Consider the following 69,434-nt stretch of genomic DNA (forward strand, 5'->3'; position numbering starts at 1 on the left):
AGCGCTTTCATGTCTAATGGAAAACCTATGAGGCCCTTCATTACCCATAGTTTCCCGCCTTTATTAAAGAGAACCACCCTTAAAGCTATATTCTTTTCACATACATTTATGCTGAAGCCTTCGAAACATCACTACAAGATATACCTTTTCTGACATGTTATTACCCCAGTTATTCAATCAACTGAAGTAATAGGTGATATTTAAACGCTTGTTTTTTTAATAAAAGACTTTTCACCAGGTCCTTAATAACAACTGTGGTGAGAAGTAGGAAGGCGTCACTTTTCACCACAGTTGGAAATCCAATTGTGGTGAAAAGTGGCATCTGGTCATGGGTTAAAATCTCAACACCAACATTTTTGGTTTTTTATTTATTTTTAAGCCACTTTTCACTACGGTTGGAATTCCAACCGTGGTAAAAAGACGCGTATGGTCACGTGTTCGAATACGAACACCAACACCAATATTTTTTTTAAGCAACTTTTCACCACAGTTAGAATTACACTCGTGGTGAAAAATGACGCCATCTTATTTTTTTTAAAGATATATAACGCTTTTAGTTTATTCACTTTTCGCTATAGACGTATTTAGACAAACTTCATCTTCTTCCTCTAAACTTCTTCTATTTAGGAAACATTATTTCTCCACTAAACCAAACTTGAAACGTCATTTCTTCCACAAATGAAAACTCAAAAACATTTCTTTCATTAACGAGTTTCGAAACTCCATCACCTATTCTCTAAATTGAACAAGACATGGAAAGCATAGGTTCAACTTAGCAACATTAGTTTATGTTGTTGTGTTAGGTAAAATGTTATTGTTTAACAATTTTATTTTTACTAATTTTGTCTTTGGTGTTATCTAAAAATCGACTATTAAATAAAAGAGAGTATAAAAAAAATAGGGATTGAACTTAGGCGCGTATCTGGGCTAGCTGACCATGAAACCGCCCCCCGTTCATATCACTAGTTGTGATATCTTAATATGATGCCTTGATAAGCTTGTCTTCTTCTCTAGCATATTTCTTTTCAAATTGAGAATGTAGTATACATATAAAGGTACCAAATTAAAAAAGCGTGAGACACAAACAAAAAAAATTGAAATATTAATAGAATTAAGCAAAACGACGCCGTTTATCTAAGCCCTATTACCGGATTGCATCATTCGCATCGCACCCATCAAAATCTCTTCACAGAACAAACAAGAAATCCCGCCGCCGCACCGTCCGCCGTCACCCACCTCCTCTTCGTTCTTTCTCAGGTAACTTTCCCTACTCCATCTACACTCTCAACCTTCATTCTCTGTCAATTTGTTCACAATATAAACCCTCCACTTACAAATTTCCCTTTTTCAAACCCTAACAATTTGTTCTTTTCATTATAGGTTTATTCTTCGAGTCGTTTTTAAGATGGATGAAGATCAAGAGATGGAGAAATTCGGAATGGAGAATGATTTTGAAGGTGGTAGATGGGAAGGTGGTGAGTTTTACTACCGAAAGCGTAAAGAGAAACGAACTCAAACCAAAGAGGATGTTCTATATGGAGTTTTTGCTGATTCTGAGGATGATGATGATGATGATTATTCTAGTAGAAAGCGAAGGAAAGACCGCGATTTCTCTAAGAAACAGGACCTCACTAAGCCGGTGAATTTTGTTTCTACTGGAACTTTGCCTAATCAGGATAAGATTGATGAAAATCTGAAAGAGAATGATGAGAAGGATAGTTATAATGGTGAAGATAGGTCTGGGTTAGGGTTAGGTTTTGGGGCTGCTAGTACATCTGGGTCTGGTTTAGGTTTTAATTCCGGTCGTGGTGCTGCGAATGGTTTTGATAGAAATGGTTCTGATGAGAATGAGAATGATAATGGTGATGATAAATTTTTGCCTACTGAGTTTGGGAAGAAGATTAAGGAGGGGGCGATGAGGAGGGAGAAGGAGAGATTGGAGAAGAAGAAGAAGGTGCAGAAGCAGGGGCTGGGTTTAGGTCATGAGGGATCGGTGGATGTTGGGAAATTTGAGAGTCATACGAAAGGAATCGGAATGAAGCTGCTGGAGAAGATGGGTTATAAAGGGGGCGGTCTTGGGAAGAATGAGCAGGGTATTTTAAATCCTATTGAGGCGAAATTGAGGGCTAAGAATTCTGGTCTTGGATTTAATGAATCGAAGGAGACTAAAACACCGTTGCCTACATTGCAGACGGAAAAGACTGTGCAGGGAGGAGCCGTGCAGCCTACAGTTGGAAGAACGAAAGAACGGTCCTGGTTAAAGCAGAAGAAGAAAAAGAAAGAAGAGGAAGAGTATGTAACTGCTGAGGAGTTGTTGGCGAGCAAGCAAGAAGAAGATTCAGAGGTTGTTCAAAAGATTTATGATATGAGGGGGCCACAGGTACGGGTGTATACAAACTTGTCTGATTTGAATGCTGAGGAGAAAGCAAAGGAAAAGGATGTCCCGATGCCTGAACTTCAGCATAACATAGCACTGATAGTTCGGTTGGCTGAGGCTGACATCCAAGAGATTGATAGAGATTTGAGGAAAGAGAGGGATATAGCACTTAGTTTGAAAAAAGAAAAAGAAAATTTGGAAGCTGAGGCAGCAGTTCAAAAGAAACAGCTAAATAATTCTGAGAAAATAATGAGTGTGCTAGACCGAGTCGGAGAAGAGAACACCTTAGGAACATTAACGTTGGATTCCCTTGCTCAATGCTTTAGGGACATGCTCAAAAGATATCCTGAGGACTATAAGTTGTATAACTTGTCATGCATTGCATGCTCATATGCTCTACCTTTGTTTATCAGAGTGTTCCAAGGATGGGACCCTCTTCGAAACCCATCACATGGTTTGGAGTTGGTATCACAGTGGAAGACATTGCTTCAAGGAGATGATTGTTTTGATATATGGGAAACGTCATCACCTTATATTCACTTGGCTTCGGAGGTTGTATTGCCAGCTGTTAGAATATCTGGTATCAATACCTGGCATGCACGGGATCCTGAGCCAATGCTACGGTTTCTGGAGTCATGGGAAAAATTGCTACCTTCTTCAGTTCTTGCTACTATATTAGACAACATAGTCATGCCGAAACTATTGAGTGCAGTAAGTACATGGGAACCACATCTTGAGACCATTCCTATCCACACATGGGTTCATCCGTGGCTGCCTCTGCTAGGGCATAAGCTGGAGGGTATCTACCAGACAATTCGTTTCAAATTGAGTACTGTTCTTGGTGCATGGCACCCTAGTGATGGTTCTGCATATGCTATATTGTCCCCTTGGAAGACTGTATTTGATTTTGATAGTTGGCAACAACTTATGCACCGTTTTATTGTACCAAAGCTGAAGGCTGTCTTGCAAGATGAATTCCAAGTGAACCCGGCAAGTCAGAATCTCGATCAATTTTATTGGGTAATGAATTGGGCTTCGGCCATTCCAATTCATATGATGGTTGACACGATGGAGACCTTCTTTGCCAAGTGGCTTGCGGTTTTGGGTCATTGGTTGCGCGCAAATCCTAACTTTGATGAAGTTACAAAATGGTATTTGGGCTGGAAAGAACTTATTCCAAAAGAACTCTTGGCTAATGAAAGTATTCGATACAAGCTCAATTGCGGTCTTGATATGATGAACCAGGCTGTTGAAGGTACGCAAGTGGTGCAACCTGGTCTGAAGGAGAAGATAAGCTATATTAGGGTAAGTGAGCAGAGGAAATTTGAGACTCAGCAGAAAGCAGCTGCCTTTGCTCAACAACAGGCTGCTGCAAGCTTGGGCGCTGCTGTCAATTCAGATGGTGTGAATGAAATGAGTGTGAAGGAACTCATTGAGGCCTATGCTCGGGATCATGGTTTACTCTTCAAACTTAAACCTGGTAGAATGCACAACGGTCATCAAATATATGGGTTTGGCAATGTCAGCATAATAATTGACTCTCTAAATCAAAAGGTCTACGCCCAAAATGAGGAAACATGGTCTTTAGAAACTCTTGAGCGATTGCTAGAGTTACATAATAAATCCCTCACTAAAAGACGCTGAGTTCTGAGTTGGCTATATGAAGTAACATCTCAGTTCTCAGGTACTCTATTTCTTTAGGGTTTGTGTATGAATTATTTTGTCTTAATTTGTTGGCTAAGGATATTGTAGTTTTCTTATGTGTTGTTTCAATATCCAAAATGTTATGAAATTATAGACAGATAATACAGGCAAAACGAAGTCATGCTTTCTCATAATGTTTACTGATGTTTTGAATTTGAATATATTTATAGATTGAGGGAATGAACATAGACAATGTCTAATGAATAGTTGGTTCTCTGCGTACGATGAGATCTGTTTCATTGAGTGTCATTTGATTCATTGGAGCAAGTTTAAATATGATTTTCTTTACAAGCTTCTAAAGAGTAAAAACCATGTCTATACAGAATTTAGACACCCATCTTAGCTTACAGTGCTGCAGTCCCAAATCTTATTTATAGTGTATTTCAGTCCAACTAAATTATTTTTATTGTTTATTTTATTTTTCGTTGCATAACTGGTTCTGGATTTGAGCATTTGTAGTAGTTACCATTTTTCTTGTTTAAGCATCTGCAGTACAGCAGTAGTCTTGTTTCTGAATGGCAGTATCCGCATTTTTGCATATATGATGTGAAAATATCTCCACTTGTGTTCCAAAATATAATTGATGCAAGATCAAGTGGCTTTTGGTAATGGACATCTATTTGGTATTTGTGGCTTTTGGTAATGGACTGACTGTATCTGGTATTTGTGGCTTTTGGTAACGGACCTCTATCTGGTAGTTTGTTGTTTTTTTTTGGTCTCATATTGGTACATGAAAGTCATTTTGATCCTATGCACTAATTTCTAGGAGAAAATTCTATTAACTTGTTCAATTACCATGATTTGAAGGCCTCAGGTGACTGAAACAAGAGACATGATTTTTTATATTACTTTAGTCTCTCTTCTTGTAACATCCATTAGCTACTTGTATTCTATTTATTATCAAAATAATGGAAGTATCATACCGATGTACCTAGTTAAAAAGTGCTTAATTGCAAAATAAATCTTAATTATTATTTCTGATAACTTCTACCGAGATAACAGAGTGTGTTAATGTTTGAAGATTTAGTCTAGGGTGGTTGCTGATGAAAATTCTGCAAGAGTGTTGAATGGTGCCGACGACTTGTTTTCATTATATGGTCCATTTTGTTTCAAGGGAAACCATTCGTGTTATAATCATTGCAGCTCGCAGGAAGCTCAAGGAAACCATATTGAGAAATAATTACTCAAATGCAAACACTGACATGATGAATTTTGTGAAAATTTTGCTATACAATTTAATTCATGAGGCGTTCCTTTGAGTTTGGCTATGTAAGCTACTACATACTATAAATATTTAACTCATTGTTCATGTCAGTTTTTGCAAATTGATTTCACCAACAAAAGCGACGATGAAACTTCTCCAACTCTTTCTCCAGAGGCGGCGACTCTTCTCCGGCGTCTGTGCACAATCCTTTCACGCATCTTCTCCATTTCAAAATCGCAGCTAACATAATCTCACTTTCTCTTATGCTTCATCTCCTCCTTCATTCCTTTGAGATTTATCTTTCTGAATTTGCATGTTCATTGCTGCTCATTTTGGATCGTGTTAGAATCTAACACTGAAATTGTGAATTCTTCCCTGGATGAAGTTCAGTTCACATATTAAATTAACAGTCTAGTATTTTTCAGGTCTTGTGTTTACCAGTGTTCTCTCTGTACTTGTGTTTTGTATCATGAAGAATTTTTAGCTGTAAAAATGCTTTGTTTATGACTTGTGAAATATATGGTGATTGACAATCTGACGAACTTTTATGTCCTATACTTTGTTTCTAGAAATTAAGGTGCTTCTTTAGGTTCCCTTGCACTCTACCTTTTCTGAAAGTTACTTGATTCCACAAACAGATAGAGTATGGTATTCATACATAGAAATAGAAATAAACCTATAGTCAAGTTAGTATTGTTATTACAATCAATATAAGTAAACCCCTGGACCATGGTGGTACAATCTTTCAGCTGACCATACTAAATTCCACCTAATGTCTTGCTAGAATAGTGGATGTTTCTATCTACCCTTCGTTTCCTTGTTTCTTTAATTTTATTTCTCTATCTATATTCAATATGTGGCTCAGATTTCATGGGAGAAAAAATGGGAGAGAATCTCCTCCCTATAGTTACACCCAATTTCCTTCAATTTTATATTATTCAAGAAACATCCGATTCCAAAATTCATGCGAGGTTAGCATCTGTTTAAGCTAAGTTCATTCTTGGGTTCTAAATGATATAATACATTTTTACTGTATGCAATTATCGTTAAATTTAAGTTAATTTTTTAGGTTAATTACAACAACTATTTATTTAAGCTAATTACAGCAATTATTTAGGTTAATTAAGGCAATTATCAAGTCTTATTCTATTAAATGGGGTTGACAATTATTTAAGACAATTATGAACAAAATATTTGATGGACTCTAAAATTTTGAAAATAATAAATATTTAGTGAAAATGTTTATATAAATTAAAGGAAGTACGTTTATTCACATGAAAGAAAGAAGTAAAAAAAAAAAATTATAAATTAAATGACAACATATTTTTATGAAGTACAACGTTCTTTCTGAAAGTCGTGAATGAATATTTTGGTGCAAAAGTCAAAATCTATAAAAAATTATAAATCAAATTTAATTTGAAAGATATTTTGTGGTGCAAAAGTCAAAATCTACGATGAATTATAAATCTAATTTAAATAGTTAAATATGTTTGTATGTTTGTTTGTTCATATTAAGATCTAAAACATTGATTTGAGGTTAGGCTTATAAATATTAGTATTATTTGATTTTGTTGATGATGAAGAAGGAACCTTTGACTTTCATGTCACGTAGCCTGTATTATGTATATGCTCTTAAGCTTGTACCATTAAAAAATGTAACCGAGGTTGAGTACATTAGTAGGATATACAAATATTAAAAAAAAAAAAAAGCTAACTAACCGCTCCCATTTATATAACTCAACTAATAAATATCATTCGATTTATCCTTCCCACTCAAATTCAAATCAAATTGATTTATTACATCTTTATGTACATCTACCATTTTAAATAGTTTATTCTTAATAAATATTTCCTTCTATTATTTGTAATAAAAACAAAGCAAAAACAAAACAAAGTTTGTATATCATCCTTTGTAAATTGAATCAAACAAATGAGTTTTTTTTCATCTATGTTTAAAAATAAAGACTATCATGCGGAGTTTCAATACATACTAGATTATAAAATAACAAAGGAAAACCTGTCAAAAATAAATAATAATAATAATAATAATAATAATAATAATAATAATAATAATAATAATAATAATAATAATAATAATAATAATAATAATAATAATCAACCGAGTAGTTTGATGTCTCCGAAATTCTAATCAATGACGACAATTTTTGTGATATCATCTTTTAGATTTATTTGAAAAGATGGGTCTTGAGAGCAGAAGTTTATGACCATATGAAGGCTCGGACTTACATGCATTCAACAAGACGACCACCCCTCTATGGAGATATGTGGAATAGATGATGTCAGTATGCAAAAGAAAAGACATTAGACCAGTCTACTCACAATTCTTCGTCGTCCCTTATAGAATTGTCTACAATTGCAATATGGCATGACCCTTTGCAGCCGCGCTGGATATTGTGGGCTCACGGATCCACCTCAAGCTTAAGCACCATAATCTTCAAGGGGAATCGACCGTCATCAATGCCAATCTTGAAGGGGCAAAAAGAAACCATCAAGCACTCCAACGAGATCGAGGCGAAGGCACAGCCATGACAATCAACGTGGTATCCCTAACTGGTCAGCTCAGAAGCATGAACATCAATGCCCTAAAACGTGGTTGAGCAATACGAAAGCATACAGAAAAACTAAGAGGCGGCTAGTCCGCTTGCATATGTCTTATTTCCCTGTTGTATTAAATAATATGTCTATATAATCATCCTCCTTGTATACGAGAACACTTTTCAATTGTGAATGAATGAAATACTGCAAAATTTGAAAATATTGCTCAACAACATTGAGTCAGGTGTACGACCGATAGGATCAAGGCCAGACATAAATTATTTAGGGGTGTTGTCGCAAACGCCTCGCATGTGTGACTACATCAATCAATTCCCCACCAAAAGTTAGGGGTGATGTGACAAATTCCTCGCACGGTCGACTACAAAAATCAATTCCACACTGAAAATCAAGGATGTTGTAGTAAACACCTCATGCATGCGATCACACCAATTAATTCCCATTGAAAGTCAGAGGTGTTATCGTAAATATCTCGTGTGTGCGACCACAACAATCAATTCCCCTCAAGCAATAGTGACATATTCCCATCTAGCAGCTATCCACTTCAGAGGCCATAATGGATTAGCCACACGTCAACCTCTGACTAGGTTTTCACTTGGAAGGGGAAAGGGATCCAAAATTGGTCGAGAAGGACCCGGAGATGTCCAACAAAATTCGAGGGAAAACCTCGTAAGTTCTCATGGGGATCCAGAGTTCTGCACTCAGGGTTACATAAATGTACCTCAGACAGGTAACGAAAAGCCTTATTAAAGATATATATACGCATATATTCTTCCATTACAAAGTACTTTGCATACAGCCGATAGGGATACTCTAGCAAGGAGACAATCTCCCCATCTTTAACCATTTGATAAGGCCGAACCATCTCCCTCAAGATAAAAAATGATGGTGAAAGTGTTATCCACCTGTTGCAAGGTATTTTCAAAATACTGCGAAATTGCCCCAAGACTTGAGGTCGTACAATCATCCAAACGCTAAGTCAGAGAGGCATTCTCAAGGTGCAAATACTCTAATACCATCTGAGCCTCCGAAAGCATGCTTGAGAAGATGATATATTGCCCCAAGAAGAAACTAGATCTTGGTTCTTCCTCACCATGGTCCTTACTAGATGAGTCACCTAGCCGACTAGAACCAAAGAGATTAAGGGGGAGAAAAACGTCCTTTATCCTAGTAAGAGAGGTAGAAACTATTTGTATTTATTGTAGGTACTTATCCTGTTGAAGCATCATATTGTCAACACTTTCTTCCAGCCGATGTTTTTTCTCGTGTTACTGTTTAGACCAAAGATTGCCTTAAGACCGGCTTCCCCGAGGGACAAAGTAGCATAGGCATATCAAGTTTACTAAGCTAGAGTTGTCAATTATTCCTCTAGGAAACGCCCAGACAAATCAACCTGATATGAGAAATCCTCATCCTCAGAAGAAGCCCGAAGTTCTCTGGAGAAGCGAGGGCCCGGCCCCGAAGCACTATATTGCCCGTGAAGAGTAGCCAAAGTAGCAACACTTACAGAAGGCTCCAAAACATAAGGGTCTAATTCAATTTCTGATGGCTAGATGCCCTACCTCAAGAGCTAGAGCTTTACTTTATCCATCATCAAATATGCACACAATAATTACCGAAGCAAACACATTATGAATAAGAAAAACTAAAGACAAAAGAAGCCAAATACTTCCAAAACTTACCAAAAAAAACCTCCCCTTTTCCATGGCACATACCTTAATCAACAATTTGGTGTCAATGAGGCGTGTTAGACGTTTTCGATATGCCTCATATTGGGGAGTGCCACCCCATAGATAACCTAGGTCATAATTGAAAATCATCAGCCATTTCTTTGGTACACATCTTCTGTAGAAAGGTCTTCCTCTTTGTATACGTAAATCCCGTTTCCCATGAGAAAATGACTTCTAGTCCAATATTTCGGGAACCGCTCACCATATTTAACCTTCACTCCATTCTCTACAATGCAAACCGTTGCGTGGGCCTCTAGAGGATATGAGTAACCAAAAAATGTCAATATTTATAAAAGGGACTTATATCAGTCCCAACAAATGTCCCACACAACGAGTCTGACATTAAATATGGAAGAATAAATGCTGAAAATCCTCAAACCAACAAGGGACCATCTATCAGAATTAAGAAAGTTCTCACGATTGAAAATATCATAGGAAATATGAATGAAGGAGTCACCACCAGATCCATAGATACGATTTCCAACTCATGTTTCATTTCCAAGATAGAACCTAAAAATATCAAGGAAGCCTTGACGGATGAATTCTGGATAAATGCTATGAAATAGGAATTGAGTCAATACAAAAGAAACAAAGTTTGGGAATTAGTTCCAAGACATGAATATGTAAATGTCATTGGTACCAAATGGATTTACAAGAATAAATCTGATGAAAGTGGTAATGTAACAAGGAACAAGGCTCGTTTAGTGGCTTAAGGGTACACACATAAATAAAAGGAGTACATTTTGATAAGACATTTGCTATAGTTGCTTTCCTTGAGTCTAATAGATTGTTTTTAGGAATTTCCTGCATATTTAAATTCAAACTATACCAAATGGATGATATAAGTGCATTCTTGAATGACTATCTTAATGAAGAAGTCTACATAGAAAAGCTTTTTATGGATTAAAGCAAGCTCCAATAGCTTGGTATGAGATATTAATTGAGTTCCTGATCAACAATGGATACAATAGACGTGGAATAGATAAAACCTTATTTTGTGAAGATTGATAGAGGAAAACTCATGATAGCCCATGTTTATGTTGATGATATTGTCTTTGGTGGAATATTAGACAAGGTGTTGGAACATTTTGTTTATCTAGTGCAATATTAATTTGAGATGAGTTTTGTAGGAGAACTCACCTACTTTCTTGGTCTTCAAGTAAAGTAAATGGTAGACATCATATCAAAGTAAGTATGCAAAGAGTATTTTGAAGAAGCTAGGGATTGAAAAGGCAAGTCACAAGAGAACTCTTGCTATAACACATGTGAAATTAACCAAAGATGATAATGATGTTGATTAAAGTTTATACAGAAGCATGATTGGCAGTCTACTATATCTCACAACAAGTAAACCTAACATCACATTTTGTGTAGGCCTTTGTGCTAGATACCAAGATAAAACTAAGGCCAATCATCTTAATCAAGTGAAGATAATCATGAATTGTATAAAAGGGACTTCTAAATATGGGTATTCTCTATTCTCATGATACTAACTCAATACTAATAGGGTATTGTGATGCTGATTGGGCTGGGAGTGCTGGTGATAGAAAAAGCACATATGGTGGATGTTTTTTCTTGGTAACAACCTAATCTCTTGGTTCAACAAGAAGGAGAATGTATCTCATTATCTACTGCAAAAGCTGAGTACATTGATGCATGGAGTAGTTGCACCTAGCTGCTTTGGATGAAATAAATGTTGAAGGAGTAAAATTTTAAACAATATGTCAAAATATTATACTGCGACAATTAAAATGCTGTTAATATTTCAAAGAATCATGTTCAACACAATTAAACCAAACGCATTGACATTCGACACCATTTCATCTGAGAACTTGTGGAAAATAAAATTGTAAACCTTGAGCATATAGCAACTGAAAAACAGTTAGTTGACATATTCACTAAAGCTTTAGATTTATCTCAGATTGAAAAGCTAAGAGGTGCCCTTGGTATTTGCATATGTGGAAGTTTATAACAACTAATGCAGGGAGGTGTGCAAGAATAAAAATATATTTTCTCGTTCTCTCCCTCTCTTATGATTATTGATGCACGTGAAATAATGTTGATTATTCCTATTTCAAAATTTCCTCATAACTGCTCCATTTTTACAAGCAAGAAAAATATACATCTCTCTATATCTAATTATCTATTATTCTCACAAAATTGTTCATTCACTTTTCTTTCAAGTTCTCCAATCTCTTACGATAATGAGTCTAACATCTGAAGAAGCTAATGTTACTAAATTTGTTGCAAATGTGAATGGGTCAGAATGCTTGGAGTTAAGTTAGGGAAGAAAGCAACAACAAAGAAATCTAGGGTTCCTTAGTCAAGCAATAATATAGATGAAACAAAGGTTGACTCACAGAAGAATGAAACACGTGTAGAACCCTCTATTGAACCATCTATGACTGAGTATGAGAAATCTCTAAAAAAGAAGTCTGTGGCAAAGAAAAGAAAAGTTGTTGAGAAGAAGTCCTTGAAGGGAAGGCTTGAACAATAAAGTGATTCTGACACAAATGCAGATGAACATTGGGTTAGTTGGCGATTTTCAGGTGGTTGGTCTAGACATTGGAGTTTGATGTTTCAGTTTTATTGTGTTTGGCCCTTATAAATGGGCATGAAATATTCTTTGTGTTGTTGGTTCTGTAATGGCTCTATAACTTTGTGTGTCTGCTGCTACCTTGATGTGTTTCTGTAATATGACAATCCAGATATGATATTTAGTTCCGTTGATGTTTTTTTTGGTATTTCTTTGGTTTTCATTTTTAAACCATTGCCAAATTGTGGCAAAAATGAGGAGTAATTTCGTGTGCATGCATGTGTGCCTGTCTGTGTGGAATGATGTGAGCTCCTGTTTGGTGTTTGATATGATCTCTTGATGTCTAACGATCACCTTCACTTTTCATAATCTCTTATATTATCTTTCGCCGTTGTGTATGTTCTAATGTACTTCTTATGCATGCTTTGAGAAGTGCTAATGTGGGTTCTATCATATGTATTTGTTTGTGAAGACTTACTCATGTAAATCTTGTAAGTTTTATAAGAGTTGTTTTAGCCAAAAATTGTCAAAGGGGGAGGTAGTTGTTCATTTGATTGACCGCTTTATGTAAAACAACATGAGCAACAAGATGTAAATTGTGAAGAGGCATCATATGGGACAAGATGTTCCAGCATGCGTACATCATCTGGCCTCATGTTGTTAGTCAGAGTTGTTCCCACCCCAAACTTGTTCCCGAATCTTCCCCGTTGATTATTTTGAATATTTAATTTTGATGATTTATAATATTAATTATTTAACTAATACATTAGTATTTTATTTATATTTTATCATTTTAAATATATGAAATACATGTCTAAAATTTTTCAATATTATTTAAAAGCTTAAATACACTTTTGGTCTCGTTATTTTAATAATTTTATCGTTTTAGTCCTCCTATTTCAAAACTTAACTTTTTGGTCCCTTAATTCACAATTTTTAATTTTTTTTTGGATCCCAAAAAAATTGGAGAATAGAAAATGATAACTTATAATTTTTTTTGAAAATATTATCATGAAATAGTAACTTTTATTTTAATAATAAAAATAGGAGAATCAAAAACGCATTTGAGTCTTATTTAAAATTATTATTTATAATAATGTTCGTTACAATTTAAGATATATTATGAGTTTAAGGAAATGAACTATTTCAATTTTTAAAATTTTAATTTGATGCGGGATAAAACATGGTGGGGATAACACAACCCATTTGAGGTGGGTTTGGATTCATATTATTTTCGTTTGGGTTTGAGGTGGAAAACAAATATTTATCTAGGATTTTAGTTTAGGTACGGAGAAGATAAAAGTAGTCTCCTTTCCGCCCGTTGTCACACCTACATGTATTCTTCTTCTTTGGGACTAAACTTTCCATTTCTCTGTCTATTAAAAACATTTCACTTATATGCAATGTTAAGTGTGAATAATCTCAGATTCAAACATACTACTAACTTAACGTAAACGGTACTTACGATTTGGGTGTACAAATGTTGGGTTGAACCATGTTTGACCTAAGTTGTTATTTAATTCGTTCAAACTTTAATGGGTTGAGTTCATCATCTAAATTGCAATTTCAGAGTCAAAACCGAATGAAATCAACCAGTTCATTTATGAATTGAGTTGGGTTGAGTTTGCGGGTTGTGTTTGAAATAAAAAAAAATATTTTTTTGATAATTTTTTTTAGTGATTAAAAAATTGTAACAAATTCAATACAATTATCCTCATTTCTAACATTCAAATTAAATGACACACTCATTTCTAATATTCAAATTATAGAAAATACATTATATAATATCTAATAATATTCATCAACATGCCATAATACTTGATAATACTAGAACAAAAAACACACTATTTTTATAAAATACATAAATTGGAAATGATACAAAAGAAAATAAAAAATAATACTTAGTCTTAAAACTACATAAAGTCAATAGTTTAATGATACTATTGGTGGTGAATATATATAATAGTTTAATGATACTATTGGTGGTATATATATATATATATATATATATATATATATATATATATATATATATATATATATATATTTGTTTTTTTATTTAAAATAATAATAAAAAAAATCACTAATGCCTTATTGACAGGTTGGGTTAACGGGTCCATACGTTAAGATATTCAATTTCGATACCCGAGAAAAACTATACAAATTGTTGCGGATTTAGTTGAATATACTTGTAAATGAACGAGTTGTGATGATTTATGAATTGATTCAATTAACGTCAACAGATTTTCGAGTCGACCCACACCCACAAACATCCTTAACTTATGAAATATTTTATATACAATTTTGATATGATCTAATTAATTTTTTTGATTTAATCATCTAATTAAATCTTATGGAAAATACTACTTTAAGGGCTTAAAAAGGTAATTTTTTTCTTGAAAATGCATCTATTCAATGCATTGAAAATTAACACAATTAACTTTTTTAAATAAACCTTTTTTTTTTAATTTTAAAATTTTAAAGAGTATCCCTAAAGCACTAATTAATTTTACACAAAACTTATATACTTTTTGCAAAACAAATTATAATAAAAAATAATAATATAGTAGTGCATAATAAAACAGTAGTAATTATATTTAAGCTATGTAATCGCAATTATGTTCAATTATGTTTAGTTAAGCAAACTCACTTCTTAGATGTGTAACAATATCAAATGAAAGAATATGAGTTTGAACTCGTGGCTTCTCTCTTATTTATTTTTAAAAGATAAATTTCAGCTACTTGGTTACTTTACCAAAAAATTCATTCATCATATCCGCTTCCTTCATTTAAAATTATACATTATTCTCCCAATTTTATCAAATTTAATTAATATTATATAGAAAAAGAAATTATAATTTATTTAATTTCTGTAAAATAAAAATATATGAATTGTGAAAAGGCATAAAAATATAATATAATAACTAATAAAAAGCATTAAAAGAAAAAAATCATTAATAATTTATTTTTGATATTATAAAATGACAAGTTATTTGAAATAAATTATTTTGCAAAAATAACATATAATTGAGAACAAAAAGTATAATAAATTAAATTATTGAAAATAAAAGTTAAATTAAAGATAAAGTAGATAATTTAAAAATGAGAAAAGTAACTTTTTTTAGAAAATACTCTTTGCTTTTCTATTTTAAAATAAATCTCATTTAAATTATTTATACCTAGTAAAATATATAATAAATGAAAAATTAATTAATTAAATTATTTTTATTAATGATTTATGTATTTCTTACATTTTTCAAACAATTTATTAATTGGATTTTTTGCCAGTTGAATTTTGAGGATTTGAGATTTCACTATAGAACAAATAACTCTTAAATTCGCTTCAAGTAAAGTAACAAAACATGAATAAATGTGTTTGAATAAATAACCTATTTTTATACCATTTGCCGTTTGATAATTTTGATTTTCTAACACCAAAAAATAATAAATCTTTTATAAAAAGTACAAGGACTCATGCATATGAATGTTGTGTTTAGTAAGATAAATGTACCTTTTTAAAAGGATTATTTTTACTTTTCAAAAAGTTGATAGCGACACAACTTGTTATCCTTTTGTCCGCTATTTCTACATAAACTTTATTTCTTTTATTTAATGACAATTTCATTTTCATTTAAAAAAATTTCCTACTATTATAAATGTAAAAGTAATATACGTTATATTAATTCATATAATTAAAAAAATAATAACTAAAATTTCTTTAAATACCGAAAAAATAACATTTATGGTAAAAACAATTGTGTTAAAATTAATGTTTTAAAAATCGGGTCGAACCTGCCAGTTTAACTGGTTGGATTAAGAATCGGAGTTGAATTCGATTCAGTGAACCATCTAAAACTCTTCGAACTAAAGAATCAATTTTGTAAAACTGTCAAATTCAAAAAAATGCATCAAATCGACCATTATTTTATTTTTTTTTATAAAAAGTTTAATATGTCAATATCAAAAATGAAAATATTCACCATTCACAAAACAAATTCCTTGTTATTTCTACAAGCATATAAACTTATAAGTTCTATAACTCATTTATAATGTTTCTTTCAACCACATTTCATTATTTTGTTGTTGTTCAATTATGACTTGTTTGTCGTGTTTAATTTACATTCTCTTAATATTATTCAATTAAGTATATTGTATTATTTATTTTGGTAATTCTTTAATTATTTGAATTTTATTTTAGGTACTATATTCTATTATTTTGATTTTAATTTGAATTTGAACTGATTTAACTTATTTCATTATAATTCTTTAATTTGTTTTAAATTATTTTTAAATAAAAGTTGAAATTGAGTGTATTGATATTGTTGTATTAATTTTGTAATAAATTTTTAAATTATTTATTTTCTTAAATTATAAACATACATATGACATATATTTATGAAATTTAATTTCATATTATTAATTTATTTAATAAACAATTCTAACATAAATATAAATTTAATTTGTTGAACTACATAAATTTAAAATTAAAAATTTCACCGATTTAATTTTCGATCCGATTTTAAAAATATTGGTTAAAACTACTCTCATTGTTTAATGATATTAAATATATGTTTCAGATATAATTTTCTTGGAGTACTGTACTACTATATACTTTAATTAATCGTAATTATTAGTTAAACTATAATTAAGGATTTTTTTTTTTTCTTTTCCTTTCTTCCAACATTTTCTCTCTCTGCCCCCATCAGAACAACAACACATCTCAGATTTTTCTTCCTTCTCCGTTTTTCTCTTTGGATTTTGCTTTTTCAGACCCAACAACCTCGTACTTGCTGTCGGTGGTGAGTCACTGCTTTTGATTATGTTTTTCTTTTGTTTTGGTGTTCTATGATTCTTCAGTATTCTGAAAACTTGGATTTCTTCATTCTGTTATGTTTTGTGCTGCATTATAGAGTTGTTAATCTTTTGAAATTGGAACAAGATGCTCTTGTGTTGATTTTTGTGTTATCAGTGTGTTGAAATGGATCAAATTTGACACCTCTGCAAGTTCATGTATGTGGATGTCATGAATCATGATAGTGTGGTGTGGTGTGATTGTTGTTATTTAATTGGGTTGTTTGTTTGTTTGTTTGTTTGTATGCCAACTGAATGATCAATGTCCTCAATTAGGTAGTTTCACTTTAGCTGTTTAGACCTACGAAACACAGACAAAAACACTGATAAATGGAAGTTATTCAACGTAACTACACGACACGTCACATGTCACACACCGGACACACCTTTAACTATATTGGTATAGATTGCTATGATGTTTGCGAAATTGGATTCCCTGCGGTCAGTTTGTTCACGCACTTGAAGAATTAGTGACCGTTTGATCAAGATTTGATGATCCAGAAAAATACAGAATTTAATTTTTATCATAATTTTGAAATTCACAACTTAAATCTGGATCGTTTGATTTTGATCAATCGGTCACTAATACCCCAAATCCGTGAATGAGTGTACCATGACTGCAGGGAATCTGCATACGATGTTTGCTAGTGGAATAAGATATTATGTCTACATTTATTTTTTTATATGCTAAGTAGCATGTTTTTAATTAAGAAATTTCTTTTGGTTCTTGCATAGGTTGTTAACTCCATGGTATCTGTTTCATCTTGAAGCATCTCCTGGTTAGGATCGACTTATACAAACACCTTGATTTGGACCGGAATAAGGGGATGATCAAACGAGACAAAATGCAGAAATTTATTGGAAGGAATCAACTATGATTCAATAACAAGTTGTTTATAAGAGGACATTGTGCAAGCCATTCTATGTCTTTTGTTAAAAGCCCTTTGTACGGGCTTAAAAATGATGAGATTCGGGGTCAAGCCTCTGAAATCCTAGGCAGGTAATACATAGAAAATGACGTCGTGTTTTTTTCATAATGTTATCTTTCATTTTGGATGTGAACTCCGGGTCTGAATATAAGAAAAAAAAGAAAGAGTAGCAAAATCTTGATGCTGTTTGTGTTTCAGGCACAATCTATTATGTTCAAGTTGCAATGTGATTAATTTGATGCTGTTTGTGTTTCAGGCACAATCTTGAGAAACACCTGGCTCAAAGCAATTTCAAAAGCAATGATGCACTCAATCAAGTTGAGGACCTAGAAACTATGGTAATAAAGTATAAAATTTTTTTTTTTTTATGCACCACATTCTTATTTGTGAAAAATATATATTCTAGAAGACGCGACAATGCATTCTTGCTTGTAGTTTTTCCTTGGAAGATGCAAGAAACGTTATACAACCCCATCAGATTATAAGTTTATTTGCAGGAACTTTATTCACGAGCCAGGAGGCAAGAAGAAGAGATCCTCTCCCTTCGTGAACAGATTGCGGCTTCCTGTATGACGGTATGAAATGCAGACAAGCATTAAGTTATATCTATTTCATTGGCGTTTTATTTTAGGTAATCAACTAAATTCAACGGCTGCAGGAGTTGCAGCTTTTGAATGAGAAATGCAAACTAGAGAGAGAATTTTCGGAATTAAGAATGGTTAGTCAATGTCTTTCAAGGCTGTGCTAAATTTATAACATCTTACGAATATAATTTCAATCCTAAAAGTTAAATGCCATGTTTTTATTAGGCAATTGATGACAAGCAAAATGAAGCCATCACATCTGCCTCTAATGATCTGGCTCGAAGGAAAGGTTATCTAGAAGAAAATTTAAAACTTGCCCATGATTTGAAAGTGAGTCTAGTTTCATGATAATTCAGCATTTTATTTCTACTTGAGCATTAATGCCTCAGCTTATACTCATCTGACTGTGTACATGAACCATACAGTGCCTTGCTTTCAAGCAATGACCTTTGTAGTTTGATTATTTTATTTTTTTTATATCTAATCTGATCCATTTCGGCAAGGTTTTGCATTGGTTGTCAATATTTAATGCATTTATTTTTAATAAATGCGCGTTTACACATATATAGAATCACACATTCATTCTTGAGCCCGTTTGTTTTGGATTTGTTTAAAAAATGATTTTTAGAGTTACATATTTTTTTAAAATAAATTTACAAATATTTTAAGCTTCAAATAAAAAGTTGTTTAAATAGTTGTTTCATAAAATGATATTTTAGTTATTTCATCTTTTTACTATAACTTTTTTTGACATCAAAATTTTAAAAAATCACTTAAATTTGAAGCTATTTTGAATAATTTATCATAAAAATTATTTTTGAGATACATCTTTTTGAGAAATGATGTGATTTTGACGATGTTTTAATCTTCAATAATGTATATTTATGTTATAAGATGTCAAAATTAGTCTTTTAATTTATATAAAATGAGTTTAAAAACATTTTTTATTAAAATAATTTTTGAAAATACAAGAAAAAAATCTATTTTTTTAAAGCTAAAACAAATAGACCCCTTATCTATTTATCAATAGTGGATTGCGGGCAAATAGAGGAGGAGCCACATAGCGGTAAAATTAGTCATTCTATACAAAAAGGCAAGCTGCGTAAAAAACAAGAATGATGGAAAACATAGCTTCCATATTGAAAGGTCTACATATTATGGTGAATATGGGAGTAACACTCATTAGCTCTTTGGTTTTTCTATTTTCATAGCAGGTCATGTGAGGAACACATGCAGACTCTTCAGTTTTATTATCGCTATATCAGTTAGTAGAAACTGGAATAGAGACCACTATTTCTTTATTAGTGAAACAAGGATAGCATAACGGTTTTCACAGCGGATTCATCACAATCTGCTATACTATAACGCTATAGCGCCACTATTGCTGCTATTTGACAACACTTACTATGTTTCTGTATTTGTATGTGTATGTGTAGAATCTCATGTACTTCTGGTTGCTTCTATTAATAAATATATCTAGGTTGCTGAGGACGAGAGATATGTCTTTATGTCATCTATGCTTGGATTGCTGGCAGAATATGGTCTGTGGCCTCGTGTTATGAATGCCTCATCAGTATCCAACTATGTAAAGGTATGTAAATACAGTGCTTAATAAATGATAGATCCCTTGCTATGTACTGTAAACATGTCACAGTTACTTGAACTCTGAAGTAACCTTGAATACCAATTTTAAAAATCGTCAAGGTCATACATTAAAATTCAGTAATGGGTTGAATGGTCCCAAGTTATTGGTATATGGATAAATTTTCGCCGTACTTCATATTTGTGTGAAAATTACATTCACCTCCCTCGAGTTTAATGGCTGTAACACCAAAGATACCTCATGCTTTGAGACTGATCTCATGTTTTCTTGCTTGATATAGTAGGGAAAATAATGTCTAACCAATCAATAAAATTGAAATACAACAAAGAATCCTTAACCTGACACAATTTTCCTCATAAACGTTTCTTTTTGGGACCAATGACAGCAATCTCCCTATTCTACAATGTGTGAAAGATGGTCGGGGTTTAAACAAAAAGATTACAAATAGGAGGTTTAACAACAGTGGTAGAAGATGTAGAAGTTGGTTTCAATTATAATTTGATTCGTTTCTAAATTTTAAAATATCAGCTGATAGGCCCATTAAACATGTTTAAAAGAGAAAAGGGAAAGATAGTTCGCATTGGAACCCAAGCCTGCAGAGGGAACGGTGGATGGGCATGAATGGCGAAGGAAAAGATGCCGGGCGGCTTGGGGTTACCTAACAATTCCAATAGCATTTGTCAAACCAATAATGGAACTCAAAGTAGATCACAACAAGGGAGCATGACAGCAAAAAAAAAGTATACTTATGGAAGCAAAGGAAATAATCATAATATAATAGTCCTGTTGATGGAAGAAATATGGGGATTTCAATCATCAGAATTTGTCTCGCTTAGCGAGAAGGCAAAGTGTAGCCTCTGAAATTAAGGTAAGAGTTTCATACTTCACAAAATTTGACAGTAGTGTAGTTATGACGGAGGTCATGGAGGATGAAACCACTATAATATCATGTTGAAATTATATAGCTTTAGGTAAAGGAGAAAAGGATAATATATACTCAAATAATATTATGTTACACTGATACCGTGGATTGTCATGTGATACGAAGTACTAAATTGCTAACCCTAATTATACTAATATTGACTTGTAATCCTAACTAAAAAAGGGTACAAATTACTTGTTAAAGATAAGTTAAAATTTCTTAGAATGAGACCTGGTTTCTAACAAGACCGGATCCCTAAAAATAAGGTAACACAATTATCCCTACTATTATAAATTTATCCTGATCTATGATTTGTCATCCACTTCCTATAAATTATTTGTAGATATTCTAACATTTTATATGGTCTTTGTCCAGCATTTACATGATCGATTACAATGGAGGATTCGGAATTCACATGTAAGTTTTCAACACTTTTAAGAGTGATGCATAATTTGTCATTATATATGCTAAATCTTTCTGAGTGAATTTTTTGGTGTTAAAAATTTGAGTGAAAGTAATATAAAACCGCATGTTCATAGTAAACAAACTGATGCAATACATAGAACATTGCTCAAGTTTTTTATTATATGTTTCCTGCTTCATGAATTTCTGCCTGTCTTACCCTATCTCTGTCTGGTGGTTTCTTGTTGATCTTATAGCCGTGTGCTCTATTTTCTCTATTTGATAAGTCATTCTTAAATTTATTGGTTGATTGATTATTGCTAAAAATCAGTGATTACTCTTTTGGACAGGATAGAATTGGAGAGATAACTTCTGGGCTAGAAAACCATGCAGATAATGGTAATCATATTGTTGAAAGTCCGGGTTCTGCACATTTGACAAATCACACTCATAACGAATTCATGGTATGCTACTATTGGCATGTATCTTCTTGTATGCTATGTCCTAATGCAATTTGTTGTTATCATTGTAGACTTTCTCTCTTTATTATTAACTACAATTTGACTTTATGTTTCAGTTTCAGCATAACTTTCCCCAGCAAAATCCTATTGACCATGAACAACATCATCAACCAATGAGCAATATGACAGGATATATAAACCCAGATGTAAACGGAGCATTCAAAAGGGTCAGCTATCAGGACATTTCTCATGCTGATAGGTTGTTATAATTTATAACTCATTCTATGTTTGCAACGTGAATATTAGTTATCCATCATCATTACCTTAGATTACAGTGATTGGCCATTTTTCTTATACATGCACTTATCCGTGGAATATCTTGCACAGGGACCTATCTTCTTTCCGACATGGTTCTATTGATCAAATCGGTGCACATGAGAGAACTGGAGAAAGAACATTTGTAAATGGCAATAGCAACATGTATCAACCTTCACATGAGCATGATGAGACTGCTTCCTCTGTTTCTGAGGGTAATTTATATTTTTCTCTATAATAGGTAGTCTATCTTTTTATACTAACAAGTCACATCTTTTCTAGATGGCCCTGGCATTGAGAATTTTCAAATTTGTGGTGATGCTATTCCTGGAGAAAAACTTCTTGGATGTGGATATCCAGTCCGTAGAACTTCTCTTTGTATGTTTCAGGTAAAATTCTCTCCATTGGTACTTATCTTTTCATTCGGATTTGTTTCCATCTCTTCTATTACTGATATCATCATAATTCTCCGGTTCTTGTCAGTGGGTTCGGCATCTTCAAGATGGCACTAGGCAGTACATTGAAGGTGGTTGAACTTTTTACTTTCTATTTTTGTTATGTTTTTAATCTTAAGTAGTTTCTTGTTTTTTTCGGTGGAGTGGCATGATATAAGTTCAATACAATATTTGTTTTTAACGAACGTTTTCTTGGTTCAGGAGCCACAAACCCAGAGTATGTAGTTACAGCCGATGATGTTGATAAATTGATAGCGGTTGAGTGTATTCCAATGGATGATAAAGGCCGTCAGGTTTGAAATAAATCTGTTATACAATATTTATCAAAGAACTATTTTTATTTCAGAATCCTAATTAACCAGCAGTTGTATCAGTACGTACAGCTGACTCGGCATGAATCTTGTAACAAAATCCAGTAATCAGTATGCTAATCATTAATTGATCAAATCATATATATGGCAACAAAAAAGTACGAAATATTTTAGCTAGTGGGATAAAGATCTTTTTATAGGGTTGCTAAAATTAAATATGGAATTGATGTTTGAAGTGATTTCATCTTCTGAGCTATACTATTAATCAAGGGAACAATTTGTATTTAATTAATAGTTCATTTTCATCCAAGAGTTATCTCAACACTAGACATCCTCATATTGGCTTCTCATTTTTGTTATCTGTCAATTTCTGTCCCAGACATCATAAGAATATCATTCATAACTTTTTTTGGGTCAATTTTGTTTTCTTTGCCAGGGGGAGATAGTGAGACTTTTTGCTAATGACCAAAACAAAATAACATGTGGTAAGTTACTTGCTGCTGAATCTATTGTTGTGGTTTTGTCTATTTTATTATTACTTTTTCCTCCAATGCTCTCTGATCACGATCCTCTGTGTGTTAACATTAGACCCAGAAATGCAGCATGAGATTGATACATTCCTGTCTAAAGGAGAAGCAATCTTCAGTGTTCTACTTCTGGTAGGTTTGCTTTTATTTTGATAGATAGTCCTTTTATGCTGATATCATATTCAATAAGTTTATTTTGGTTAAAATGCCATCCAATGATATGTATTATCGAACACATGATATGGTGTGGTCATACTTCATTTGATGATACCATGATACTTTTTTACACACGGCATTTAAATTAGATTCTACAAAGTCTTGATCTCTTTTCTGTTATTCGCTTTGATAGTCTAATTCAGTTCAATATCATTTCTTAATTTGTATTCCTCACATTTTGCGGTTATAATTTACAGATGGATTCTTCTGAAAATTGGGAACAAGCAACTCTATTCTTAAGACGATCTGGATACCAAATTAAGATAAATGGTACTGAAGCTCCAGTAGTTGCTGAGAAATTCTCAAAGGACTTATCGGTATGTAATTCATAAGTGTTGTGTGTAAAACAGTTGTGAAAGGTTCCATGAATTTAAGTTTTTGTTGTTGCAATAGTTTGACATGTACATAAATATAGAATTTCCAATTTGTGCATTCTACCGTTCATATAATACTACATTTTTCTGAGTTGAGCTTAAGTTAATTATTATTTCTTGTTTAACGAGTAACGTTCCACTTCCTTTTTTGGATTATCTGCAGATTAAAGTTCCGTGTGGTCTCTCAACACAATTTGTGTTAACATGTTCGGACGGATCTTCTCATCCTCTAAGCACATTTAGTGTCCGGTAATTACTCTCGTCATGTTTCACAAATATAAGTTTGAATGTTTATCCATTTTACATATACGATTAACAAAATACATTCCCCGTTACTTTGCAGAATGCGAGACACGCTTGTGTTAACCATGCGACTCTTCCAGAGTAAGGTAATTCTATCTTTTGCAGCATCATATATGAAATAAATTCTGCATAATAATTTACTATTAGTTTCTTCTCTAACAAAACATTCCTTTATTGGACCTTGTTTCGGGGAACACAGGTATTGGATGACAAAAGGAAAGGAAGAGCATGAATGAACCTTCACTTTTCATTTGGACAAAATAAAAAATACAAAACAGATGAAGCAAAAATTTTAGTATCATTTAATTCTTGGCTGTTTTTGTTGTGGAATATTTGGAGTCTCACTTGTTTATAAGCTCAGTTGTAAAAACAATGTTAGTCTATAGAGGCAAAGAAAATGTGAGGTAATAATGTGTAACATTTTTTCCTACCTGAAATTATATTGTAACGTTTTATTAAGAAAATTAGGGAAAGCTAAATCAGTTAGCTTAAGACTAGGTTAACTCCTTTTAATTTTCCCCGGATTTATTTGTAATTGTAGAAATAAAAATTTGTACTTTTACAACTTGTTGCACAGTATAGAACATATTATATTGTTAATTTGAAATTCCTTGGGAGAATTAATTTTTTGACACATTTTAGACTGTCAAAGAGATTACTTGATAATCAAATTAAATAAGTGCCTTTTTTTAAATAAATGATGTAAAAATAACTCATTTGTTTGTGTATATCTATGAAAAAAAGTTAAAGTAAACTTGTTATAATTATTAGTATTTGTTAGAGACATAAATATTCTCGGAACTTAAGAGTTTTGAAATAAAATGTTATGGATATAATTCTGAGCGATTTTTCATGGCACCCTTATATATTTTCTCAGCTGGCAAAATTTAGACGCATTAAATTTTATTTTTTACAAAAATTTAGTTCGAAGATGTATCTCTTAAAAATAGCAAAATGAATTGATTTGATGAATATGGATTGGATTGTTAAAGGATAGATCAAAACAATCCATTAGTCAATTAATAATCCATTAAAACTTCTTTAAATTTGATTTTTAGTTTTTTTTTTTTGAAAAACTCTATTTTTTGAAAAACTCGATTTTTAGTTTTTTTTTTTGAAAAACTCTATTTTTTGTTTTCCGAAAAAATTTGATTTTTTATTTTTTTCGTTTTTAAACATGATTTAATGGATTGGATCCATCTATGCATATAAAATTCATTAACTTATTTTGTATGTTATAAATGGATTGGATGAATTTTTTGGTGGATGAATGGAATGGATGTTGCCTGATTCAATTGCCACTCCTAGTATCTTTCAATTTTTTTTAGAATGAATTCAAGATCTATCTTTGAAGATACCATTTGTTTCAATTATCATCGATTTCTCAACAAAATTAAATAAATAGAAATATTTTTTTATTATTTCTAATAATATAATAATAATAATAATAATAATTTACTATAATTATTATTATTTTCTATAATAATTATTTTCTTAACTAATATATAATTCACATGATAACAATTATTATAATTATTTTCTTGACTAATATATAATTCATATAGACTAATTATTATATCATATTATCATAAACTATTATATACTAATTATAATTATAACTATTACAATTTTTTTTTTGAAAAACAACTATTTCCAATATATAGCCTAATAATTTAACTTTTCCTTGTTCTCAATTTAAACTTGTAAAAAAAAAAATACATTTTAAGTTTTTTATATTAAATAATTCAGTTTTAGTAAAAAAATGATAAATAATATAAAAACCATGATTTAAAATACAAAAAACATTGAATTAAAATAAATAAAATATTATTATTTTTAGTGTATTTTGATAGATTTTCTTTTACATGATTTTATTTCTAAAATATTTCAATCTAGAATATTTTGTTTTATTACTAAAATATTAATATAATAATATAGAAAATAATAATTATAGAAAATAATGACACATGAATTATATATTAGTATAATAATAATAATAATAATAATGTGAATTATATATTAGTCAGAAAATAATTATTATAGAAACGGATAATAATTATAGTAATTAATAAATAATATTTATATTTATAAAAATAATACAAATTTTCTATTTTAAGAAAATTTCTATTTTTATTTATCCAATTTTGTTGAGAAATTGATGATAAATGGAACAAATGGTATCTTTGGATATACATCTCTAAGTTCATCAAAAAAAATCTTTAAAAAAATTCGGAGATGCATCTCCGAACTAAAATTTGTCAATAAATAATATTTGGTGCGTTCATAGATGCATCTTTAAACTAAAATTTGCTTAAATGATGTTTGGTGTGTTCGGAGATGCATTTCTAAATTTATCTAAGGATATTTTTTGAATTTTCAGAGGTGCACAGGGTGAGATGAAAAATTACCTAATTTTATTTGTGGTTGATAATTTTTTTGAGTGAAGTATGTGATAATATGTATAAAAAAACACTATATAACAATATGTTTGGGTCAAGTGCATGTTATTCTACACATATAAAAAACCTATAGTTTAATTTCAAATGTTAATGTAGCTTCCAAGTATTCCCTATTTTCTGTTTTGTTTTGAATATGAGAACTCTCACTGTTTTATCATTTAGAAACGATATTTCATTAGATTGAGGTGTATATTTGTTGTATATAAATTTTTTTAAATCTTGATTCTCAACAATGTGAGACTATTTTGGCCAGTCAGAAACAGTTGCGTCTTAGTCGAGGCTAAGGGGTACGGTGCAAATTTTGAGTTCTCATATATGGCGCCACTGTTCGGCTAGAAACTAAAATGAAAGGTGAGGTAGCGGAGTTGTGTCTTGCTAAGGTGGGTTTGTACTTCCGATGCAGCTGATTTGTTCGGCTAGCACTCCAATGCCCAAGTTTGTGACAGAAATCAGAAGTAATATGTGAGTGAGATTGAATTTGAATACATGACATGACACTCCATATATATCAAGAGCGACTGAAATCGTTCATGTGTGATGTAGTGTGCTGTGCGAAAAAGCCTTATGAGTAGATCAAACGGTGATTGTTGTGCTAAAGTGCAAAATTGTCTTCTTCTGATCTGACAAAGGTCTAGCTATCATGTGAGTCTGTTAAGTTAAGGTTCACTCATGGGCTTTTTGTTGGACAAGTAATTCCAAGCACAAGAGGAAGGGGGGATGAATTGTGATATTCAAAATTCGTGATTAATATAAAGATTTTATCACTTAAAAAACAAATTATGTTAGTATCTTCAAGATCAGACATAAAAAAAGTGGAAAAATAAAGTAAAGTAAATGACAAGAATTAAAAAGGATAAGGGTTAGAGAGATGTCACTAGAGAATTATCCAGGTTTGGACGAATGTTAACCTAATCAAGTCCCCAAGAGATCTTCTTGAGATTTCACTATAATATTAATTTTTTACATGTTATGCCCACGAACCTTTAATCCAAGCAAATAAAAAGATTTTATATTGACTTATCCCCCTAACCGAAAGAGAGCATTTCTATGAGACATCTTTTAGTGTTGTATTCCCTCAGTGATTGCGAGAGGCATTGTCGAATATTAAACAGGCTGGTGGTGGACATGTTTTGGTGTTAACTAGCTGCAAACTGTTGTACGAGTTTCTTCACTAGCTCCTGGTAGCTAGCGATGGAAGCTCAAAGTAGGCTCATGTACCAACGTAAGGCTGCATCTCTGAAAGTGCAAAACAAAGCTTGCATTTCAGAGAGTCGAACACTCCGATGAAGTCCATCTGCGTATTGAAAGAGGTGACATGCTCGTAGGGGTTGCTACACTCATCAAACTTCTCCAAGGAGGGATATTTGAAATTTTTGGGAATAAGTGCTTCCCATATTTCATCTAAAAGAGGTCAGGGGTCTAACACTTCCATTTCCTCTATGGGGGTAGTCTCCTGTTGGCATTGTTGGATGTTAAGGACATTGTCCTCCAAATTTTGATTTGGATGGCATAGTTCGTCTGTGGCGGCGCACATCCCCGCTTTCGTGCTGGGATTGTTGCTAGATATGGTATCTTCTTCTGTGAAGATTGTACGCTCCTAGCAACCATGTCTGAGAAAAGTTAGGGCTAGGGTGGAGATTTTGGCGAGTGTTAAAGTGGTGGTGTTAATGGAAGGTGTGACCTAGATTAGTTTTACCATGGCTCCACAATGGGCGCCCACTACAAGAAAACTCCTCCCGAGCGACATATATTAGCGACGTGGAAATCACGTGGCTCCAAATTGCTTGTTGCGACGTGACATTAACATCGCAAGGTGTATTTTAATATTAAACCACTTTATTGCTGTAAAGTGATCAGAAATCAGGCCTGGGGTAATGTGAAAAAAGGTTGCGACGTGTACACCACGTCGCTACATTAAATCTATAAATTAATTCATTAAAAGCCATAACGTTCAAATGGGGGGAATATTCAAATTTTTGCAAAATTTGGTTGTGACGTTAGAAACACGTCGCAACGTTTACAAACCAAACACAACGTTCCAATAAACTGACATATTGGCAGCTTTGCAGGCAGAGGCATTAATACATATTACCGTTGCCATGTTGCGACGTGGATGTCACGTGGCAAATAGCCATGTGACTGGCACGTCGCTACATTGTGTGTTTATCTACCCATTTCACTTCCCTCCCCCACCATTCATCAACACATTTTCCTTTTCTTCTCTTCTTCTCTACCCATTTCTGCTCTGCAGCGACATGGAAACCACGTCGCTACATTGGTCAACTTCACACTTTTCTACACCTGCCACACCTGCTGTGTGTGCAGGTAGCTGTTTTCCATGTAATCCTGTTGCGACGTTGGAGTCACGTCGCTACTTTCTGACGTGGTCTCCATGTCGCTACATAGTTTCCACTTTAGCTCCTGCGACATGTTGGCCCACGTCGCTATTTTTTTGTTGCCACGTGATGTTGCATGTTGCGACGTGCTATCCACGTCGCTGCATAGCATATTTTTTGTAGTGGCCATTGTACTTTCTAAAAAAGTATAGTTGTGTGACACCCCTATGCTAGTAGGGGTGGTCAGAGGCTTTAAGGATTTTTGGTGGTTTAGGGCGAGTTCGAGGTGGTGAGAGACCCAGTTTCGAAGGTGTTTTCCGTGTGTAGAGAGCAAACTCATGTGAGATGAGAAATTATGTATTTTTGGAGTGTTTTATGGTGTATTCACAATATATTCCTCAACCATAAGTTGAGGTATTTATAGGGTCATATTAGCCTGGATTTAGGGGCTGAAGTGGTAACCACTTCGTCTGATTCAAATATTATATCTTTTTCAAATGAAGACTAATGATTTTTTATTTCATATTTATTTTGTTAATATTACATTTAGATTTATAAATGTTACAATTTTATATTTTGAAATAATGTAAAAAAAATATAATTATAGGAAGATTTCCTTTATCCATTTAAATTTTTATATTATGTCGTTTTAAAAAGACAATTAATTGAATTAAATTTATTGGTTTGGTAGAATGTATATTTTATGTGTAATTTTGAATTTTAATTTGTAACAACATATTTTTTTTACATATAAATATTTATATAAGTATGTATTGACCACTAACACAATTAATTTTTTTTATGTACTATTTTATTAATATCAAATTCATTGCAACTAACTAGAAATCAAATAAATAAAAGAAAAAATTAGTAGCTTTGTTTATCAAAATATTATATTGATATTTATGATATTTCTATTTTTAAAATATATATTTATATGAAAAAAACGTATACCTTTATATTTAAGTTGACTGGAGCAAATAAAATAATATTAATTAAAATTGAAAGGTATATTTTAAAAGGAAAATACCTCACCGAATATTTTTATCTATTTTATATTAATTATTTGTTCATGCATTTTTAAGGGATTTGTTCATATTTTTAATTATTTTATCTTTTAAAAAATTGAGTTATTTTGAGCTAAACGTTTATCCGATCCAAAGATAAATTTACTAGCGATTCAGTTTGATTTTAGATGATTAATTAATAAAATCTGATCTGATCATGCGGTTTAATTTGGAACGATTTTTAAATATCCAAATTACAAATTATATTTTTATTAATATTATAAAATGCTAATAAATAATAATTTTGATATAATATATAAATATAATATATTAAAATTATATTATAAATGATAATGGTCGATTATGGTTGAAATAAATGAATTAATAAAAATAAATGAATAAACCTAAACTAATAATTAATATTAAAAAAATAAGTATCATCAAATAATAAATTAACACAACATTATCATATTAATAAAAAATATAAAATAAATAAATAAGTATAAAAGTATATAGACATGCAGTTCGGTTTCGAAAAATTAATCTGAAATACAATCTAAAGAAAACGATTTTTACAAGATGACATCAAAACACATCAAATAATATTTAATATTTTTATACGATTTACGACTTTGTCTAAATTGTAAGAAGTTAACTTTATGATCTCAAGATATAACATTTAAATTTCATGGTTGTAAAATGTCATTATTAAAAATTTTCCACTTCAATGCACCTTTTTTAAAATTTTAATTTATCTCATATTATTCACTTAAATTTTATTATCATATGAAAATGTCATTTTTATGTGAGAACATGAGAATGAATCTGAATCATTAGATTTTAAAATAAATGGTGAAGATTATGTGTCGTTTTTTTCCCTCTCCTCTATCATTTATTTTAAAGGGCCAAAATAAACTAAGAAGTTAACATACGGGACTAAAATGAATATTAAATCTAAATATTATTAATAATAAGAGAAAAATAAATAAATTGAAGAAAGTGTACTAAAAATCACTTATAAAATATCAATAACTATTTATTTAGACCAAAATTATTATTTGCATGAATGAAACTGACAATTTATTCAATTAAAAAATAAATATTGTAATTAATTGTTTTGTGTATATAAATAAAAATTTAAAGTAAATAAATAAAATATAAATGATCAAACTTCAAATAAATATTTTGGAAATAATTGGCGGTACGGGGAGGGAAAAAAATTCTCAAAAAGAAAAAAATCCAAAAAAAATAAAAAATATCATTTTTATTTTATAAAATATAAATAAAAGGAAAAAAATAAAAAAATGTCGCTGAAAGAAAAATAGACAAAAGGGATAAAAGAAATAATTAAAATAAAATGATGATTTTGCATAAATTTATAAATCAATTTATAATAGGCGCACCATTTCGCTTTTCATTTATGACTCGATTCAGAGCAGACACGTCGTTTTATTTTTCATTTTGACACTATCATAACGTGTTTAAAAGCGCGTTTCATTTTTCATTTTAACACTATCATAACGTGTTTAAAAGCGTCCTGTAGCGCTTTAACATTACTGAAGCAAAATGAATGAAGATAACCACAAAGACGATAGGTTCATACAGGTAAAATTTCTTATTAGTAGGAATCATGTACAAAATTTCACAAACATTAGATAAAAATAGAAAAATTAAGTTCGAAATTTTGTCACATATCTTGTACATAAATTTATAACTCGATTTATAATAGGCACACTATTTCGCTTTCATTTATGACTCGTTTCAGAGTAGACACGTCGTTTCATTTTTCATTTTACCAATATTATAACGTGTTTAAAAGCGCCCTGCTGCGCTTTTAACATTAGTGAAAAGAAAATGAATGAAAATAACCACAAAGACGATTCTCTTGTTGAAATACAGGTAAAATTTCTTATTTGTAAGAATCTTGTGCGAATTTTCACTAATATTAGATAAATATAGAAAAAATATGTATGAAATTTTGTCACACATATCATATAATAATAGATAAACTATGTGACTTTATGCATTTATCTCTAATATAATTTTTCTTTTTTGTTTATTTTAACACTATAATGAAGGGTGGAGGAAATAGGAAAACAAATTTAGATGTATTGTTTGATGCTATAGACGAAAGTGAAGAGCATCTAAGTGGTGATGGTGATGGTGATGCTATGGACCAAAGTGAAGGGCCACAAGGTTGTGTTGGTGATGCTATAGACCAAAATGAAGTGCAGATAAATGATGTTGATGATGCTATAGACCAAAGTGGAGGACATGAAGGTGGTGTTGATGATGCTATCAACCAAAGTGAAGGACATATAAAAGATGTTGATGATGCTATCAACCAAAGTGAAGGGCATGTATATGGTGTTGATGATCCTATGGACCAAAGTGGAAGTCATGTAGAAGGCGTTGATGATGTTGTAGACCAAAGTGAAGGGCACATTCATGGTGTTGATGGTGTTCACAAGGTAAAGTTTTTTTTTTCTTATTCTTTTGTGTCTAATTGTGTTTTTTTTCAATATTTTATTCAATTTAAGATGCTTACAATTTTTATTCAAGTAATTTAATTCATGGCAATGAACACATTTTAAAAATTATGACTAAATATTTTAGATTTATCTTTGATGATATGTGAAAAACATTTGATGCGTAGATGGCAAGAATGAATATGTAGTTTTTCATGTTTTTTTAAATATTTTTGTGTGAAATTTTCACTCTTATTCCTATTTGTTTAATGTTATACTTAACAATTAAATTTTTATAATTGTTTTAAATTTATAGACTAACTAACAAAAAATAACATTTATTTTGATATATAAAAGTGACAAAAATATATATTAAAAAATCTAACAATTCAAAACCATTTTTTTATATAATTAAAAAAATTTATTGTTTGATTAACAAATAGAAATTTATTTTGACATACATTGTTTTATTTAAGACTAGATAACTTTTACTAGTTTCAATAAAAGTTTGAAAATACTTTAAATACACCATTAATATATTAATTTTTGATTTTATAGTTCATTTAAAATTATTTACTTTAAATACTTGTTCTTATCTTGATTGCTTTTTTTCCTTCTTTTTATTTATTAAAAATAAGATTTGAATATATTAGTTTACTATGGGCCAAGGTAATGGTTTTCAAGAGGAAATCAATAAACAAATACATTTAGAAATTATTTTTTTACTTAATTAAAATTGTTTTTCTTTAATTTCCCTTTAAATATTTTAATAAAGTTTCTCAAATAAAAAATTTGAAGGTGCATCAAATATTACAAATGAAAAGTAATAAAATTAATATATTTATTTTACTCTTACATGGATGAAAAATGATAAAATTGTTTTTCCTGTAATTTTGTAATTTATTTAACTTTTTTAAGTATACATTTTTTATAATAAAAGATATACAAATAGAAAAAAAAAAAAAACTAAAATCCAGACACAAACATTCTCAAAAACAAAATCCTTAAAATCCGAAACAAGGAAAGAAAATTGTAAACAAAAAAACAAAAGTTGAGAAAAGGACAGAGAAAGAAGAAGAAGAAAAACAGAGCGTTAAATTAAACACAAACAATGGATTTTACATAGATTCATTCAATTACAACTCACTTTCACATTCTCACTCCACACACACACTTTTTTCCTGTTTCTCTTTCTCTCTCTTAAACAACATGAACATGATGATCATGATGTTCTGAAGTTGTTACTCTGTTTTTTTTTTTTTTATAATCTTAATTGTTGTTTTTTTTTTGGTATTTGTAATGAAGGGTGAAGAAGGGGTGAAGACAACAACAACAACAACCTTGGAAGCTCCGAAGGATGTTCCAGCTGTGGATTATGTTGCTGCTGATGCTGTTGAAGAAATTGAAGAGCATGGAAATGACTCTTTAGCTGAAAAGGAAAATTCTCAGGTGGAAAAAGAGGTATCAGATTATGAAGATGAAGAAAAAGAAGAAGAAGATGAAGATGAATCAGATGAAGAAAATGGAGATGCTGATCTTGAAGGTTTATCTCTTGATGATGGCTTCTTTGAAGTTGAAGCTATTCAGCGCAAGAGATACCGCAAGGTCAGTTATTGTTTTATCTTTTGGTTTGTGTTGTCTGTTTTAGAATATAATGATGTTTTTTGTGTCTGATTATGTGTTTTGTTTTGCTTTTTTTCGGCGGTTTTACAGGGAAAGTTGGAGTACTTTGTGAAATGGTGAGTGTTAGTTTTTGCTTTTTTGGTGGCAATTTTTGAGGAAAAAGTGATTTATTTCATGTTTTGTTTGTGATTGAAGGTCGGGATGGGATGAGTCAGCAAATACCTGGGAGCCTCGAGATAATTTGGTTGCTCTTCCTGAGATTGTTCGAGCTTTTGAGGAACGGTATTGCCTTGTTCGAGTTTTACATTTGTCTTGTGTTTGCTATGATTATGAATGACTTTGAATGTTAGAAATGGGATAGGCATTGTTTGGATAAACAATTCAATTAAGCGCGCTTATAACATGATCACTTATCATGTAAAATGCTTATGTATGGGCTATTTCTATAACCTAAATCAAAATGTTTTCATATGTTTACGATTTGTTTGCTTACGACTGTTTGTTTCTTTGTTGTTTTGAAACAGCTTGCAATCGACACCGCATCAGAAGCGCAAGCGCACGCAATCTAGTAATAGCGCTCCACTCAAGAAAAGGGTGGAGCGTTCCGCCACTCCTTACAGCCTTAGAGGCATAAAAACTGGCACAACTAGCACCAACCATTCAAAGGCGGCTAACAGTAATTCACAGCCCGCCGCCCCTCTCAATGAACAACCCAGTATTCTCGACACTCCTGCATTTCCTCAGACCGTGCTGTTTGCTGACGAAGTAGAAAATTATGGTGAAGGAAGCGGTCTTGAAAAAGTCAATCAGGCTAATGATGATATGTCTGTGGATCCTCCAGAAGATGTTCTTCGAAATAATGAGGAAAACGAGTCTGATCCTAAGCTTACTCCAAACATCGAAGCAAACAAGTCGGATCCTAAGCTTACTCCAAACATTGAAGAAAACAAGTCTGATCCTGAGCTTACTCCAAACACCGAGGAAAACAAGTCTGGTCCTAAGCTTACTCGAAAAATTGAAGAAAAGAAGTCTGGTCCTAAGCTTACTCGAAAAATTGAAGAAAAGAAACCTGGTCCTAAGCTTACTCGAAAAAATAAGGCAAGCAAATCTGATCCTAAGCCTACCCCAAACAATGAAGAAAACAAGTCCGGTCCTAGGCTTACTCGAAAAATTAAGGCAAATAAGTCTGATTCTAAGCTTACTCCAAAAATTGAAGAAAACAAGTCGGATCCTAGGCTTACTCGAAAAAATAAGGCAAATAAATTGGATCCTAAGCCTACTCCAAACACTGAAGAAAACAAGTCAGGTCCTAGGCTTACTCGAAAAAATAAGGCAAATAAATCGGATCCTAAGCTTACTCCAAACATTGAAGAAAACAAGTCGGGTCCTAGGCTTACTCGAAAAAACAAGGCAAATAAGTCTGATTCTAAGCTTACTCCAAAAATTGAAGAAAACAAGTCGGGTCTTAGGCTTACTCGAAAAAATAAGGCAAATAGGTCCGATTCTAAGCCTACTCCAAAAATTGAAGAAAAAAAGTTGGGTCCTAGGCTTACTCGAAAAAATAAGGCAAACAAGTCGGGTCCTAAGCTTACTCCAAACATTGAAAAAAAAGTGTCTGATCCTAAGCATACTCCAAACATTGAAGAAAAAGAGTGGGATCCTAAGGTTACTCGAAAGGAAAACAAGTCTGATTCAAAGCTTACTCCAAATGTCGAAGAAAACAAGTCCGATCCTAAGCTTACTCCAAACATTGAAGAAAACGAGTCTGATCCTAAGCTTATTCCAAACAAGGAGGAAAACAAGGTTGATCCTAAGCTTACTTCAAAGATTGAAGAAAACAAGTATGATCCTAAGATAACTCCAAACAAGGAGGGAAACAAGTCTGATCCTAAGCTTAGCGAACATAAAGCTACAGCAACCAATGAAAATGACGCTAACAACCTCGCTATACAGTTTGAAGAAGCCGTGACTCCTCCTATAAAACCTCACATGACTGAGCAGCCAACTGCGGTTTTCACAGAAGGGATTACCAAACAAAGTGCAGGTAGCGCAGAACCGGTTCAAACTGGCTCCGGACGGTTAGGAACCAGACGGAGAAAAACTACTGCGAAGAGGTTCACCGGATCTTCAATTGCTCGTAAGCCCGATGGTACAGCTGAACCAGCACAAACAGGAGCTACTGATATTGCGGCTCCTAGTAGTCACACAGCGACAGAACCTGTGAAACCAGGGCCTGACATTGTTGAGATTGTGAAGCCGGTAGGCTATTCTGCTGCAGAAGCCAGCACCAAGCAGGAAGCTTCGGTGACCTTCAAGGTTAAAAGGTCAGTTACTCGACTTTAACTGTAAATTTAATCGTTATACCTTTGACCAAGTTTTTTACAGCTTCATTTTTTTTTTCATAAAATGTTTGCAGAGAAAAATAGCGTTTTACACTTCTCGAAAGGTAATATTTTCTCTTAGATTTGGTTTTTTGTATAGTTCTGGATGCATATATTTTATCATCAACAATGCGAACATTTGGTTCCTAAAATCAATTTTTGAATGCTACTGCTGTTAGTATATGAAACATGTTATGAAAGTTTGCAACATTATTTACTTGTAACGCAAGTAATTTCCTTGAATCAGTCGCACCTCTCTCACGACACGAGCTGTATTATTTGATCATCATCGTCATCAAAAGAAAATGTTTCTATGTGATGTTTTATTTCTTTTACACGAAGCTCATGTTTTGTTTTTTTTTGTTTCAGCTGATCAATTACTATGAGCAGTACAGTTCGAAACCATCGTGATCGAAGAGATTAATTGAAGGAAGCTTTGATTTGTTGTTAATTATGTTGTGGATGCTGGACATAGTAAGGGGAAGAAAAGCTTTGTTTGTTAGTGATGTTTTTAAGTTTGATGACTATTGATGACTATTTGAACTGTGTAATAATTTGTGGCTATTTACTTTGATGTTTGCTGATGAGGACCTCCACATTTGAAGTTGGAGGTGGTTTTTATTGTTTTGGTCAAGAACATAACAAAACTTTGTTTTGGTTTAATTTCAAAATTTCTGGAACTTTTTTATTTCTGATGATTCTGTGTTTGCTTACCATAAATTTGTACTATGCTATTTGACAGGGCCGTCTTATGTTTTTGGAGGTCTTGTATGAATTTTTTTTTTATGGGTTAACAATGAAAAAACAAATAGGAATTCTATTTTGTTAAGGTTTAACCATAATATTTTATGAGATCTTTTTTAATTATGATTTAACCGTGAAAATTTTTGGATCGTGTAACTCGTCTTTTCCGTATTCAAAGACGGCTATGCTATTTTCTATGAAATGGGGGTGAAATAGCAACTATAGTATTTTGGGATGGAGACAGTATTTTAATGCATTTATATATATTTAAGTTCATTGGTTGATTGGAATTGGTCACTCACATTAGTTGACTAGTTTATCTAACTCTTTTTCTCACCTACCTTCCACTAATTTTCAGGTGATGTTCCTTAGTTAGTTAGCACTTTTCAACAAATTTTTTTCTTAGCCAACTTTTTGTATTGAGTGGTTAACAAAAGGAAAATCCACACTAACCTGCTAAAATACTTATGGCATGTTTGGATACATAGTAAATTTGACAAAATCATATTGACACTAATTTTTATAAAAATGTCACCAATTCAAACATACATTATAGTAATATAGTTCGGTATAGTTAGTTCGATAATTATACAGAGACATTTGATTATAGGAGTGCGGGTTTGAATTTATAAAGACTGAATTCAGAGACACTTTTTCATCTTTAAAGACTGAATTTGGATGATTTAAATTTGTGATATTTCATTTATTTACTCTTAAGGTGTGAAATTCAAATCATTGAAACTTATTTATCTTTTAAGAGGTGAAATTCTAATTCACTATTGTTCGTGTCATCTATCGTATTTATCTTTAAGGGATGTAATTTTTGGTCATTCAAATATATCTCTCCTATTCATCTAAACATATAAAATTCTAGTGTTTTTAAACTACTAGAAAAAAATAAAGTTATAGTAATAGAATATTTTTAATATATCTCAATTTTTCCTTTAATTTCTTTCGTAATTTATTTAACTTTTTTAAGTATAAATATTTTGTAAAGAGGAAAACAAAAAAAAAAACCTAAAATCCAGACACAAACATTCGGGAAAACAAAATCCTTAAAACCCGAAACAAGGAAAGAAAATTGTAAACAAAAAAACAAAAGTTGAGAAAAGGACAGTGAAAGAAGAAGAAAAACAGAGCGTTAAATTAAACACAAACAATGGATTTTACATTAGATTTATTCATTTACAACTCACTTTCACATTCTCACTCCACACACACTTTTTCATGTTTCTGTTTCTCTCTCAAAGAACATGATCATGATCATCATGTGCTGAAGTTGTTACTCTGTTTTATTTTTTTTTTATAATCTTAATTGTTGTTTTTTTGGTATTTGTAATGAAGGGTGAAGAAGGGGTGAAGACAACAACAACAACAACCTTGGAAGCTCCGAAGGATGTTGCAGCTGTTGATTATGTTGCTGCTGATGCTGTTGAAGAAATTGAAGAGCATGGAAATGACTCTTTAGCTGAAAAGGAAAATTCTCAGGTGGAAAAAGAGGTATCATATTATGAAGATGAAGAAAAAGAAGAAGAAGATGAAGATGAATCAGATGAAGAAAATGGAGATGCTGCTGATCTTGAAGGTCTATCTCTTGATGATGGCTTCTTTGAAGTTGAAGCTATTCAGCGCAAGAGATACCGCAAGGTCATTTATTGTTTTATCATTTGATTTTTTTTGTGTTTTAGAAAATAATGATGTTTTTTGTGTCTGATTATGTGTTTTTTTGCTTTTTTTCGGCGATTTTACAGGGAAAGTTGGAGTACTTTGTGAAATGGTGAGTGTTAGTTTTTGCTTTATTGGTGACAATTTTTGAGGAAAAAGTGATTTATTTAATGTTTTTTGTTTTGTTTTGTTTGTGATTGAAGGTCGGGATGGGATGAGTCAGCAAATACTTGGGAGCCTCGAGATAATTTGGTTGCTCTTCCTGAGATTGTTCGAGCTTTTGAGGAACGGTATTGCCTTGTTCGAGTTTTACATTTGTCTTGTGTTTGCTATGATTATGAATGACTTTGAATGTTAGAAATGCGATAGGCATTGTTTGGATAAACAATTCAATTAAGCGCGCTTATAACATGATCACTTATCATGTAAAATGCTTATGTATAGGCTATTTCTATAACCAAAATCAAAATGTTTTCATATGTTTACGATTTGTTTGCTTATGAATGTTTGTTTCTTTGTTGTTTTGAAACAGCTTGCAATCGACACCGCATCAGAAGCGCAAGCGAACGCAATCTAGTAATAGCGCTCCACTCAAGAAAAGGGTGGAGCGTTCCGCCACTCCTTATAGCCTTAGAGGCATAAAAACTGGTACAACTAGCACCAACCATTCAAAGGCGGCTGACAGTAATTCACAACCCGCCGCCCCTCTCAATGAGCAACCCAGTATTCTCGACACTCCTGCATTTCCTCAGACCGTGCTGTTTGCTGACGAAGTAGAAAATTACGGTGAAGGAAGCGGTCTTGAAAAAGTCAATCAGGCTAATGATGATATGTCTGTGGATCCTCCAGAAGATGTTCCTCGAAAGAATGAGGAAAACGAGTCTGATCCTAAGCTTACTCCAAACATCGAAGAAAACAAGTCGGATCCTAAGCTTACTCCAAACATTGAAGAAAACAAGTCTGATCCTGAGCTTACTCCAAACATCGAGGAAAACAAGTCTGGTCCTAAGCTTACTCGAAAAATTGAAGAAAAGAAGTCTGGTCCTAAGCTTACTCGAAAAATTGAAGAAAAGAAATCTGGTCCTAAGCTTACTCGAAAAAATAAGGCAAGCAAATCTGATCCTAAGCCTACCCCAAACAATGAAGAAAACAAGTCGGGTCCTAGGCTTACTCGAAAAAATAAGACAAAGAAATCTGATCCTAAGCCTACTCCAAACACTGAAGAAAACAAGTCAGGTCCTAGGCTTACTCGAAAAAATAAGGCAAATAAATCGGATCCTAAGCTTACTCCAAACATTGAAGAAAACAAGTCGGGTCCTAGGCTTACTCGAAAAAACAAGGCAAATAAGTCTGATTCTAAGCTTACTCCAAAAATTGAAGAAAACAAGTCGGGTCTTAGGCTTACTCGAAAAAATAAGGCAAATAAGTCCGATTCTAAGCTTACTCCAAAAATTGAAGAAAAAAAGTTGGGTCCTAGGCTTACTCGAAAAAATAAGGCAAACAAGTCGGGTCCTAAGCTTACTCCAAACATTGAAAAAAAAGTGTCTGATCCTAAGCATACTCCAAACATTGAAGAAAAAGAGTGGGATCCTAAGGTTACTCGAAAGGAAAACAAGTCTGATTCAAAGCTTACTCCAAATGTCGAAGAAAACAATTCTGATCCTAAGCTTACTCCAAACATTGAAGAAAACGAGTCTGATCCTAAGCTTATTCCAAACAAGGAGGAAAACAAGGTTGATCCTAAGCTTACTTCAAAGATTGAAGAAAACAAGTATGATCCTAAGATAACTCCAAACAAGGAGGGAAACAAGTCTGATCCTAAGCTTAGCGAACATAAAGCTACAGCAACCAATGAAAATGACGCTAACAACCTCGCTATACAGTTTGAAGAAGCTGTGACTCCTCCTATAAAACCTCACATGACTGAGCAGCCAACTGCGGTTTTCACAGAAGGGATTACCAAACAAAGTGCAGGTAGCGCAGAACCGGTTCAAACTGGCTCCGGACGGTTAGGAACCAGACGGAGAAAAACTACTGCGAAGAGGTTCACCGGATCTTCAATTGCTCGTAAGCCCGATGGTACAGCTGAACCAGCACAAACAGGAGCTACTGATATTGCGGCTCCTAGTAGTCACACAGCGACAGAACCTGTGAAACCAGGGCCTGACATTGTTGAGATTGTGAAGCCGGTAGGCTATTCTGCTGCAGAAGCCAGCACCAAGCAGGAAGCTTCGGTGACCTTCAAGGTTAAAAGGTCAGTTACTCGACTTTAACTGTAAATTTAATCGTTATACCTTTGACCAAGTTTTTTACAGCTTCATTTTTTATTTCATAAAATGTTTGCAGAGAAAAATAGCGTTTTACACTTCTCGAAAGGTAATATTTTCTCTTAGATTTGGTTTTTTGTATAGTTCTGGATGCATATATTTTATCATCAACAATGCGAACATTTGGTTCCTAAAATCAATTTTTGAATGCTACTGCTGTTAGTATATGAAACATGTTATGAAAGTTTGCAACATTATTTACTTGTAACGCAAGTAATTTCCTTGAATCAGTCGCACCTCTCTCACGACACGAGCTGTATTATTTGATCATCATCGTCATCAAAAGAAAATGTTTCTATGTGATGTTTTATTTCTTTTACACGAAGCTCATGTTTTGTTTTTTTTTGTTTCAGCTGATCAATTACTATGAGCAGCATCTGCAGTACAGTTCGAAACCATCGTGATCGAAGAGATTAATTGAAGGAAGCTTTGATTTGTTGTTAATTATGTTGTGGATGCTGGACATAGTAAGGGGAAGAAAAGCTTTGTTTGTTAGTGATGTTTTTAAGTTTGATGACTATTGATGACTATTTGAACTGTGTAATAATTTGTGGCTATTTACTTTGATGTTTGCTGATGAGGACCTCCACATTTGAAGTTGGAGGTGGTTTTTATTGTTTTGGTCAAGAACATAACAAAACTTTGTTTTGGTTTAATTTCAAAATTTCTGGAACTTTTTTATTTCTGATGATTCTGTGTTTGCTTACCATAAATTTGTACTATGCTATTTGACAGGGCCGTCTTATGTTTTTGGAGGTCTTGTATGAAATTTTTTTTTATGGGTTAACAATGAAAAAACAAATAGGAATTGTATTTTGTTAAGGTTTAACCATAATATTTTATGAGATCTTTTTTAATTATGATTTAACCGTGAAAATTCTTGGATCGTGTAACTCGTCTTTTCCGTATTCAAAGACGGCTATGCTATTTTCTATGAAATGGGGGTGAAATAGCAACTATAGTATTTTGGGATGGAGACAGTATTTTAATGCATTTATATATATTTAAGTTCATTGGTTGATTGGAATTGGTCACTCACATTAGTTGACTAGTTTATCTAACTCTTTTTCTCACCTACCTTCCACTAATTTTCAGGTGATGTTCCTTAGTTAGTTAGCACTTTTCAACAAATTTTTTTCTTAGCCAACTTTTTGTATTGAGTGGTTAACAAAAGGAAAATCCACACTAACCTGCTAAAATACTTATGGCATGTTTGGATACATAGTAAATTTGACAAAATCATATTGACACTAATTTTTATAAAAATGTCACCAATTCAAACATACATTATAGTAATATAGTTCGGTATAGTTAGTTCGATAATTATACAGAGACATTTGATTATAGGAGTGCGAGTTTGAATTTATAAAGACTGAATTCAGAGACACTTTTTCATCTTTAAAGACTGAATTTGGATGATTTAAATTTGTGATATTTCATTTATTTACTCTTAAGGTGTGAAATTCAAATCATTGAAACTTATTTATCTTTTAAGAGGTGAAATTCTAATTCACTATTGTTCGTGTCATCTATCGTATTTATCTTTAAGGGATGTAATTTTTGGTCATTCAAATATATCTCTCCTATTCATCTAAACATATAAAATTCTAGTGTTTTTAAACTACTAGAAAAAAATAAAGTTATAGTAATAGAATATTTTTAATATATCTCAATTTTTCCTTTAATTTCTTTCGTAATTTATTTAACTTTTTTAAGTATAAATATTTTGTAAAGAGGAAAACAAAAAAAAAAACCTAAAATCCAGACACAAACATTCGGGAAAACAAAATCCTTAAAACCCGAAACAAGGAAAGAAAATTGTAAACAAAAAAACAAAAGTTGAGAAAAGGACAGTGAAAGAAGAAGAAAAACAGAGCGTTAAATTAAACACAAACAATGGATTTTACATTAGATTTATTCATTTACAACTCACTTTCACATTCTCACTCCACACACACTTTTTCATGTTTCTGTTTCTCTCTCAAAGAACATGATCATGATCATCATGTGCTGAAGTTGTTACTCTGTTTTATTTTTTTTTTATAATCTTAATTGTTGTTTTTTTGGTATTTGTAATGAAGGGTGAAGAAGGGGTGAAGACAACAACAACAACAACCTTGGAAGCTCCGAAGGATGTTGCAGCTGTTGATTATGTTGCTGCTGATGCTGTTGAAGAAATTGAAGAGCATGGAAATGACTCTTTAGCTGAAAAGGAAAATTCTCAGGTGGAAAAAGAGGTATCATATTATGAAGATGAAGAAAAAGAAGAAGAAGATGAAGATGAATCAGATGAAGAAAATGGAGATGCTGCTGATCTTGAAGGTCTATCTCTTGATGATGGCTTCTTTGAAGTTGAAGCTATTCAGCGCAAGAGATACCGCAAGGTCATTTATTGTTTTATCATTTGATTTTTTTTGTGTTTTAGAAAATAATGATGTTTTTTGTGTCTGATTATGTGTTTTTTTGCTTTTTTTCGGCGATTTTACAGGGAAAGTTGGAGTACTTTGTGAAATGGTGAGTGTTAGTTTTTGCTTTATTGGTGACAATTTTTGAGGAAAAAGTGATTTATTTAATGTTTTTTGTTTTGTTTTGTTTGTGATTGAAGGTCGGGATGGGATGAGTCAGCAAATACTTGGGAGCCTCGAGATAATTTGGTTGCTCTTCCTGAGATTGTTCGAGCTTTTGAGGAACGGTATTGCCTTGTTCGAGTTTTACATTTGTCTTGTGTTTGCTATGATTATGAATGACTTTGAATGTTAGAAATGCGATAGGCATTGTTTGGATAAACAATTCAATTAAGCGCGCTTATAACATGATCACTTATCATGTAAAATGCTTATGTATAGGCTATTTCTATAACCAAAATCAAAATGTTTTCATATGTTTACGATTTGTTTGCTTATGAATGTTTGTTTCTTTGTTGTTTTGAAACAGCTTGCAATCGACACCGCATCAGAAGCGCAAGCGAACGCAATCTAGTAATAGCGCTCCACTCAAGAAAAGGGTGGAGCGTTCCGCCACTCCTTATAGCCTTAGAGGCATAAAAACTGGTACAACTAGCACCAACCATTCAAAGGCGGCTGACAGTAATTCACAACCCGCCGCCCCTCTCAATGAGCAACCCAGTATTCTCGACACTCCTGCATTTCCTCAGACCGTGCTGTTTGCTGACGAAGTAGAAAATTACGGTGAAGGAAGCGGTCTTGAAAAAGTCAATCAGGCTAATGATGATATGTCTGTGGATCCTCCAGAAGATGTTCCTCGAAAGAATGAGGAAAACGAGTCTGATCCTAAGCTTACTCCAAACATCGAAGAAAACAAGTCGGATCCTAAGCTTACTCCAAACATTGAAGAAAACAAGTCTGATCCTGAGCTTACTCCAAACATCGAGGAAAACAAGTCTGGTCCTAAGCTTACTCGAAAAATTGAAGAAAAGAAGTCTGGTCCTAAGCTTACTCGAAAAATTGAAGAAAAGAAATCTGGTCCTAAGCTTACTCGAAAAAATAAGGCAAGCAAATCTGATCCTAAGCCTACCCCAAACAATGAAGAAAACAAGTCGGGTCCTAGGCTTACTCGAAAAAATAAGACAAAGAAATCTGATCCTAAGCCTACTCCAAACACTGAAGAAAACAAGTCAGGTCCTAGGCTTACTCGAAAAAATAAGGCAAATAAATCGGATCCTAAGCTTACTCCAAACATTGAAGAAAACAAGTCGGGTCCTAGGCTTACTCGAAAAAACAAGGCAAATAAGTCTGATTCTAAGCTTACTCCAAAAATTGAAGAAAACAAGTCGGGTCTTAGGCTTACTCGAAAAAATAAGGCAAATAAGTCCGATTCTAAGCTTACTCCAAAAATTGAAGAAAAAAAGTTGGGTCCTAGGCTTACTCGAAAAAATAAGGCAAACAAGTCGGGTCCTAAGCTTACTCCAAACATTGAAAAAAAAGTGTCTGATCCTAAGCATACTCCAAACATTGAAGAAAAAGAGTGGGATCCTAAGGTTACTCGAAAGGAAAACAAGTCTGATTCAAAGCTTACTCCAAATGTCGAAGAAAACAATTCTGATCCTAAGCTTTTTCCAAACATTGAAGAAAACGAGTCTGATCCTAAGCTTATTCCAAACAAGGAGGAAAACAAGGTTGATCCTAAGCTTACTTCAAAGATTGAAGAAAACAAGTATGATCCTAATATAACTCCAAACAAGGAGGGAAACAAGTCTGATCCTAAGCTTAGCGAACATAAAGCTACAGCAACCAATGAAAATGACGCTAACAACCTCGCTATACAGTTTGAAGAAGCCGTGACTCCTCCTATAAAACCTCACATGACTGAGCAGCCAACTGCGGTTTTCACAGAAGGGATTACCAAACAAAGTGCAGGTGGCTCCGGACGGTTAGGAACCAGACGGAGAAAAACTACTGCGAAGAGGTTCACCGGATCTTCAATTGCTCGTAAGCCTGATGGTAGAGCTGAACCAGCACAAACAGGAGCTACTGATATTGCGGCTCCTAGTAGTCACACAGCGACAGAACCTGTGAAACCAGGGCCTGACATTGTTGAGATTGTGAAGCCGGTAGGCTATTCTGCTGCAGAAGCCAGCACCAAGCAGGAAGCTTCGGTGACCTTCAAGGTTAAAAGGTCAGTTACTCGACTTTAACTGTAAATTTAATCGTTATACCTTTGACCAAGTTTTTTACAGCTTCATTTTTTATTTCATAAAATGTTTGCAGAGAAAAATAGCGTTTTACACTTCTCGAAAGGTAATATTTTCTCTTAGATTTGGTTTTTTGTATAGTTCTGGATGCATATATTTTATCATCAACAATGCGAACATTTGGTTCCTAAAATCAATTTTTGAATGCTACTGCTGTTAGTATATGAAACATGTTATGAAAGTTTGCAACATTATTTACTTGTAACGCAAGTAATTTCCTTGAATCAGTCGCACCTCTCTCACGACACGAGCTGTATTATTTGATCATCATCGTCATCAAAAGAAAATGTTTCTATGTGATGTTTTATTTCTTTTACACGAAGCTCATGTTTTGTTTTTTTTTTGTTTCAGCTGATCAATTACTATGAGCAGCATCTGCAGTACAGTTCGAAACCATCGTGATCGAAGAGATTAATTGAAGGAAGCTTTGATTTGTTGTTAATTATGTTGTGGATGCTGGACATAGTAAGGGGAAGAAAAGCTTTGTTTGTTAGTGATGTTTTTAAGTTTGATGACTATTGATGACTATTTGAACTGTGTAATAATTTGTGGCTATTTACTTTGATGTTTGCTGATGAGGACCTCCACATTTGAAGTTGGAGGTGGTTTTTATTGTTTTGGTCAAGAACATAACAAAACTTTGTTTTGGTTTAATTTCAAAATTTCTGGAACTTTTTTATTTCTGATGATTCTGTGTTTGCTTACCATAAATTTGTACTATGCTATTTGACAGGGCCGTCTTATGTTTTTGGAGGTCTTGTATGAATTTTTTTTTATGGGTTAACAATGAAAAAACAAATAGGAATTCTATTTTGTTAAGGTTTAACCATAATATTTTATGAGATCTTTTTTAATTATGATTTAACCGTGAAAATTTTTGGATCGTGTAACTCGTCTTTTCCGTATTCAAAGACGGCTATGCTATTTTCTATGAAATGGGGGTGAAATAGCAACTATAGTATTTTGGGATGGAGACAGTATTTTAATGCATTTATATATATTTAAGTTCATTGGTTGATTGGAATTGGTCACTCACATTAGTTGACTAGTTTATCTAACTCTTTTTCTCACCTACCTTCCACTAATTTTCAGGTGATGTTCCTTAGTTAGTTAGCACTTTTCAACAAATTTTTTTCTTAGCCAACTTTTTGTATTGAGTGGTTAACAAAAGGAAAATCCACACTAACCTGCTAAAATACTTATGGCATGTTTGGATACATAGTAAATTTGACAAAATCATATTGACACTAATTTTTATAAAAATGTCACCAATTCAAACATACATTATAGTAATATAGTTCGGTATAGTTAGTTCGATAATTATACAGAGACATTTGATTATAGGAGTGCGAGTTTGAATTTATAAAGACTGAATTCAGAGACACTTTTTCATCTTTAAAGACTGAATTTGGATGATTTAAATTTGTGATATTTCATTTATTTACTCTTAAGGTGTGAAATTCAAATCATTGAAACTTATTTATCTTTTAAGAGGTGAAATTCTAATTCACTATTGTTCGTGTCATCTATCGTATTTATCTTTAAGGGATGTAATTTTTGGTCATTCAAATATATCTCTCCTATTCATCTAAACATATAAAATTCTAGTGTTTTTAAACTACTAGAAAAAAATAAAGTTATAGTAATAGAATATTTTTAATATATCTCAATTTTTCCTTTAATTTCTTTCGTAATTTATTTAACTTTTTTAAGTATAAATATTTTGTAAAGAGGAAAACAAAAAAAAAAGCTAAAATCCAGACACAAACATTCGGGAAAACAAAATCCTTAAAACCCGAAACAAGGAAAGAAAATTGTAAACAAAAAAACAAAAGTTGAGAAAAAGACAGTGAAAGAAGAAGAAAAACAGAGCGTTAAATTAAACACAAACAATGGATTTTACATTAGATTTATTCATTTACAACTCACTTTCACATTCTCACTCCACACACACTTTTTCATGTTTCTGTTTCTCTCTCAAAGAACATGATCATGATCATCATGTGCTGAAGTTGTTACTCTGTTTTATTTTTTTTTATAATCTTAATTGTTGTTTTTTTGGTATTTGTAATGAAGGGTGAAGAAGGGGTGAAGACAACAACAACAACAACCTTGGAAGCTCCGAAGGATGTTGCAGCTGTTGATTATGTTGCTGCTGATGCTGTTGAAGAAATTGAAGAGCATGGAAATGACTCTTTAGCTGAAAAGGAAAATTCTCAGGTGGAAAAAGAGGTATCAGATTATGAAGATGAAGAAAAAGAAGAAGAAGATGAAGATGAATCAGATGAAGAAAATGGAGATGCTGCTGATCTTGAAGGTCTATCTCTTGATGATGGCTTCTTTGAAGTTGAAGCTATTCAGCGCAAGAGATACCGCAAGGTCATTTATTGTTTTATCATTTGATTTTTTTTGTGTTTTAGAAAATAATGATGTTTTTTGTGTCTGATTATGTTTTTTTTTGCTTTTTTTCGGCGATTTTACAGGGAAAGTTGGAGTACTTTGTGAAATGGTGAGTGTTAGTTTTTGCTTTATTGGTGACAATTTTTGAGGAAAAAGTGATTTATTTAATGTTTTTTGTTTATTTTGTTTGTGATTGAAGGTCGGGATGGGATGAGTCAGCAAATACTTGGGAGCCTCGAGATAATTTGGTTGCTCTTCCTGAGATTGTTCGAGCTTTTGAGGAACGGTATTGCCTTGTTCGAGTTTTACATTTGTCTTGTGTTTGTTATGATTATGAATGACTTTGAATGTTAGAAATGCGATAGGCATTGTTTGGATAAACAATTCAATTAAGCGCGCTTATAACATTATCACTTATCATGTAAAATGCTTATGTATAGGCTATTTCTATAACCAAAATCAAAATGTTTTCATATGTTTACGATTTGTTTGCTTATGAATGTTTGTTTCTTTGTTGTTTTGAAACAGCTTGCAATCGACACCGCATCAGAAGCGCAAGCGAACGCAATCTAGTAATAGCGCTCCACTCAAGAAAAGGGTGGAGCGTTCCGCCACTCCTTATAGCCTTAGAGGCATAAAAACTGGTACAACTAGCACCAACCATTCAAAGGCGGCTGACAGTAATTCACAACCCGCCGCCCCTCTCAATGAGCAACCCAGTATTCTCGACACTCCTGCATTTCCTCAGACCGTGCTGTTTGCTGACGAAGTAGAAAATTACGGTGAAGGAAGCGGTCTTGAAAAAGTCAATCAGGCTAATAATGATATGTCTGTGGATCCTCCAGAAGATGTTCCTCGAAAGAATGAGGAAAACGAGTCTGATCCTAAGCTTACTCCAAACATCGAAGAAAACAAGTCGGATCCTAAGCTTACTCCAAACATTGAAGAAAACAAGTCCGATCCTGAGCTTACTCCAAACATCGAGGAAAACAAGTCTGGTCCTAAGCTTACTCGAAAAATTGAAGAAAAGAAGTCTGGTCCCAAGCTTACTCGAAAAATTGAAGAAAAGAAATCTGGTCCTAAGCTTACTCGAAAAAATAAGGCAAGCAAATCTGATCCTAAGCCTACCCCAAACAATGAAGAAAACAAGTCGGGTCCTAGGATTACTCGAAAAAATAAGACAAAGAAATCTGATCCTAAGCCTACTCCAAACACTGAAGAAAACAAGTCAGGTCCTAGGCTTACTCGAAAAAATAAGGCAAATAAATCGGATCCTAAGCTTACTCCAAACATTGAAGAAAACAAGTCGGGTCCTAGGCTTACTCGAAAAAACAAGGCAAATAAGTCTGATTCTAAGCTTACTCCAAAAATTGAAGAAAACAAGTCGGGTCTTAGGCTTACTCGAAAAAATAAGGCAAATAAGTCCGATTTTAAGCTTACTCCAAAAATTGAAGAAAAAAAGTTGGGTCCTAGGCTTACTCGAAAAAATAAGGCAAACAAGTCGGGTCCTAAGCTTACTCCAAACATTGAAAAAAAAGTGTCTGATCCTAAGCATACTCCAAACATTGAAGAAAAAGAGTGGGATCCTAAGGTTACTCGAAAGGAAAACAAGTCTGATTCAAAGCTTACTCCAAATGTCGAAGAAAACAAGTCCGATCCTAAGCTTACTCCAAACATTGAAGAAAACGAGTCTGATCCTAAGCTTATTCCAAACAAGGAGGAAAACAAGGTTGATCCTAAGCTTACTTCAAAGATTGAAGAAAACAAGTATGATCCTAAGATAACTCCAAACAAGGAGGGAAACAAGTCTGATCCTAAGCTTAGCGAACATAAAGCTACAGCAACCAATGAAAATGACGCTAACAACCTCGCTATACAGTTTGAAGAAGCCGTGACTCCTCCTATAAAACCTCACATGACTGAGCAGCCAACTGCGGTTTTCACAGAAGGGATTACCAAACAAAGTGCAGGTAGCGCAGAACCGGTTCAAACTGGCTCCGGACGGTTAGGAACCAGACGGAGAAAAACTATTGCGAAGAGGTTCACCGGATCTTCAATTGCTCGTAAGCCCGATGGAACAGCTGAACCAGCACAAACAGGAGCTACTGATATTGCGGCTCCTAGTAGTCACACAGCGACAGAACCTGTGAAACCAGGGCCTGACATTGTTGAGATTGTGAAGCCGGTAGGCTATTCTGCTGCAGAAGCCAGCACCAAGCAGGAAGCTTCGGTGACCTTCAAGGTTAAAAGGTCAGTTACTCGACTTTAACTGTAAATTTAATCGTTATACCTTTGACCAAGTTTTTTACAGCTTCATTTTTTTTTTCATAAAATGTTTGCAGAGAAATATAGCGTTTTACACTTCTCGAAAGGTAATATTTTCTCTTAGATTTGGTTTTTTGTATAGTTCTGGATGCATATATTTTATCATCAACAATGCGAACATTTGGTTCCTAAAATCAATTTTTGAATGCTACTGCTGTTAGTATATGAAATATGTTATGAAAGTTTGCAACATTATTTACTTGTAACGCAAGTAATTTCCTTGAATCAGTCGCACCTCTCTCACGACACGAGCTGTATTATTTGATCATCATCGTCATCAAAAGAAAATGTTTCTATGTGATGTTTTATTTCTTTTACACGAAGCTCATGTTTTGTTTTTTTTTTTGTTTCAGCTGATCAATTACTATGAGCAGCATCTGCAGTACAGTTCGAAACCATCGTGATCGAAGAGATTAATTGAAGGAAGCTTTGATTTGTTGTTAATTCTGTTGTGGATGCTGGACATAGTAAGGGGAAGAAAAGCTTTGTTTGTTAGTGATGTTTTTAAGTTTGATGACTATTGATGACTATTTGAACTGTGTAATAATTTGTGGCTATTTACTTTGATGTTTGCTGATGAGGACCTCCACATTTGAAGTTGGAGGTGGTTTTTATTGTTTTGGTCAAGAACATAACAAAACTTTGTTTTGGTTTAATTTCAAAATTTCTGGAACTTTTTTATTTCTGATGATTCTGTGTTTGCTTACCATAAATTTGTACTATGCTATTTGACAGGGCCGTCTTATGTTTTTGGAGGTCTTGTATGAATTTTTTTTTATGGGTTAACAATGAAAAAACAAATAGGAATTCTATTTTGTTAAGGTTTAACCATAATATTTTATGAGATCTTTTTTAATTATGATTTAACCGTGAAAATTTTTGGATCGTGTAACTCGTCTTTTCCGTATTCAAAGACGGCTATGCTATTTTCTATGAAATGGGGGTGAAATAGCAACTATAGTATTTTGGGATGGAGACAGTATTTTAATGCATTTATATATATTTAAGTTCATTGGTTGATTGGAATTGGTCACTCACATTAGTTGACTAGTTAATCTAACTCATTCTCTCACCTACCTTCCACTAATTTTCAGGTGATGTTCCTTAGTTAGTTAGCACTTTTCAACAAATTTTTTTCTTAGCCAACTTTTTGTATTGAGTGGTTAACAAAAGGAAAATCCACACTAACCTGCTAAAATACTTATGGCATGTTTGGATACATAGTAAATTAGACAAAATCAAATTGACACTAATTTTTATAAAAATGTCACCAATTCAAACATACACAATAGTAATATAGTTCGGTATAGTTAGTTCGATGATTATACAGAGACATTTGATTATAGGAGTGCGAGTTTGAATTTATAAATTTTCACCTTTTCATCTTTAAGGACTGAATTTGGATAATTTAAATTTGTGATATTTCATTTATTTATCTTTACGGTGTGAAATTCAGACCATTAAAACTTATTTATCTTTTAAGAGGTGAAATTCTAATTCATTACTTTTCGTGTCATCTATCTTATTCATCTTTAGGAGATGTAATTTTGATCAATCGAATATGTGATATCTCTCTTATTCATCTAAACATGTAAAATTCTAGTGTTTTTAAACTCTAGAAAAAAAAAGTTATAGTAATAGAATATTTTTAATATATATCAATTTTTTACTTTAAAAAAAAGGCATTAATTGAAGTTGGGATAGCTCAACCAAATTAGATATGTCACCAAATAAATAGTTTAATATAAACCATTCTAGTATTTCCACAACAATCAAACACATGATAATTCAAGTCTCTTATAAATTCCATTTCATTTTTCAACATCATATTCATATTCATATAGTAACATGGAAGGGCCATCACCATTGTTTCCATCTCTATTCTTGTTAGTGTTGGGAGTCATAATCTATGGATCTAGTTTACTATCACTCTTTGACATGTCAATATCTTTCTATCAAATGGCTTCTGAAGCTGAAGAGAAAAGTTTCACTACTTTAATACTTGTGCTTCTTGTTCTTTTAGTATTTGTGTTTCTTTACTTTCCTTATTCAATTCCTTTCTTTAGTAACTCATCTTATGGTACAAAACGTTATGTCAATAACTCTAGTCATGGTTATGATGAATCTGGATTTGGCTTGGGAACATTTCTCTTAGTTTTGCTCTTCATTCTTTTGTATTATTTGTTGTAAATTGAGAGACCATACTAAAGTTTCGAACATTGGACCTCTTATTTTTTTATATGTAATCAAAGTCGTCATAACTACTAAAAATTTATACATACTACCGTTAGAGTTAGAGTTTGAACTCTGATGTTAATGTACAACTTAACAATATCGACTTTTGTCAATTAAATTAAAATTTGCCGACATAGATCTTTCATTTATATTGTAAATAAATATACAAAATCTAGTATGCAAGTGTGACTTTAGATAGTGTATTAATTGTTCTATAATGAACTTTCAATTTCTTCTAACCCTAAACCTATTAACGGTAGTTATAAAATATTGGATGATATTTGCAATGCTGGAACGCAGATGAAGGATAGTATTCTCAAAGAGTTGGACATGTTGGTGGAATGGAAATGTTCCAAGAAAAATTCATATGTTTGGTTAGAGAGTAGTACTGAACAGGTTGTAACTAGAGAGACTCTGAAGCTGAATCAATAGTAGACAACATGTAGTGGTTTAGGATAAACCTTAAGGGAAGAGTCAAGAAAAATGTTTGTCTTTTGATTTGGTTGGCAGCATGTTGGTCTATTTGGTTGTGTAAGAATGATAAACTATTTAATGGTGGTTGTAAGGGAGTGGGAGATCTAGTAGAGTTAATAAAAATTACATCATGAAAGTGGTTTGCTACAAGAATAAGAAGGCCTAAAGAACATGATTGGTTGGAGTGGAGTACTAACCTAGTGGAGTGCATTTTGAAAATTTGAGTTTGATTGACTTGGTAGTAGGTATCTTTAGGTTGAGTTTGTTTTTGTATGGTTTGATCTTGTACTCTCCTTTTAATACTCACTTGCTTATAGAAAATGAAAATTTCAGAGTTTTGAAATCTTAGTTGTTAATGAAAATGATTGAACAAACATCGACAGAATTGTCTAATGCAGTTCCGAGTTCCGACGATCGAACACATTATTTTAATTGAGATATACTATATTTAGGAGTGACGAACACACATGTCCGCCTCGCAAAAGTCCACCAAAAAATAAGGCGAGCCGAGTAAGCATTGTTGAGAGCGCTAGTCTAAAACCTTGACCAGCCCCACACAAAATGAGGATGGATAGAGCGGGTCCGCAGACACTACTCTTTTTACATTTAAAATTACAAAATTTTATATTAATTCCTGCGCTGGCAAAAAATATATTTTAGAGCGTGTAGGACGAAATTCTTAGTTCACATCCCACTGAAAAATACAGATAAAAAGGACATGTTCGACAGACCAGACTCATTTTGCCACCCCTTACTCTATTATATCACAAGCTGATGGAGCAAACTCACGACATATATTATACATAAAAGAAATATGATCATCCATTCATATAACTAAAGACAAGTAAGTGCAAAGTTCAGGTGCAATATCTGCTTGGAAGGTACTACTAGATAAATGCATTAATTAGCCTTAACCAAAATCAATCAAATTTCATCCTAAACGATAAAACACCGCAAGCACTCATGTGAAGCATGACAAGAATTTCATCGCCATTCTGAATTCCGAGCTGCATAAAATATAACCAGAATTATGATAATGACAGGATTATAGTTAGATCTTAAATTTAAATGAAATAATAATGAACATATATTCACAAACACAAACCTTATATGGAGTCTCCTCAGGTTTGGTGAGACGCCCATCAAACAAAAAACCAACTGCATCAAAATTAAGACGATAATGCAAACAATATTTATCCATAATATTTCTCAATGGATCGGTTCTTCGGATCACGTAAGAAGCTTCAAATCCATTCTACAATATACAAAAGTCACAAATTAGCGTAATACCTCTCATGTTAAAACTTGACTATCGTGTTGTGTCGTGTCCAAGTGTAATATGTGTTTTATAGAAATAAACAATAAAATTTTTACCTTAAACCCAAAACCCTTAAAAGGAAAATCGGTGCTGGAATTCGTACCTGGCCTTTGACCTTAATTTCAATACAATCTTCATGGAAGGCAGCATCTATTACATCCCCATCTTTTAAGTTTAGCTGAAGCATAATATATATATTCAAATCAAAACTCAACACTGAAGTTACATATTAAACCCTAATTTAACCTCAAGAGAACGTAACCCTAACAATATTATAAAAACAAGGACTAGAAGTATAGAAGTGATGATGGACCTGAAAGGGAGAGAGGTTTGGTGATATGAGACGAGAATCGAAGAGAAAAGCAGTTGAATTGAAGTGAAGAGAGTATCGGTCACAGTAAGAATTCATGAGTTTTTTCATTGAAGTGTTCCTTTTCATCTTGAAACAAACTTGATTGATCTCACCCTACAATACGATCAAAAGATTAGCTATCAAATATCTCTATACTAGCTTGAAAAGTAAAAACAATTTTAATGAATTAATTTAAGAGCATAGCGAAGGAAGGAGGGAATGAACGAACAGTGTATTTGACGAGGACCGTGATGTGGCTGGTTGGCTCCATGTATGTCAAGAGTAGACGGCGTCTTCTCCGATGAATTACCTCACAACTGGCAGAGAAGAGAGACGCTGTTAAACTGTCAAGCAGTGGGTGGTGGAAATTGGTTGTGACTTGTGAGAGTGTCACGTTAATATATAGTGGGATTACATAGTTACACACACGTACAAAAATAAATTAATTAAAATTTTTTTTAAAATTTTGGACTAATCTTTCTTTTCGTTTTAGCGGAAACAATTTTAATTTTAAATTTGAATATGGTTTTTTTATAAGGAAATTTAAATTGAACATGGAACCTTGGCAACGAATACATCAGCAGCCATATATGCAGCTACATAGTGACCATTGGATTGATTGGTTAAATGAATTGAAAAATCAAATTTTAAGGAAATCTATTACAATAATTATTCTTAAATTCAATATTTATATTTTCAATAATATATTTCCCTGTTTATTTATTTTTACTTTTTAACAATTAATTATGACCAACTTTTACTTGCGTTTGAATACCCATTTTTTATATTTTAATTTTATATTTATGATAAAAAGTTTTTATTCCTTTAGTTAGACTAATTTTTATTTTTAGTATATTTAATTTTTGAATAAATATTTGGCCTCTCTAAATTTTTATTACTAATTTTAGTTTTTATCTTTTTACAAAATATTATTTTATATGTTTCAAATGTTCAAATTAAATATCAAATCGAAAATATAATAAAAAATTATTTTAATTATTTAAATTTAATTTCATAAATTATTTAGCTATTTATTTTAGTTATCTAATTTTTTAATTTTATAAATTAAAATAACGTGAATTGGAACTTATAATAGAAAAAAAATTAATTTAAGTTTTATAATTTTATTAATAGTCTTATAAAATAATCTTATAATTTAAATATTAAATTTTATATAATATTTTCCAATTAAAATAATCTTATAAACTTTTTGTTCTGTTTTATAATTTAACCATACATAATTGTAAAATTGTATATTGTTCAAATTTAATTATTTTAATTTGACAATAGGAACATCTAATTCAAATTAAAAATTAAATAATCATAAAAAATTTATAAGTTTAATTTTAAATCAAACACATAATATAAAATTGAATAACTAAAATAAAATTTATTTTATATCTTCCAATTTAATTAAATATTTTAATCTTTACTTTTTAGATCATATATTATAAAATTTTGTAAGATGATAAAAACTAAAATTAGTAACAAAAGTTTAATCCAAATTAGTAACTACAATATACGAACTAAAATAAAATAAAAAATTAAATATCAATAGTTAATAGTGTAAATTTTGCTCTGCTAGGGTTTCTCTCATGAGTGGAAAGGGGAGGGGACGGCCGAAGAAGGCCTCACTTCCTCCGGTGAACCATGGTACGACATCATCTCCGGCAGAACCAGAGAAAGGAAGCAACAATTCAGGGACTATGGAGCAGAGCACCAGTGTGAAGAAGAGTACGCAAGCAAATTTGAATCAGGGAGAAAAGCCAAGAGATGAAGGAATCAAGGTTGTGAATGAACCAACGAGTCCGAAGAAGCTTTGGGTGGATGTGATTAGTGGTAATCGGAATCCAACAAATGGGTTACAGATGGAATTTGTGGCACCCAAGGTCGTTAATGGTGAACTAGAAGTTGAGATCGAAGAGGAGGATATTGCGTCTGAACTTAGACATTGGGACTCCGCTCTCATCATGTATGTGCTTGGAGGAGATTTGAGTATGAATAATGTGAAACAATTTATGATAAGGAACTAGAATTTTGTGAAGCTACCGAAAATGTATTTCAACGATGAGGGATATTTCATTCTGCGATTTCACTCTATGGATGATAAAGATCTGGTGCTAACGAAGGGCCCCTACACCATTCACAATATGCCTATGCTTTTGACGGACTGGAAGCCTAATTTTGACCTTAAGAAGGACATGCTTCGTAAGATGCCAATTTGGGTCACTCTCCCCCATCTGCCACTTCATTTATGGGGTCAGAAGAGTCTGAGCAAGATTGGTAGTGCTTTGGGTACCCCAATTGTTACGGATGAGTGCACAGCGAATAAATTACGGGTCTCATACGCGCGCATACTTGTAGAGATAGATATCACAAAAGCACCGGTTACTGAGATTAACATTAGGGATGCTGAGGGTAACAAGAGAAAGTGGGTTGTTGAATATGACTGGAGACCGAAATTTTGTGAAAGATGCCAACGGGTTGGTCATAACTGCCTTGATAATGCTCAGAAAAAGCCAGTGAAGCAATGGAAGCAAAAGAGTATACCAAATGATGCTGAAATGGGAAAGGCTACATCCTCAGTGATAATTCCTCAACAGATTACCATTGAAGAAGTGGTTTGGACTACCATAGAAAGGCACAGAAAGGGGAAAACTATTGTTAATGATGGAATACCTCAGATTAGACATGACAATTCTTTTGATCCACTAACTCTTGAGAATGAGGGGTTAGTGAGTAATGGAGGATGATGCTGGTTTCTTGGAACATCCGAGGGCTGAATAAATCAGGTAAGATTTCTGAGATTAGCTCCCTACTCAATAATCTTAGTCCTGACATCTTAGTTCTTATAGAAACTAGAGTAAAAAGAAATAATGTTGGATGTGTTAGAAATAAACTGAGAATTCATGAGGCTTATTTGGATAACTATGACAACCATTATAATGGGCGTATTTGGCTCAGCTGGAATGATAGGAAATATGTCATTAAGATGGTGTGTTCTACTGACCAGTTACTTCACTGTGGAGTTTATGATTGTAGAGGTGAGTTCTTGTTTTGGATTACTGCAATCTATGCATTAAACCAACTTGATAAGAGGAAACTTCTTTGGAAAGATATTGAGAGAATCAGTAATACTTTGAAGGGTCCTTGGTGCTTATTAGGTGATTTTAATAATGTTATCAAGGCTCAGGATAGAGTAGGTGGCAGACTGGTTATGGACTCTGAGTTTAGGGATTTGAGAGAGATGATGGATAAAAGTGGCTTGGCAGAAATGGATAGTATGGGTGAGTATTACACTTGGTCCAATAAGCATATTGATGGAGTGATCTACTCTAGGATTGATCATGTTCTGGGGAATGTAGATTGGTTTACAACCTTTCAGGATTGGACACTATACATCAAGGAACCACATATTTCTGATCATGCACTATTATGTTTGAGCAGTCAAGGACATGATAGGAGAAGGAGCATGGGGTTCAAATTCCGTAATAATGTGACTCAATTAGAAGGCTACCTTCACACTGTTTCCCAAAGCTGGTCTCTAAGGGTATCGGGTAGCCATATGCATATAGTTTGGCATAAGTTGAAGCGGTTGATCCCTGTCATTAGGAAGTTTAGCAAGCCTTTGAATGGACTCAAAAGACAGCTGAGTGAAGCAAGAGACAACCTCCTGGTGGCACAACAAGTCTAGCTGCAGATAGGCATAATCCTGCTATCATCCTGAAAATTAAGGAATGCACTGAGAGGGTGTTACATCTTGCTGAGTTAGAACAGGTGGACATTGCCCAGAGAGCCAAAATTGAAGGTATTCGTGCTGGAGATGGGAATAATAAATACTTCTATGCCTCAATCAAACAAAGGCAAAAACAAAACACCATTAGTATCTTGGAAAGAGAGGATGGAACTATTGTGGCTGAACAAGGTGATATTGAGGAAGAGATACTAAGATTTTACACCACTCTCATGGGTACAGCTGCTGAGAGTATTGAAGAGATTAATTGCACAGTTTTGAGGCAAGGGACCCAGGTGTCATATGACCAAAGGAAGTTCCTTATCAGACCTGTATCTCAGGAAGAGATCTATGTAGCTCTTAAGGGCATCAATGAAAACAAGTCCCCTGGAATAGATGGATTTGGAGCTGGATTCTTTAAGAGTGCCTGGAATATTGTTGGAGGAGATGTGGTTAAGGCTGTGAATTCATTCTTCACACAAGGCAGACTGCATAAGGGAATGAATACCTCTGTGATCTCTCTCATCCCTAAATCTAACATGGCTAAAGCTCCAAAGGACTTTAGACCTATTTCCTGTTGTACTACCTTGTATAAGGTTATCTCAAAGATTTTAACTTGTAGACTTGGAGTTGTGATTCCCTCCCTTATATCTAAGAACCAAGCAGCTTTTGTCAAAGGACAGAATTTGAAGGATCGTGTACTATTGGCATATGAACTTATAAGGGGTTATGGGAGGAAACATTTTACCCCGAAGTGTATGATGCAGATTGATCTGCAGAAAGCGTACGACATGGTTGACTGTAGGGCATTAGAGAGAGTCCTTGAGGAGTTTGGCTTTCCTGCTATGTTCACAAAGTGGATTATGCTAACAGTTACTACTGTTACTTACAAGTTCCAGATAAATGGCAGGCTAACTAGAAGTATGAAGGCAAGAAGGGGGATTAGACAAGGAGATCCAATCTCCCCCCTTCTTTTTGTACTCATGATGGAATACCTCACTCGTACTCTCATGCAGCTGGATATTGACCCGAACTTCAGGTATCACTCTAAGTGTAAAAAACTGAAGCTTCTCAGCCTTACCTTCGCGGACGATTTGTTGTTGTTTTCTAGAGGAGATAAGGATTCAGTTACTTTATTACTTGCTTAGATGGGGAAATTTTCCAGATCCACAGGTTTGATTATGAACCCTAACAAATGCTTCCTATATTGTGGTGGTATGGTGGATGGAGATAAAGAAGTTCTACGGGGCCTCACAGGATTTAAAGAAGGTAAATTACCTTTTAAATATCTTGGTATACCCTTAGCTAGTAAGAAACTAGCAGTGAAGTACTACTTGGTTCTGATTGATAATATAGTTCAGAGAATCACTCATTGGAGTTCCAAACTTTTGACATATGCTGGCCGGGTTCAGCTTATAAAGAGTGTGCTTTTTTATGTAGTGAACTTCTGGATGCAAGTCTTGCCTTTGCCTAAAACTGTTCTTAGTCATATTAATGTTGTCTGCCGTAGTTTCTTGTGGACAGGTGGTGGAGATATCTCACGAAAATCTCCTATTTCTTGGAAGAATGTCTGCAGACCTAAGGCCCAGGGTGGAATGAGTATCATTGACCTTGAGAGTTGGAATAAAGTGTGCATGCTGAAACTTCTATGGAATGTGCACAAGAAAGCTGACTCTTTATGGATAAAGTGGGTACGTGAATATTATCTGAAGAATTCTGATTTCCTGCAGGTTCAGCTTAAAGATAGTCAATCTTGGTTGATGAAGCATTTGCTCCAATCCAGGGTGTTGTATCAGGAGCTGAACATAAGCAATGGTGGGATGCTTCATGCTAAGAGAGTATATATTGCTGTTATAGGTACTGAATCCAGACCTGCCTGGAGGCATCTGATGTTTGGGAACCTTGCTAGGCCACGTGCTGTGTTCATCTTTTGGCTTGTTTGCAATGGGAGATTGGCTACGAAGGCTAGACTGAAAAAATATGGTATGATTAGTGAGGATAATTGTTGTTTCTGTCAAGAAAAGGAAACTCTGAACCACTTGTTTTTCTGCTGTCCTAGTTTGAAGAATATTTGGGTTAAGGTACTTAGATGGATCCAAGTTAATCATACCCCTTTGCCTTGGGATGATGAATTGGATTGGCTCACTAGAAATTGCAAAGGGAAGAGTTGGCGAGCTAGTCTTATTAAGTGTGCCATCACTGAGGCTATTTACTCGATTTGGAACTTACGAAACGATAGAGTGTTTGGTCATACTACTGTTAGAGGTGATATAGATAAGGAAATCATAGATAGAATTGTGTATAGAATTTGGAATGTCAGGAAATATAGGAGTTATATTGCAGGCCTTATGACATAGGCGGTGCACTTTTATAGTTTTCCTCTTGTTTATGGGCTTTGAGCTTGGCTGGATCGTGAGCGATCGCCGTGTACATATTGTTTTTTGAATTAATCAAAATATATTGATTCAAAAAATATATATATGAACTAAAATTTAAAATTAATTTAATTAAAAAACACTTATTTAATCCAAAATATAAATTAATAGAAAAAATTCAGAGAGGCCAAAATTTTAAATAAATTAGATGGACTACAAAAATAAAAGTTAGCCTATTTAAAAGAACAAAAATATATTTAATTTAAAATATAAATTAAAATGTTAAAAATGGTATATAGATGATAGTAAAAATTACAGTAAAATTAATTATTAAAGAGAAATATAATTGACAATGTGAAATAAATTATGGAGAATACAAAATTTAGATTTAAGAAAATTATTGGAATTGATTTCTTTTTTAAAAATAGAATTTTCTATCCATTTCATATAATTAATCCAAGGGTGATTATTTGACTGCTTAAGTTGCTGCTATTGTATTGTTGCCGAGAATCCGTGTTCATTTAAATTAATTGAGCGCTCATTGCAAATAAATTTCAACCACTTTGAAGACAATCCAAATAATTGATATACACCGATCACCATATATTCAAATTTAGTTGGTTTTAAGACTTATACAAACTATTGTTGGAATAATTATGGTTATTCAAAAAAATTGAAGAAGAGAGAGAAACTAAATTGTGAAAATAATTTTACGGAGTGAAAATGACCTTTTTTTATTTACATCATTACCTGAATATATAGGCAACCAAAACATACCATTTACAAACTATAGTATTCGACTCTATGATCATATACACGCTTACACTTCGACACAATAATTATATGTTATATTCACTTCGTCGAATACAGCTAAGTCCTACTTAGCTAATTTCGACTCTATTCACAAGATGACAAAGCCACAATCCTTTGCTCTCTTGAGCTCTAAGAGATTGGCGTTTTACAAATCATGAATAGGTAGCCTGCAATACTTTTCTTTTCATATAAGTCTCGAGTAAAGTCAGAATATGTATAGACACCTTTGCATCTATGCTTTTTCTTCTGCCTTGGCATCAGCAAACCATGATCGATAGTACCTTTTATGTATCTCAATACTCTCTTAACTATAGTCACATGACATTCTTGAGGTTTCTCCATGAATCTGCTCAACAACCCGACACTTTGACAAATATATGGCCTGGTGTTGCATAGATACTTTACATATCCAATGATTTGTTTGTATAATGTTACATTTAGAAACTCGTCATTTGTATTATTTCTATATTTTGCTCCAGTCTCCAATAATGTGAAAATTGTGTTACAGTTGCTCATCTAAAACCTTTTCAAGATATCTTGAGCATACTTATTTTGGTGCAAGAACTATCATTCACTTGTGTCTATAATTTCATCCCTAAGAAATATGACAAATTCTCTAGGTCATACATTTCAAATTCCTGCATAAGTTTCGACTTGACTCGTTGTACCTCTGATTCATCTGTATATGTGATCAACATATCATCCGCGTTCAAACATAGAATGATATCACTGGCCCTGTCTACAATATTAACATATACTCCATGTTCTGAAATACACTTTGCAAAACCTGCTTTGATCAGGAAGTTTTCTATTCTTCTATTCCAAACCCTTTGGGCTTGCTTCATGTCATATATAGAGAGCCTTCCTTAATCTATACACGTTATGATTTTTCCCTTTAATTTCAAATAGGGTGCGGCGTGTACGGAGTAAAGTTAGGGTGTCTTTCGCGTATAAAGGTAACAATTCCTTAATTTGCATCATACGGAAGGAGTCTAGGATTTCTAGAGATTGAATCTCCGTTTCAATAAACTTCTCGTATGTGAAGACAGAAATTGAAAGGGGATCCCTAGTCCAATAGTTCGAAAAACGGGGGTTCCCGTCTATAGTAAATAACACTTGGGGGCATATCAGTCCACATTTAACTTGCATAAAACGATCGTTATATCCTTTATAATTGCTAATGTACACTTTTAGGAAACGTTTTTGGGAGATACCCCCGATTTGAATCAAGTTACACTTTTCCACTCCTTTTACTTCAAAAAAGGAGAAGAATAAGCCTATAGTGGAGACAATACGGATGGTTTCTCAAACTTTTTCGAAGGCTTTTATAAAGCCCCAGCTGTTGGGGCGGAGTTGTGATGGGGCTATGTTCACGGTTATCAGTATATCCGCCTTAAAATCCGAGAATGGGAGGAAGACGTGGAAGCCTTCAAGGACCCCGAGATAGAAGTTAAAGAACTCTTATTAGGAGTTCTGTGGTCGGAGGATGCACACACATTCTCCAGGATTGCACGCTTTTAGGATGACATCCTCCTCCTTTCTGGTTGAGGATATGTTCTTTAGAGAGCGAAGTTTTCCGATCTATATGTCGCCAAAGGAGCTGTTCTCGTAACTCACCACCTTGTCATTGAAAGGAGGACAGTCTCCATAAAAATTTCCACAGAACCTAAGGAAGAAGAGGTGGAATCAAAATCGCTAAAAAGTGGGAAAAAACATCACCATAAACTTCTTTTATGGCTTCATTAAAATGTTTTTGGCCTAAAGCCCCTTTCATCTCACGCATGCACTGATCTCACATCTCTTTTCATTCCTCAGCATTTTTGGGTTTCCTAGTATTTCCCTCACTATCGCATTCCCTAATGATAATCATTTCTTTCGAAAGGAAAATAGCAAAAAGTAAGAGTAAAAGAGAATAGAGTGAAGGAGTTACCTGGGGAAGCGTTTGGTTTTGAAGAGTGTTGAGAAGAGCAAGCGTTAGAAATTCGTAATGTGTCAGAATAAAAAGGGAAAGATGATTAAATTTGGCTAATGAATAGTGGCGGGAGGGAAGGAACAATCACCTACAATCAATAGCCTTTTTAAAGTATCATTACACTATGAGGAAAATGAATCATTACTTAAGGAAACATGACTATTTGTTTAAAGCCATGTCAATAGAAACAGAAGTTGGGTATGAGATTCGGTGTTTGTTTGTAAATTGTTTTTTCGGGCTCATGACCGAGCATCACACTCTTGGAATTCTTGGAATTCATGCTCGGGGGGCTTGTAGACATCCTAGAAAATATGTTGTTGGGACGAGTCTTGTGCTCAGTAGGATTAAAGGTCCAGGGAGGATAAAGACTGTATCTGGGAGTTAAAGTTATACCTTACCGGGCAGGTCAAATGAGTTGTAAGTAAAGGTAACCCGCTCGGATAGGTATATGTACGCGCCCTAACACGCATGGGGATGATGCGGCCGGAATTTTAAGGATCCCAGAAGTCAGGAGTTGGAGTATTAATGTAGACGTTGCGCAATGGCTCATTGAAGTCACTTTAAAGATGACGACGGACATTGCTAATCATAAGATAACAGATGGAATCCAAAAGATCCCTTTTAAATGAGGTACTTTATGATCAGAGTTATATAAGGGACTTGCAATAGACTGATAGAGGGATAAGCAAGTCATATTCATCGCACTGAAATTCACCATATTTCTATGGAAAAATCACTCAGTTTAGTGTTTTCTGCAAGAACACGTAACACTATAGAAATTTGATTATTTATTTAAAATAGATGATAGACTAAAATAACATGATTTTCATATTTCTTGAAATTACTTTTATATATTTATTAGTTTACTGCAAATATTGACTAAATAGATTTAAATTATATAAAATACATAGGTAAAAATTAATATTTGATATTTAATTACTATTTAAACAAAAAATAAGTTATTAAAAATGTTTAAATTACATTTTTTTTACTTCTTTTTTTTAATATTTTTAAATTATATTTTTTACTAAAACCAAGAAAATACATTAAAAAAAATGTCAATAAATAAAAGCACTAAACAGTATAAGCTACCATGATAGTAATCCATTCATGATTTATATAACCTTCAAATCCAGATTAAACGGTTGTATAATATCAGTAAATAATAAAAGAGACATTGATAACATGAATTAATAATTAGCCTAACCCTAAAAATAAAATAAAAACCTAATTCCAGTTGCAATGTTCCTAAACACGTCTAAGCTGAAGCATGGCAAGCATTTCATCTCCATCCTTCATTCCAAGCTGCATCAAATATATAATTTACATTCAACCACTAAACTAACAAACAATTATCACATAAAATAAACTTAACATAAGAATGAACAAATATTCATAAACACAAACCTCATATGGCGTTTGGTCCCACTCGACCAGACGCCCATTGAAGAGAAAAGCAATTTCGTGGAAATCAAAACAATATCGACAGCAGTACGCGTCCATAAGCTTTTCCAATGGACGGCTTCTTTTCATCTTAAATAAAGTTTCAAATCCAACCTACAACAATCAAATCCGTGATCTCTCAATATTATGTTTGCAGTAGTGTCTGCAACCGCATATTTGTAACTAGTGTGTTACGAAAGAAAAGACTAACCTGGCCTTTGACCTTGAGGACAATGTATCCACTCTGATCACAAAAGATTGCATCAATTTCATCCCCATCCTCCATTTGCATCTGCACCAAAAGTATATTTTCAAGTCATAAACCAATAATATAAACAAAAGAGTATATCATATAACTAGTCTTGCATCTGTCGCGGTTTATACGAACCTCATCCGGAGATAGCTCTTCCTGTATGCGGTGCTCATTAAACATAAAAGCAGTTGAGTTGATATCCATGGAGAAATGATCACAGTATGCATCCATGAGTTTTTTCAGTCGAGAGCTTCTATCAATAAATACAAAAACTGCATTTCCATCTTGTCCATTAACCTTGAGTTCGATGCGTGTGCCTTGGTTCATGTTTTCTTCGTTGATGTGAATACTATATTACTATGGTTGTGAAACTGTCAAGTAGAGCGAGCTTGTTGGGTTATATATATATGTTTTATTTTTCTCTTTCATTGGAACACGAAATGTTTCCACTTAATTCCTATTATTTCTCTGATTCAGTTTTGTAACCGCCTATACTTGCACTACGTGGTATCAAAACTGCTACCACATAACAAAACGTGGTCAGTGGTCACCAAGTAAACGTTACTGCTAGGACTCACGTTTTCAAAAGCTTAAATCTATATTAATCTTTAAATTTTACTCAACTAAATATAAATATTCATTTTGACACATATTTATCTCTAAATACAACCTTTTTTCCTCCTTTAAATTACTAGGCATCGCTAAGAATTATCTTATCCATTGTAGTACATTTAAATTGGGACATTAGGCAATTACACATAAACAATGCATTCTTGAATGGAAATCTCACAGAAATTGTGTTTATGCGTCAACTAGAAGAGAATTTAACTTTTTCTTGAAGATTTATGATTGAAAAATTTGAGACTAAAGCTCAAGTTACATCAGAATGGTGAGAAAGTCTAATCATATATATCCCCCAAAATTAGTGAGCCATTGCTCATTTGATATGTTAAAACTATAATAATAATAATGAGTATAAACATTATTGTTACATGATTACATGTTCATCTTACATTCGCTTCTTCATCTATAGCGACAATGCCGTCGTTGTCTTCTTCTGGGGTAGCTGTCATTCTGTCTACTGACCCTCTTCTCTCTTCCGGGGTAGTTGTCATTGGGGTAGCTGTCGACATTCTGTCTACTGAGCCTCTTCTTTCTGCTGACCCCATCTCAATGGTAGCATCTGAACTATTGTGAACACTTCCTTGTGAAGATTGGTTTTGTTGTACTCCTTGTTTTGCTTTTTGCGCCCAACCAACGAGTCGTGTTTGTATTTCCTCAACAAATATCGCCTTGTTAAAGTCACTTCCCATCTAGATTCATAAATTCAAAAACATTGTCAATTTCACAGAACTATATAACCTGCATGGTTTCAGAAAACAACTCAAACTCACCTGTGTAACAAGTGCATACAGTGGTAGGGTACTGCAACTACATAGCATCTGAATAACTACCCTACAATATTAATAACAAAAAAGTGTAAGAAAAAAGGTTCAAGATTCAAAAGTCACAGTATACAAAAATTTAGTATTCTAGTTACCCAACAGTGAGCCTTGGAATACTGTATTGGATTTGTTCCATTATACATGAATCAAAGCCATATGTTACCTGAGATACACAGTATTTTTGTAAGAATTGATAAAAGCATGGCAATGAATATTATAAATTGAGGTTGAGACTAGTTAATATGTTTACCAGTATCCAGAAAAGGAAGGCTATCTCAAAAGAAATTTCGAAAAGGGTCAAGTGAATCAAGTAGAGGACGATGCGAGGACGATTAAACCAGAAGTGATCGTTTGATGGTTGAACTACTAATTCACCTTCTATGGATGAATTATTTTCAGCTACTTCATGAGCTAATTGAATTATTACATGTTGTAGCTTGGTTCCAACAGCAAGTAGAAACTTAAGAATGCAGATCAGAAAAAGATTAATTTAGATAAATATATCAACTTTACTTGAATGGAGAAAAGAGCCAAAAGAAAACAAAATTTATGAAGATACTTACAATAATAGGAATGAAGGCAATCCAGAAATATGCATGCCAACCTGAAACAATAAAAATAAATCTTAATTTTGATTGGACAATGGCATAACTGTTTATTCAACGAGACTGTGGTATAACCAAGATTAAACTACACGTCAAACTGGTCAGTTTTTGGTTCAACCGGTTGAACTGGACGGGTTTCAGTGCAGTTTTTAAAGCATTGTTACAGGTAATAATAACCATTATACATAAGGTAGAAAATGTGGTTATCATGCAGCAGAACAACTGAGAAACCGAACAGAAGTGCTAAGTCTTGTAGCATACCATGGATATTAAGCAACAAAAATATGACCACAAAGATCCAAAGATACCAACTGCAAACATCAAAATAAAATTATAAATTAGTGACAAAAAAGAATCAATAACTTTACACTAAAAGTCTACAAAGAAAACCTGGTCAATTAACTACCGATGAAGATTGTGATAATTATAGAAGCTTGACAGGAACAAGTACCTTATACCAACAACTTTCTTGAAGTCTTCTTCAAGTGCACGATTCATGTACTTATGAAAATTAAACGTTCGATTTCCCCTACAATGAGTCTATAAGAGAGAAACAAAATTAATAATATGGTTCGATCTTAACAGAAGCAAATGCAGCACACTATAATCTTACCATAATGAAACCTCGCCTTAATGTTACATAATCCAACTTTGTCACAGATCCATAAAATTGCTTGAAAAATGATCTCTGAAATAAAAACAAAAAATCAGAACTAATCATCATAACCATAATGTCAACAACAACATGATAAAGCCAGTAAAATATGATTAACTTCATACAATTAACTTACCACCCATCCTATTACAGCAGAATTTTTGCCAAAACCAAAAAAGTGATACTGTATAAATTCGTGCTCATGAACATGAGTCACCTCCTCCGCCCGCTCCGGATCTGCACTAGACCAGTATCCATATGAAAGAGATTAATTATGACAGAAAAGTATTAAGATTACATTATAACTGATCAAATTTGTTAGTTTACCATGTTGTGATTCATTTTCTTCTTCATCTACAACAATAGAGTGTTCCCAGTGCTTCCATTTACGAATCTATTATTGACAACAATTCTTATTAATAGAGAAGAGCTTTAAACAAAAACCAGATTATGATAAAAAAAATCATATGATTAGATACTCACGATTAATCCTCCAAAAACAATAGTCAAAACAGATATGGCCACATGACAAATAGCTAGGACAAAAATAAAGATATGCAGGCGATGCAGTCCTTCCAATGATAATAGAGGTACCTTTCCCTGAAAATAATTTAATGATAATACAAAATATGATTAAAGTGGATAATAGGATTAAGTCATCAAATTAAAATTGTCTAAATAACATTAAAAGAATAAACATGATATATGACTGTGAGTAGATTTTACACTGACTTGCACCCTTATGTAATAGTCATTAAAACCTTGAACAAAATGAAAAAGGCGGTAACATAACATACCTTGGAAGCACAGTAGCCATGTTGTTCCAATTTATGATCATCATTACCACCAAGAAGGCGTCTAGCATTGCCGAAAACATCGTTGGAAGAGAAAAAAGTCTGAAAATGTGCAACTGGTTTTGGTTTTGATTTTACAACTG

At 33.1% G+C, this 69,434-nt stretch overlaps 9 protein-coding genes and 1 long non-coding RNA gene across 12 annotated transcripts in view; 7 read left to right on the forward strand and 3 right to left on the reverse strand.

The window, feature by feature from the left end:
- Positions 1-1,095: 1,095 nt before the first annotated feature.
- LOC131616176 (septin and tuftelin-interacting protein 1 homolog 1) lies at positions 1,096-4,281 on the forward strand. The gene is made up of 2 exons (XM_058887439.1): positions 1,096-1,257; positions 1,381-4,281. Exon 2 carries the CDS (start codon positions 1,406-1,408, stop codon positions 4,019-4,021), a length of 2,616 nt encoding a protein of 871 aa, XP_058743422.1. The 5' UTR covers positions 1,096-1,257; positions 1,381-1,405; the 3' UTR covers positions 4,022-4,281.
- A 12,502-nt stretch (positions 4,282-16,783) lies between these two features.
- Positions 16,784-24,842, forward strand: LOC131616177 (uncharacterized). Of its 2 annotated transcripts, none has more exons than XM_058887440.1 (20): positions 16,784-16,924; positions 17,712-17,976; positions 18,162-18,243; positions 18,403-18,480; positions 18,564-18,623; positions 18,715-18,819; positions 19,970-20,080; positions 21,390-21,431; positions 21,767-21,880; positions 21,994-22,136; positions 22,265-22,407; positions 22,475-22,581; positions 22,676-22,718; positions 22,849-22,940; positions 23,395-23,443; positions 23,547-23,617; positions 23,899-24,018; positions 24,239-24,324; positions 24,419-24,464; positions 24,578-24,842. In XM_058887440.1, exons 2-20 carry the CDS (start codon positions 17,900-17,902, stop codon positions 24,608-24,610), a joined length of 1,602 nt encoding a protein of 533 aa, XP_058743423.1. In that variant the 5' UTR covers positions 16,784-16,924; positions 17,712-17,899; the 3' UTR covers positions 24,611-24,842. The 2 variants fall into 2 exon arrangements, with proteins under 2 accessions (XP_058743423.1, XP_058743424.1); XM_058887441.1 differs by having other exon boundaries at positions 17,747-17,976.
- Positions 24,843-33,650: 8,808 nt separating this feature from the next.
- Positions 33,651-36,734, forward strand: LOC131619836 (uncharacterized). Its single transcript, XM_058890885.1, has 5 exons — positions 33,651-34,253; positions 34,362-34,387; positions 34,467-34,553; positions 34,796-36,595; positions 36,688-36,734. Exons 1-5 carry the CDS (start codon positions 33,948-33,950, stop codon positions 36,695-36,697), a joined length of 2,229 nt encoding a protein of 742 aa, XP_058746868.1. The 5' UTR covers positions 33,651-33,947; the 3' UTR covers positions 36,698-36,734.
- Positions 36,735-38,532: 1,798 nt separating this feature from the next.
- LOC131618038 (uncharacterized) lies at positions 38,533-42,069 on the forward strand. 2 transcript variants are annotated; one of them, XM_058889305.1, is made up of 6 exons: positions 38,533-39,043; positions 39,148-39,173; positions 39,265-39,351; positions 39,594-41,315; positions 41,408-41,437; positions 41,742-42,069. In XM_058889305.1, exons 1-5 carry the CDS (start codon positions 38,735-38,737, stop codon positions 41,415-41,417), a joined length of 2,154 nt encoding a protein of 717 aa, XP_058745288.1. In that variant the 5' UTR covers positions 38,533-38,734; the 3' UTR covers positions 41,418-41,437; positions 41,742-42,069. The 2 variants fall into 2 exon arrangements, with proteins under 2 accessions (XP_058745288.1, XP_058745289.1); XM_058889306.1 differs by lacking the exon at positions 41,408-41,437.
- Positions 42,070-43,261: 1,192 nt separating this feature from the next.
- LOC131619837 (uncharacterized) lies at positions 43,262-45,846 on the forward strand. The gene is made up of 5 exons (XM_058890886.1): positions 43,262-43,772; positions 43,877-43,902; positions 43,994-44,080; positions 44,323-45,764; positions 45,842-45,846. Exons 1-5 carry the CDS (start codon positions 43,464-43,466, stop codon positions 45,844-45,846), a joined length of 1,869 nt encoding a protein of 622 aa, XP_058746869.1. The 5' UTR covers positions 43,262-43,463.
- A 12-nt stretch (positions 45,847-45,858) lies between these two features.
- On the forward strand, positions 45,859-46,778 carry LOC131618039 (uncharacterized). The gene is made up of 3 exons (XR_009288721.1): positions 45,859-46,023; positions 46,116-46,145; positions 46,451-46,778. It is a non-coding gene; the product is annotated as an uncharacterized LOC131618039 (long non-coding RNA).
- A 1,186-nt stretch (positions 46,779-47,964) lies between these two features.
- On the forward strand, positions 47,965-50,584 carry LOC131619838 (uncharacterized). The gene is made up of 5 exons (XM_058890887.1): positions 47,965-48,478; positions 48,583-48,608; positions 48,699-48,785; positions 49,028-50,539; positions 50,581-50,584. The coding sequence occupies exons 1-5, from the start codon at positions 48,170-48,172 to the stop codon at positions 50,582-50,584; spliced, it is 1,938 nt and encodes a 645-aa protein (XP_058746870.1). The 5' UTR covers positions 47,965-48,169.
- A 3,869-nt stretch (positions 50,585-54,453) lies between these two features.
- Positions 54,454-55,474, reverse strand: LOC131619839 (uncharacterized). Its single transcript, XM_058890888.1, has 5 exons — positions 55,433-55,474; positions 55,165-55,317; positions 54,955-55,029; positions 54,639-54,788; positions 54,454-54,540 (listed from the first exon to the last, which is right to left on the reverse strand). The coding sequence occupies exons 1-5, from the start codon at positions 55,472-55,474 to the stop codon at positions 54,454-54,456; spliced, it is 507 nt and encodes a 168-aa protein (XP_058746871.1).
- A 9,870-nt stretch (positions 55,475-65,344) lies between these two features.
- On the reverse strand, positions 65,345-66,119 carry LOC131619840 (small ubiquitin-related modifier 2-like). Its single transcript, XM_058890889.1, has 4 exons — positions 65,928-66,119; positions 65,751-65,831; positions 65,504-65,653; positions 65,345-65,401 (listed from the first exon to the last, which is right to left on the reverse strand). Exons 1-4 carry the CDS (start codon positions 66,117-66,119, stop codon positions 65,345-65,347), a joined length of 480 nt encoding a protein of 159 aa, XP_058746872.1.
- Positions 66,120-66,733: 614 nt separating this feature from the next.
- Positions 66,734-69,434, reverse strand: part of LOC131618041 (MLO-like protein 1) — a 3,181-nt gene continuing 480 nt past the window's right edge. Inside the window, exons 2-13 of the mRNA XM_058889307.1 lie at positions 69,295-69,434; positions 68,981-69,097; positions 68,825-68,891; positions 68,634-68,734; positions 68,456-68,530; positions 68,294-68,382; positions 68,104-68,153; positions 67,801-67,841; positions 67,488-67,697; positions 67,333-67,400; positions 67,187-67,247; positions 66,734-67,105 (exon numbers count right to left, since the gene is read on the reverse strand). The exon at positions 69,295-69,434 is cut by the window's right edge and continues 132 nt beyond it. Coding sequence (XP_058745290.1) covers positions 66,797-67,105; positions 67,187-67,247; positions 67,333-67,400; positions 67,488-67,697; positions 67,801-67,841; positions 68,104-68,153; positions 68,294-68,382; positions 68,456-68,530; positions 68,634-68,734; positions 68,825-68,891; positions 68,981-69,097; positions 69,295-69,434 — 1,328 coding nt within the window. The 3' untranslated portion in view covers positions 66,734-66,796. The remainder of the gene's footprint in view (positions 67,106-67,186; positions 67,248-67,332; positions 67,401-67,487; positions 67,698-67,800; positions 67,842-68,103; positions 68,154-68,293; positions 68,383-68,455; positions 68,531-68,633; positions 68,735-68,824; positions 68,892-68,980; positions 69,098-69,294) is intronic.

The sequence above is a fragment of the Vicia villosa genome, linkage group LG7 (genome assembly GCF_029867415.1).
Source record: "Vicia villosa cultivar HV-30 ecotype Madison, WI linkage group LG7, Vvil1.0, whole genome shotgun sequence".
NCBI lineage: Eukaryota > Viridiplantae > Streptophyta > Magnoliopsida > Fabales > Fabaceae > Vicia > Vicia villosa.

What these genes read in the sequence shown, in the direction of transcription:
- LOC131616176 (XM_058887439.1), top strand. Translation starts at nt 1,406, where the DNA reads ATGGATGAAGATCAAGAGATGGAGAAATTCGGAATGGAGAATGATTTT.
- LOC131616177 (XM_058887440.1), top strand. Translation starts at nt 17,900, where the DNA reads ATGTCTTTTGTTAAAAGCCCTTTGTACGGGCTTAAAAATGATGAGATT. An exon ending in AATTTTCGGAATTAAGAATG is followed by an intron (nt 18,624 to 18,714) that starts GTTAGTCAATGT and finishes TGTTTTTATTAG; the next exon opens with GCAATTGATGACAAGCAAAA. An exon ending in AATTCTCAAAGGACTTATCG is followed by an intron (nt 24,019 to 24,238) that starts GTATGTAATTCA and finishes GATTATCTGCAG; the next exon opens with ATTAAAGTTCCGTGTGGTCT.
- LOC131619836 (XM_058890885.1), top strand. Translation starts at nt 33,948, where the DNA reads ATGAAGGGTGAAGAAGGGGTGAAGACAACAACAACAACAACCTTGGAA. An exon ending in AGCGCAAGAGATACCGCAAG is followed by an intron (nt 34,254 to 34,361) that starts GTCAGTTATTGT and finishes GCGGTTTTACAG; the next exon opens with GGAAAGTTGGAGTACTTTGT. An exon ending in TTGGAGTACTTTGTGAAATG is followed by an intron (nt 34,388 to 34,466) that starts GTGAGTGTTAGT and finishes TTGTGATTGAAG; the next exon opens with GTCGGGATGGGATGAGTCAG.
- LOC131618038 (XM_058889305.1), top strand. Translation starts at nt 38,735, where the DNA reads ATGAAGGGTGAAGAAGGGGTGAAGACAACAACAACAACAACCTTGGAA. An exon ending in TTGGAGTACTTTGTGAAATG is followed by an intron (nt 39,174 to 39,264) that starts GTGAGTGTTAGT and finishes TTGTGATTGAAG; the next exon opens with GTCGGGATGGGATGAGTCAG. An exon ending in GTTCGAGCTTTTGAGGAACG is followed by an intron (nt 39,352 to 39,593) that starts GTATTGCCTTGT and finishes GTTTTGAAACAG; the next exon opens with CTTGCAATCGACACCGCATC.
- LOC131619837 (XM_058890886.1), top strand. Translation starts at nt 43,464, where the DNA reads ATGAAGGGTGAAGAAGGGGTGAAGACAACAACAACAACAACCTTGGAA. An exon ending in TTGGAGTACTTTGTGAAATG is followed by an intron (nt 43,903 to 43,993) that starts GTGAGTGTTAGT and finishes TTGTGATTGAAG; the next exon opens with GTCGGGATGGGATGAGTCAG. An exon ending in GTTCGAGCTTTTGAGGAACG is followed by an intron (nt 44,081 to 44,322) that starts GTATTGCCTTGT and finishes GTTTTGAAACAG; the next exon opens with CTTGCAATCGACACCGCATC.
- LOC131619838 (XM_058890887.1), top strand. Translation starts at nt 48,170, where the DNA reads ATGAAGGGTGAAGAAGGGGTGAAGACAACAACAACAACAACCTTGGAA. An exon ending in TTGGAGTACTTTGTGAAATG is followed by an intron (nt 48,609 to 48,698) that starts GTGAGTGTTAGT and finishes TTGTGATTGAAG; the next exon opens with GTCGGGATGGGATGAGTCAG. An exon ending in GTTCGAGCTTTTGAGGAACG is followed by an intron (nt 48,786 to 49,027) that starts GTATTGCCTTGT and finishes GTTTTGAAACAG; the next exon opens with CTTGCAATCGACACCGCATC.
- LOC131619839 (XM_058890888.1), bottom strand. Translation starts at nt 55,474, where the DNA reads ATGGAGCCAACCAGCCACATCACGGTCCTCGTCAAATACACT. An exon ending in AAATTAAGGTCAAAGGCCAG is followed by an intron (nt 54,789 to 54,954) that starts GTACGAATTCCA and finishes TGTATATTGTAG; the next exon opens with AATGGATTTGAAGCTTCTTA. An exon ending in CTGAGGAGACTCCATATAAG is followed by an intron (nt 54,541 to 54,638) that starts GTTTGTGTTTGT and finishes TATTTTATGCAG; the next exon opens with CTCGGAATTCAGAATGGCGA.
- LOC131619840 (XM_058890889.1), bottom strand. Translation starts at nt 66,119, where the DNA reads ATGAACCAAGGCACACGCATCGAACTCAAGGTTAATGGACAAGATGGA. An exon ending in AAGAGCTATCTCCGGATGAG is followed by an intron (nt 65,832 to 65,927) that starts GTTCGTATAAAC and finishes CTTTTGGTGCAG; the next exon opens with ATGCAAATGGAGGATGGGGA. An exon ending in GGGACCAAACGCCATATGAG is followed by an intron (nt 65,402 to 65,503) that starts GTTTGTGTTTAT and finishes TATTTGATGCAG; the next exon opens with CTTGGAATGAAGGATGGAGA.